The 72,089-nt window shown below is 38.4% G+C and overlaps 1 non-coding gene and 1 pseudogene across 1 annotated transcript; both read right to left on the reverse strand.

The window, feature by feature from the left end:
- Positions 1-12,792: 12,792 nt before the first annotated feature.
- On the reverse strand, positions 12,793-12,903 carry LOC142172308 (U5 spliceosomal RNA). Its single transcript, XR_012701676.1, has one exon. It is a non-coding gene; the product is annotated as a U5 spliceosomal RNA (small nuclear RNA).
- Positions 12,904-27,981: 15,078 nt separating this feature from the next.
- LOC142171843 (uncharacterized) lies at positions 27,982-45,769 on the reverse strand (annotated as a pseudogene).
- Between the last annotated feature and the right edge of the window lie 26,320 nt (positions 45,770-72,089).

The raw sequence follows: 72,089 nt of genomic DNA on the forward strand, positions 1-72,089 counted from the left end.
ACTCGTAGTAATCCCATCGCCTGATCAATCAATTACTACCCACATCGAAGGGTTCTTAAGTGTTTACACTTATCCTTTCACGTTGGGACCTCTAGATCCTGTTATTGTTGCCTTTTGTAAGAGGTACGATGTGATCCTCGGCCAAATCCAACATTCCTTTTGGAGGATAGTGATACTTCTTCGATTTTTCTCGAGCATGGTCGAGGGGCATATCTTCACCCTCGTTCATCTTATGCGCCTTTACAGTACCTGACTTTATCGAGGAAGGTTGATCAAGCTTGCTTGCCGAGCAACCAAAGCGCCATTCTCGAGCATAGACGAGACTCAGGATCGGGGTTGGATGGGTCGTTTTGTTCGAATCAAAACCTCGGACCTGATCCCTGCCGATGACTTGCCATTTCCCGAGAAATGGAATATGAGCCGTGAGTAAACATTTCTCTTTGCCCGTTTTGATTTTGTGATTCCCTTTTATTTTGTTGATCCATTTTTCTTTTCTTATCACAGTCGTAGCTCGAATGCCGGAACTATGGCTGGCAAGTGGGCCGCTCCCGGGCCTAAACGGGCTAAGTGGGCCGGTCCAAATGGTCCCGGTCCCAAATTAAACAGGCCAAACGGACTTTTTGTAGGGACCGGGACCGTTTGGTCCTGGGCTAAACTGTCCCGGCCCGCGGGCTAAACGGGCTAAGTGGGCCCACCATTTAAAAAAAAAAAAAAGATATTAGAGACAAAAGGATGTTAAAAAAATATCTAAGACAATGCTTTGTAAATTTTATTATAGAATTGTGACCTAAATTTTAATATTCAATATTTAATATCGAATATATATAGTATATAAGATGTATATATAGTATATATATATATATATATAGAAGATAACTGAAATAAAACTAGGATATTTAAATCGGCATGATTTACAGAATTTACAATAATTTATTTAATCAACAGAAATAATCAAATTCCTTCAAATGTAACAATTCTAAATATATTAATTAAATTCCTTCAATTCAAATAAATTCCAATTTATCAATTAAATCTCATTTACAGGAGTAACAATTAATTCCTAAACAAGCAAGAATAATAATTCATTAAATTCCAAGGATTTTTTAATTTATTAATTAGCTTCACAAGCTGAAATAAATTATTAAAGTATCGTGTAATTATTATTATTAAGCACGATTTCTGCCGAGGACGTACGGCCCGATCCAGAGTGTCGTGTACACTGCCAAGGGACGTGCGACGCGATCCATAGATGCATCTATCCTGCCGAGGCGTTCGGCCCGCTCCACAAGAAAGGAGGACATTTTCTTATGTGCCTCCGGAAGGAGAGTATATTTATTATAAGATAAATTTGGGAGGAGAACAATTTCTTTTAACAATTAATTGATTAAAACAAACAATGAAGCCTATTAGATTTCCATCCTTTAATATCTTTATCTAACAATCCACAATATATTCATATAGATATCAATTAATATAAATAAATCAAAGAATACAATTTACACAAGTAAGGCATGCTTTGAGTCCTAAACTACCCGGACTTTAGCATTAATAGTAGCTACGTACGAACTTTCGTCACCACGTGCGTACGTAGCCCCACCTCCCCCCATAATTAGCAACAATTATTTAATTGTAATCACCTATGAGGTAAATTCCCCCTCACAAGGTTAGACAAGAGACTTACCTCGTCTTGCTCCAATTTAATCCACAATTTTGCCTTTTCCACGATTATCCAACTCTGTCTGGCTCTAATCTAGCCAAAATAATTCGATACAATCACTAAAATTTATAGGAAATAAATTTTATAAGGAAATACTACATTTTTAATAAAAATTCTGAAATTAATTAAAAATTCGCCCGCGGGGCCCAAATCTCGGAATCCGGCAAAAGTTATGAAATCCGACAACCCATTCAATTACGAGTCCAACCATACTAGTTTCACTCAAATCCGACTCTGAATCGATACCAAAATCTCAAAATTTCGTTTCTATGAGATTTCTAAATTTTTCCAAATTTAAATCTCAAAACACTAATTAAATTGTGAAAACAATGATATATTTATGTTCATAGACGAAATCCAAGTTAGAATCACTTACCCCCAATGTCTTTTCCTTGAAAATCTGACAAAAGTCGCCTCTGCTCAAGCTCAAGTTCGTCAAAAATGGCAAATAGGACGAATGTCCTCTTTTTATAAAACTGCCCAGTAGCCTTTGGAACTGATCCTCGAACGGGACCTCGATCGCGGCTTCGATCACAAGCTCGAGCCTGGACCTCGGTCATGGCCTCGATCAGGGCGTCGAGGTTGAGCCTTCGATGAGGGCATCGAGCATGGGTCTCGATCCTAGCCCTCGAGCCTTACCTTTGATCATGTCCTCGAGCTGGACCTTCGATCGTGGCTTCGATACTGAGCCTCGTCCCTAGCTTCGACTCAGGCCTCGATCGTGGGCTCGATATCTGGGTTCGATCTGGGGCTCGATCACAGCCCATAATATACAGCAGAAGGGAAAATTGCAGCAGCTTTTAAGTCCAATTTTTCATCCGTTAACCATCCGAAACACACCTGAGGCCCTCGGGACCTCAACCAAATATACCAACAAGTCCTAAAATATCATACGAACTTAGTCAAACCTCTAAATCACATCAAACAACGCTAATATCATGAATCATACCCAAATTCAAGCTTAATGAAACTAAGAGTTTTCAACTTCTACATTCGATGTCGGAACCTATCAAATCAACTCCGATTGACCTCCAATTTTACACACAAGTCATAAATGACATAACAGAGCTATAACAATTTCAGAACTGGATTCCGATTCCGGTATCAAAAAGTCAACTCATCGGTCAAACTTCCAAACTTAAATTCTTGTTTTTAGTCATTTCAAGCCTAATTTAACTACGGACTTTCAAATAAAATTCCGAGCACGCTCCTAAGTCCAAAATCACCATACAGAGCTGTTGGAATCATCAAAATTCTATTCCGGGGTCGTTTTCTCAAAATGTTGACCGAAGTCAAACTTAACACTTTAAGGCCAACTTAAGGAACCAAGTGTTCCGGTTTTACCTCAAACACTTCCAAATCCCGAACCAACCATCCCCGCAAGTCATAAATCATTACAAGCACCTACGGGAAATTTTATTTTAGGGAACGGGGTTCTAAAAGTTAAAAATGACCGTTTGGTTCATTACAGGCGAGGTACATGGAGGCTTCGGTTTTGGGGAGAGGAATGGAGGAGGTACATTGTTGTTGGACTTCACTAAGGCTTTTGGGTTGGTGATTGCAAAATCTAACTTTCGGAAGAGGGGGGAAGGAGGCTAAGCTGGCGGTCACAGAGGCTATGACTGTGGCTTATGGTCGTATGTACGAGGAATTTGGGGGAAAAGGTGGGGAGAAAAAGTTATTCCGGCTGGCCAAGTTGAGAGAGAGGAAGGCTCGGGATTTGGACCAAGTGAGATGCATCAAGGACGAAGATGTTAGAGTATTGATGGAAGATGCCCATATTAGGAGGAGATGTCAGACTTACTTTCATAAACTTCTGAATGAAGAAGGGGATCGAGATATTGTGTTAGGCGAATTGGAGCATTCTGAGTGTCACCGTGACTTTGGGTACTGTAGGCGTATCGAGGTTGAGGAGGTCGTGAGAGCTATGCGTAAGATGAGTAGGGCCAGAGCGACCTGGCCAGATGAGATTCCGGTGGAATTTTTAAAGTGTGTGGGGAGAGCAGGTTTGGAGTGGTTGACTAGGTTGTTTAATATTATTTTTAAGGGGAAAAGGATTGCAGATGAGTGGAGGTGGAGTACGATGGTTCCATTGTATAATAACAAAGGTGATATCCAGAGTTATAACAATTATATGGGTATCAAATTACTGAGTCATACCATGAAAGTGTGGGAGAGAGTGGTTGAAGCGAGGGTGAGGATGACAGTGTCTGTATCCAACAACCAGTTTGGGTTCATGCCGGGTCGTTCGACTACAGATGCTATACACCTTGTTAGAAGGTTGGTGGAACTATATAGAGAGAGGAAGAAGGATCTGCACATGGTGTTTATTGACCTAGAGAAAGCGTATGACAAGGTTCCTAGAGAAATTCTCTGGAGATGCCTGGAGGCAAAAAGTGTGTCGGTTCCCTACATTATGGCGATCAAGGACATGTATGATGGGGCTAAGACTCGGGTTAGGATAGTAGGAGGCGACTCTGAGCATTTTCCGGTTGTAATGGGGTTACACCAAGGTTCTGCGCTCAGTCCGTTCTTATTCGCCCTGGTGATGGATGCGTTAACACACCATATTCAAGGGAATGTGCCATGGTGCATGCTATTCGCCGATGACATAGTTCTGATTGATGAGTCGCGAGCCGGTGTTAACGAGAGTTGGAGGTTTGGAGACAGGCTCTTGAGTCTAAGGGTTTCAAGCTGAGCAGGACGAAGACGGAATACCTAGAGTGTAAGTTCAGCGCTGAGCCAGGGGAAGTAGGCGTGAGGCTTGATTCGTAGGTCATCCCGAGTAAAGGAAGCTTCATGTACCTTGGTTCGGTTATCCACGGGGGAGGGGAGATCGATAAGGATGTCACACACCGTATTGAGGTAGGATGGATGAAGTGGAGGTTAGAATTTGGAGTCATGTATGACAAGAGAGTGCCACCGATACTCAAAGGTAAGTTTTATAAAGTGGTGGTTAGACCGGCCATGATGTATGGGGCTGAATGTTGGCCCGTTAAGAACTCACATATCCAGAGGATGAAAGTAGCAGAAATGAGGATGTTGCGGTGGATATGCGGGCACACTAGGATAGATAAGATTAGGAATGATGATATTCGGGAGAAGGTGCATGTGGATCCCATTGATGACAAGATGCGGGAAGCGAGTCTTAGATGGTTCAGACATGTTCAAAGGAGAAGCCTAGATGCTCCGGTACGGAGGTGTGAGCAGCTAGTTGCGGAGGACACGAGAAGAGGTAGAGGGCGACCTAAGAAGTATTGGGGAGAGGTGATCATGCAGGATATGGCGAGGCTCCAGATTTCCGAGGACATGACACTTGATAGGAAGATGTGGAGGTCGAGTACTAGGGTTGTAGGTTAGGAGGTAGTTGAGTCGTGCCTTACTTCGTACCATGGTGGGACTAGCCATGTAGGATGTTTGTCTAAGATAGCTAGTGGGAATGTTGTGGCTTACTATTTCACTTTTCAGTGCATGTCATATTTACTAGCTATCGCTTTTGCTTTGCATCTTTCTTCTAGATTTCATAGTGTTCCTATTTTTTATGACTGTTGTGGTGATATTAATATTTACTAATATTGTCTCCCTTTGCTTTGCATCTTTCTTCTGGATTTCATTGTGTTCATATTTATCCTATGATTGTTGTTGTGATACTAATATTGTCTCCCTTTTTGTTCTTTTGTCTTTTTTGTTTTTTGAACCGAGGGTCTTTCGGAAACAGCCTCTCTACTCCTTCGGGGTAGGGTAAGGTGTGCGTACACATTACCCTCCCCAGACCCCATTAGTGAGATTTTACTGGGTTATTGTTGTTGTTGGTCTCTTCATCGGTTTGTATGGTAAATCTTCATTTTCCCTTTTGTAGGACTCGGGAAAGATGTAGTCATGAGGCCCCCATCTGGTGGCGAAGAAGTTCCTGCCCTGAAGCAGGTAAAGGAAAGGAAGAGAAAAGACGTATCGGGCTCCCCGAGCTCGAAAAAGAATAAACCGGCTAAGAGATCTCGAAAGCCGAAGAGGGGCTCTATGTTATGTCTTCGGAAGTGGCCCACCATTTAAGGGATGAGCCACACTAAGGAGAGGAGAATTTAGCATGCGTACGGGCTAATGTTGTGATTCAACAGTCTTCCAATTTGGTGGAAGCAAATCAGGGAACCTTGGCCATAATCCTAGAACAAGAAGAAGCCGAGATTATCCCTTCTCGAGCTAATATGATTGAAAGGGATCCCGAGGGTGAGTATTCTCGGGCAGTAGAAGATATTTCAAGGGATGAGTTCGGGATAGTTGACAATGGCGGATCCCCTCAAATTTCGGATGCCATGATTCGAGAGGCTGTCATATTGGAGGATCGGTCTTATGAGGGTATTCAGGAGTCGACCGATATCCATGGATTTTTGGAGGGGCTCGAGTTAGGTGCCTTAAAGGAGGTTACCGGTTTTGATGGAATGTAGGTACCCAAAAAAGCGTCGTGGTCGGGTTCTACTGAGCCTTCATCGATTCATAAACTGGTGGGCCGATTTTCGGCCCCGAGTATCGATCCCGACTGAAAGCGGAAGATAGTGTTCTTCGTACCTACGGATACTCGAATTTTTTCTTCCCCTGTGGGGATTGCCAGTTACCTTCGGTCCTTGGTGACCGAAGAAGATCAATCCGTGATTAATGCGGTGGGGCCCGCCTGTCTTTTCAACGAGGCCCAACATGCTTTGAATTGGGTAACTCTGATGGCGTCTTTGCCGCTTCTTTTACATATAGAGTTGTAGGTAATTCTAATGTTTCTCCTTTTGTTTGTAGACTTCGGTGTTGCATCACGAGGCCTTTCTTCGAATCCGGGAGGAGCATGATGCCGAGGTTCGGAGCCTCACTGAGAAGAGTGACTCGTACAAGATCCTTAGTGAAAAACTTCTAGCAGATTTGACAGCGGCTCGGGAAGAGCATGAGGAGATGGCTGAGCAGGTATTCCGAATGTTCCATGATAGTGAAGATGAAAAAGAGATAACCACTAATGATCCGATTTTGCAGGTTCGGCAGAGGATCGAGAAGATTAGACGGCTTAACTCACAGGTAGATGCGCTACTGGAGGCAGAAGAATTTAAAAAGTGTATGGATATCCTTGCCTCGAAAAAGGAAGTTGTTCAAGCTCAGTTGGAGCTGTCTGATGCCCAACTTCAATCTGCGAAAGAAAATGCTTCGGGGCTGATCTAAAAGATGAAAGAGCTTCAACATCGGTTGGATTTGGCCACTTAAGATAAAGCAGATTTGGCTAAAGAACTTGAAGTGGCTAGATCTGAGATGATCGAGGCCAATAAAAGAGCTGATGCCAAAGTGGCTCAGTTAAGGATCGATGTCGAGGTTAACCAAGCCAAAGGTGAGAGCATGGTCGGACATGCAAAATGGCAAGCTTAGAGAGAAGTTCTCGAGGAGGTCAGAGCTCAGGGCTTCGATATTGGGGCCGAGATTGAAGTCGCCAGGGCGGAGGAGAACAAAGCTCGAAGGTTGGCCTTTCCTGAGGAGGAATCTGATGACTTGGGGGAGTCTGAAGACGAGGACGATGCCGAGAATAAGGCCTCCGATGAAGATTGCGTCATTTAGGGCCTTAGGTCGTTTCTTGCGTTCTTTTGATACAGCTTTCAGTTTGTTTATAAAGAACTTCCTTTTGGCAGAGTAGCCGCCTCTGTAAAAAAATTGTAAATATAAATCTTTCTTCCTTTTGAAGCAAAATAGCCTTTCAAGCTAAATAGATAGTTTGAATTTTAATCTCTGTTACCTTCGGGCCTTGTGGGTAGTCCCCTTTGCTTTATCAGGCTCGAACGACCTTCAACCTTAAATAGTTAAGTGTTCGTTTGAATTTGAAGAAATGAGTAATTTTACTCGAAGTAATGTAGCTCGTAGGCGTAATGGTCGAGTGAGTGCTTGCTTGAACTCGAAATAAAAGTAGCACATAGGCTTAGTGAATAATTCGAACTCGAAGTAATGTAGCCCGCAGGCGTAATGGTCGAGTGAGTGTTTGCTCGAACTCGAAATAAAAGTAGCCTGTAGGCTTGGCAGTCGAGTAAATGATTCGAACTCGATGCAATGTAGCCCGTAGGCGTAATGGTCGAGTGAGTGCTTTCTCGAACTCGAAATAAAAGTAGCCCGTAGGCTTAGTAGTCGAGTGAATGATTCGAACTCGATGCAATGTAGCCCATAGGCGTAATGGTCGAGTGAGTGCTTGCTCGAACTCGAACTCGAAATAAAAGTAGCCCGTAGGCGTAATGGTTGAGTGAGTGCTTACTCGAACTCAAAATAAAAGTAGCCCATAGGCTTAGTAGTCTAGTGAATGATTCGAACTCGATGCAATGTAGCCCGTAGGCGTAATGGTCGAGTGAGTGCTTGCTCGAACTCGAAATAAAAGTAGCCCGTAGGCTTAGTAGTCGAGTGAATGATTCGAACTCGATGTAATGTAGCCCGTAGGCGTAATGGTCGAGTGAGTGCTTGCTCGAACTCGAAATAAAAGTAGCCCGTAGGCTTAGTAGTCGAGTGAATGATTCGAACTCGATGCAATGTAGCTCGTAGGCGTAATGGTTGAGTGAGTGCTTGCTCGTACTCGAAATAAAAGTTTCCCGTAGGCTTAATAGTCGAGTGAATAATTCGAACGCGATGTAATGTAGCCCGTAGGCGTAATGGTCGAGTGAGTGCTTGCTCGAACTCGAAATAGTATAGCCCGTAGGCTTAGCAATCGAGTGATTGATTCGAACTCGATGCAATGTAGCCTGTAGGCGTAATGGTCGAGTGAGTGCTTGCTCGAACTCAAACGCGAAATAAAAGTAACTTGTAGGATTAGTAGCCGAGTGAATGATTCGAACTCGATGCAATGTAGCCCGTAGGCGTAATGGTAGAGTGAGTGCTTGCTCGAACTCGAAATAAAAGTAACTCATAGGTTTAGTAGTCGAGTGAATGATTCGAACTCGATGCAATGTAGCCCGTATGCGTAATGGTCGAGTGGGTGCTTGCTCGAACTCGAAATAAAAGTAGCCCGTAAGCTTAGTAGTCGAATGAATGATTCGAACTCAAAGCAATGTAGCCCGTAGGCATAATAGTCGAGTGCTTGCTTGCTCGAACTCGAAATAAAAGTAGCATGTAGGCTTAGTTGTCGAGTGAATGATTCGAACTCGATGCAATGTAGACCGTAGGCGCAATGGTCGAGTGAGTGCTTGCTCGAACTGGAAATAAAAGTAGCACGTAGGCTTAGTAGTCGAGTGAATGATTCGAACTCGATGCAATGTAGCCCGTAGGCGTAATGGTTGATTGAGTGTTTGCTCGAACTCGAAATAAAGGTAGCCCGTAGGCTTAGTAGTCGAGTGAATGATTCGAACTCGATGTAACATAGCCCGTAGGCGTAATGGTCGAGATAGTGCTTGCTCGAAATAAAAGTATCCCGTAGGCTTAGTAGTCGAGTGAATGATTCGAACTTGATGCAATGTAGCCCATAGGCGTAATGGTCGAGTGAGTTCTTGCTCGAACTGGAAATAAAGTAGCCCGTAGGCTTAGTAGTCGAGTGAATGATTCGAACTCGATGCAATGTAGCCCGTAGGCATAATGGTTGATTGAGTGCTTGCTTGAACTCGAAATAAAAGTAGCCCGTAGGCTTAGTAGTCGAGTGAATGATTCGAACTCGATGCAACGTAGCCCGTAGGCGTAATGGTCGAGATAGTGCTTGCTCGAACTCGAAATAAAAGTATCTCGTAGGCTTAGTAGTCGAGTGAATGATTCGAACTCGATGCAATGTAGCCCGTGGGCGAAATGGTTCGAGTGAGTGCTTGCTCGAACTCGAAATAAAAGTAGCCCGTAGGCTTTGTAGTCGAGTGAATGATTCGAACTCGATGCAACGTAGACCATAGGCGTAATGGTCGAGATAGTGCTTGCTCGAACTCGAAATAAAAGTATCTCATATGCTTAGTAGTCGAGTGAATGATTCGAACTCGATGCAATGTAGCCCGTGGGCGAAATGGTCGAGTGAGTGCTTGCTCGAACTCGAAATAAAAGTAGCCAGTAGGCTTAGTAGTCGAGTGAATGATTCGAACTCGATGTAATGTAGCCCGTAGGCGTAATGGTCGAGTGAGTGCTTGCTCGAACTCAAAACAAAAGTAGCCAGTAGGCTTAGTAGTCGAGTGAATGATTCGAACTTGATGCAATGTAGCTCGTAGGTGTAATGGTCGAGTGAGTGCTTGCTCGAACTCGATCCTGTTTGCATAATAAATCTTGAATATAGGATATCGGTAAAGTATAGGGCTATCTTTGCAAGTCATTGTACAAATGTTCATGTTTTGCGTCAGGGCTCGGGGCAACTACATAAGCATGGTTCGTTTTGACCATTTGGTTGTTACAACGTTTCCTGTCAAGACACTGTTTGTCATGAAATAACCAAGTAACTTCCTTTACACCGAACTGGATAATCACCACAGATACATTCAATGATAAAGCCCCCCCCCCCAGTATACGAGGTTGATTTTAAAAAGGCCTCGGATACTCAGCAGTATTATCGTTTTAGGCGTTACACGTTCTAATTACTTGGTAGTTGATTGCCATTTTGTCAGACCGGGTTTGGAGAATTTCCGCTATATGGCCGGTATTGATCTCTGGTCGACCTTTGCTTGGTAGGTCTTTTAGTAACAGAACTAGAAATCAACTGGTCATCTTCGACTCTTATTTTGGATTGATATCGATTGTGCACATCGGTCCAAGTAAAAGATGGGTACTCGATCAGATTGTGCTTCAGCCGCCTTGAAGCCATCGAGCTCTGCTCTTTTATACCTTGAGTGAAAGCTTGAACAACCCAATCGTCTGTGACTGGTGGCAGATCCATTCGTTCCATTTGAAAACGAGATACGAACTCCCTTAGCATCTCGTTATCCTTTTCTATTATACCTTGAACATGTCCGACTTTCTGGTCTCGGCCTTTATGGCTCCGGCATGTGCTTTTACGAAGCAATCTGCAACCATAGCAAAAGAATCAATAGAGTTAGATGGTAAATTATGATACCATACTAATGCCCCCTTTGACAGGGCTTCACCGAATGTTTTCCATAATACAAATTCGATCTCATCATCTTCCAAATCATTGCCCTTAATGGCACACGTGTAAGAAGTGACGTGCTTGTTGGGGTCGGTCGATCCATTATATTTGGGTATTTCGGGTCATACGAAATTTTTTAGGGATTGGTTTTGGGGCCGCGCTCGAGGAAAAAGGTTTTTGCACGAATTTTTTGGAATCCAACCCTTTTATCATTGGTGAAGCCCCAGGGATCTGATCGACCCTAGAGTTATATGTTTCTACTTTTTCTATCGTTGGCTTCGACTCGCTTTGTGAGTTCCTCGAGCAATTTAGCAATATCGGGAGTAGTCCTCGATTCTTGCTCATTTGAATTCACTATGGCTTGGCTCCGTTCCGTGGGTGATTTCTCGAGGAGGATTTGGCTTCGGCCTGCTTTGTAGCTGTGTTTGGCTTTGCAACTGAGTTATTGCTGCTTGTTGGGCTTGCAACATTTTGAAAATCATACACAAGCTAACGTCGTTTTCCTCGACGTTATGGGTATCTCGAGCTGCAGACCGAGTGCCACCATGAATGCTATTTTCGGGTTCAGCATGTAGATTTGCCTCAATGGCTACATGCGAATTGATATCTGTCGGCGCTCCGATTCGAGCTCCAACGGCGTTTACAAGTGGTCTTTCGGTACTGGGTGTCAAGTTATTGTTTTTATCTTGAAGACCTGCTCCGTTGTCGATTGGTGAAGCCATTTGGTTGATAGTTAGTCGTTGTTATTCCGAAATTCAAGATATTTTCGGAAACAAGCGTAGAACACAATGGCGTGTTTTTCGGATTCATATCAAATAACCACTGTTATCCTTAGTCCCACGGTGGACGCCAAACTGTTTACCTGAAAAATCGGATAGAGTTAAATTTGTGTATGGTTTTAAGAACACGTGATATAACTTGATACAAATTGTAGAGTGAAATATAAAAATCTCTATATTTGGCAAATGGAATGAAATATAAGGCAGAGAAAAAGGAAATGTTGATGAACAAGGCAACGTAATCCTCTTAAATGTGTTAACATTCCCCTCTTATATTAGGGGTATCCTACTTTATCTATAATAATAAAAATATATAGTGGAGGACCCATGATGAATTGTCTTTACCTCGATTTCCGTCAAGATTCTCTCACATAGTGCGGTTGCAATGGCTCTTGTCTTCGAGCTCGATACTGGCTCGAGCTCGATTCTGACTTTGGGTCTCGATATTCAGGGTGAGTGTTGGTCGGTCTATGCATCTTCGATAATCTCCGCTTTGCCTCGTAGTTCGATTTGGATATGAGCTCGATAATGATACCGAGCTTGTCATTGATCGGTCTTAGAGCTTCACGCCCTTACTTCGGACCTCGACCGAGCTTGTCATTCAAATACCCTTTGATCGAACCATTATCGTCTCGACCTCTGAAACAATAGCTTAAATAGTTGGGAGTTCGGATTAAGAGCCATGTGCAAGAAGATTAATTGAAAGGACCTTTCCATTATATTATTGGTCAAAATAGGTTAATTGAATCAACTTTTGGCAGGTTAAAACGAAATGAGCAAATAAACAAATCATGACACAAACACAATTTTCTTAGATCGAAATAAGTTAAGCAATAACAATTGGTTTGCTTCTAGTGGAGTCTATGCGTGAGGACGAGTAACACAAGTTTGATAACTAAAGGTCCAAACTGTACATTATTCGACGGTCCCATGTACGAAAATTCTATTCGCAGCATGCACCTAATTAATTGGTTGCTCTTCATTATGGAATTGAATATTACTTATTTCCTTTCCAGGTAATATTCTTTTATCAGAGGATTCTAAAGACAACATGGGTGTAATTATCTTCATGTTCAAGCATGTGCCAACTCGATATCTAACGCAGGAAACCACTTTTAATTCTATAGAGTGGGCAACCTACAGCCGCTTTGTTTGCTAAACCACCTAAATAATCACAATTGAAAATCATATTTAAATGTCCAACAAAATCCCAAAAACTGGAGAGCAACTGGGAAAAAGTTAACTAGTATTGCAGGGGGTTTTCACCCCTCCAAAAATAAGCGTATGCCACTATTTGCGACGTGCACACGGTATTCTTTAGTAAAAGGCGAAAGAATAGTTCGCTATGTTTTCATCGCGTGGCTGCGTGAGTTAACTAAACAGGATGGCCTTCTTTTATATTGTTTTCAGTTGCTCGCTTCTGCACTTGCAGACGATGTGGGACGCTAGAACCATTGCGTCTTTTAATACTCTAAATTAAATGGACAAAACCTTTGACTTGAATATATAGATAAAATAATTTAATATCAATTTCCGGACATTTCAATGGTTTTCTTTGATGATCTTGCCTTGATCTATCAATTAAAAGATCTACAGGAAAATAAATAAGAACAATTGTGAATTGCACTTCCTCATCAATCTATATTATAAGCTTTACAAACCACTCCACATTATATTTATATCTTGGCTATTTAGCATTATTCCGCATCACAACAGAACCTGTGCGCTAGATGGCAGTAGAAACTACGTTTCATGTTTCACATGGATTCCAAGTCCTTACATATACACAACATCGAAAGAAACAATAAAAGAATGACTCTTCTTATATATTTTTTTCCCCTACAAAAGTATGCCGTGTGATATACTGAGCAGGGCAGCATGAGAGAATCGTTCCTGCCAAACTTGATCTTGTCGGCTGATTATTCACGTTTCTGTACTTAACATTTTCAAGTAGGTGTAGCAGGCTAAGAGAAACGACGAGACGAGCTTATCAAGGGATCATGAGACATCAGTTTCTGCAGCGTGTGCATAACATCATAATCAGGATCAATTAAAGCTTCAACCAAATGTATCTTTATAAAACTGAACTTTATAACACTAGTCAGCAGAGAAATTGCACTTATCAACCTTTTTTCTCAAGAAGTTGTTGCATGCACTCAGCAGGGTGGACCAGATCACCTTCTGGAGTCTGGACTCCCCCAAAAATCAAATGACTCCCCTTCAACAGCATCATTAGAGCACAAATTAAAGGCAAATATATATCCATCTCCTTCAACATGCATGCAGGGACCATATAAACCTACTCATGGTCATCGGGTATGTCAATATAATATCCAGCAATACTGAACAACTTCAAATCATAATCCAAGATCATTATAGCATCGCTAACCAAAATGGTAAATCTCGTTGATGCATTTGATCTCCGCCACTCATTGGCTAGGGGAGTCAATTGACACTCCGTCGGGAAATTATACCGCGTAGATAGGTTAAATATTTTATTTTTATGTATATATATTATGTGTTGACTCCCTTAATTTTTTCATATGCTTACTTATTTATATTTTGACTCCCCTTAGGAATATTCTGGCTTCTTCACTGTCCAGCAACTCCACCTTTTAGTATCGATCATTATATGCAATAGTCATCGGGTATGTCCATAAAATAAGATGACCAATCAGAATAAAGGAACAAGCATGTTTACCAATTATTACAAGTAGTGAAAAGCTTCAAAAGACATAACCATGGTACATGTTGATGCATTTAGATCTATGTAACAACTCTGCCACATAAATCAGATCATATCATCATACTCTAATTTCTTTTATATTGCAAAAGTCTCTTCTCCCTTTTTCTATAGCGTCGGGGATCAGAGAGGTGGTCATCAGAAAAGGGTTTGAAGAAAGAAAATATTACTCGTTGCTTCCTACTTCGTCTCATCTATTTTTTCATTTTAGTGCATCCCAATAAGATTGGACTCTTTATCTGTAGCAAAATTACAATCTTTAAAAGGCCAAATTACAAAAAAAATAAAAAAATAAAAATTCTAGATTGGTCGCAAAAGTCAAATAAAAAATTTTACTAAAAAATACGGACCACTTTTGGTCAGAAAAAGTGGTCCCACAATAAAGAAATAGTGCTTTGTCTGACACATAAAAATTTCGACCAATGTCGGTCGAAAATTGATCAATATTTGATCAAGACCTGGTCAGACTTACATATTATCTAAAAAACATTAATTAAATACGATTTATTTATAGCTTTATATTACCCCGATTTATTTATAGCTTTATATTATATCCATGTCCTATATATTTTCTTAGTTGCTAGTTTGAACATAATCAAAAAATCACTATAAGTATATGGTTATCTTTCCAATATCTTTCAAAATCAAACCCGTTAACCACCAGAAATCAATCCAAAGCATCCAGGACCTCAACCAAACATACCAACAAGTCTTATAACATCATACGAACTTAGTCGAATCTTCAAATCACCTCCAACAACATTGAAAACATAAATTACACACGGATTCAAGCCTAAAAAACTTCGAAATTCTCAAATTCTACAAACGACGCCGAAACCTGTCAAATCACATCCGATTGACTTCAAATTTTGCACACAAGTCACATTTCGCATTACGGACCTATTCCAATTTCCAGAATCGGATTCCGACCCCGATATCAAAAAGTCAATCCCCCGGTCAAACTTTTCAAAAATTCAACTTTCGCCATTTCAATCCGAATTCCACTACAGACCTTTAAATAATTTTTCGGATATGCTCCTAAGTCCAAATTCACCATACAGAGCTACTGGAATCATCAGAATTCAAATCCGATGTCGTTTACACATAAGTCGACATTCGGCCGACTTTTCCAACTTAAGCTTTCCATTATGAGACTAAATATCTCAATTCATTCCGAAATCTCTCCATACCCGAACTAACTAATCCAATAGGTCATAATACAGTTATAAATCACAAATATAGCAGTAAATGGAGGAACGGGGGCTGTAATACTCAAAATAATTGGTCGGGTCGTTACACAGGGTGAGGTTAAAGAAAGAGATATTAAGAAAAGATCCAGATCTTTAAAAAATTGGAGAGAAGAGATGAACATAGTGAAAAAATTAAAAAAAAATTAAAAAAAACCTTCTATCCAAGTCTGAAATATACCATTGGTCTTACCATGCATTACTACATAATATTTAAAAACAATTCTCTTGGCTTTTGTCTGTAAAATATTGGCATAAATCATCTATTATACATTCTGCTAAAACTCTAAATGATATATTTGACGGTGGAAAGAATATTAAATTATTTTTTCCAAAATATACTCTATCCATACTAGTCTGTTCTACTAATGTTTGTGGCTTAAATAAAAGATTACCTAACATTGTCTGGGAATAAGTATTTGAGGGTGTGGCTTTGATGCCTTTTCCCTTGTCTTCAGTCTTGGGGTCGCAAAAGCGAGAAGGCGACCGCAGAAGCGGAGGAAGGCCAGCCTTGGAAAACACCGCAGATGCGATGGATTCTCCGCAGAAGCGGAACCGCAGATGCGGTTAAGTATCCGCAGGTGCGAAAGCACTATACATATTATAAAACAGAGGGGGTCCGATATTTGTCATTTTGGACCTTTCAAGCACGGTCTGGGGCGATGTTTCAGAGGAAATTCACGGAAAAACTTGAGATAAGTCACTTGTGATCATTGTTAGTCAATAATATTGAATTATCATTGAGTATTTCAACTAGATTGCGTGTTGTTGAGGTGAAATTCGAAGATTTGGACCTAGGGATTTAAAAATAAGATTTAAGGATTTGAAGGTCAAGTTGATGTCGAAATTTGGTATGATTGGACTCGTGGTTGAATGGGCGTTCATATTTTATAACTTTTGTCGGGTTCCGAGACGTGGGCCCCACTGATAAGTTTTTAGTTAAATTTTGGATTTTGGTTGGAAAAATTAGTATTTTCATATGGAATTAATTCCTATAATTTGTGTTGATTGTATCGAATTAATTGTGACTAGATTCGAGGCGTTTGGAAGCCGATTCGCGAGGCAAAGGCATATTGGAATAAAGAATTACACAGTTTGAGGTAAGTAACACTTCTAAACTTAGTACTGAGGGTATGAAACCCCAAATTTCATGTTATGTGTTTGCTGTTGAGGTGACACACATGCTAGGTGACGGGCGTGTGGGCGTGCACCGTGTGAATTGTAACTCCGTTATTACTGTGGTACTGTGTAGTTACCTGAACTTATCTGTAATCATGAAATCTCTACGTACTAGAGTTATTGAGCTGTGATCCATGTTAGAAACCATGTCTAGGCTACATGGTTATTCTGTTGGTACCCACTGGGGTCATTAATGTTGTTGAGTTATTTGCTTGCATTGCAATTTCATACTCAATCATGTTCATTCATTTCATATCATCATTTTTGGGCTAGTTTCATGGAATTATGGGCCCGTAAGACTGGAGAGATTGATGGCTGAGTAAGGCCAAGGGCCTGATTGTAAGGTTATGGATATTGTGGCACGTGAGTTGTCCGTGCGGATCCAGATAGTTATACTATAGCACGTGATCCAGATACTTATACTATAGCATATGAGTTGTCCGTGCGGTTTATAGCGCTTGGGTTGAAGGAGCCCATTCAGAGTCTGCACACACACCCAGTAACCGCAGGTACCTATTGAGTGTGAGTGTGAGTGTAAGTGCCGAGCGCAAGTGCTGAGTGACTAGGAGGATTGAGTGAATTGATACTCTGAGAGTATGCATATGGTTTTATCACTGAGCTGCATTGTATTCGACATACACACTTGACATACAGTCATATAGATGTTTTTTTCTCATATTGTACTATATTGCGTCATTCATGACTTCACATAAATGCTGACATGTAGGCATAGAGATGTGCTTCTCTCATGCCATTTTAAAAAATGAAACATTTATCTGTTGAAAGTTTTGGGAAAAATCACAGTTTTACAAACGTAATCATATTTTGGTGACTTCGGTAAAAGATTTGGGTTTTCACTGATATACTTGAAAAACATGCCTATTTTCTGGAACTATGAACGAGCTGAGCACTACATCTCTGATTTACTTCTATTATCACTTTTATTATGTTGTTATGAACTGTTGTTTGGCTATTGGTGTTGAACTCTGACCTTTCTCCCATCTCGTCACTACTTTCAACCTAATGTTAGGTTTGTTACTTATTGAGTACATGGGGTCGGTTGTACTCATACTACACTTCTGCTTCTTGCGTGCAAATTTTGGGTGTTGATGATGTTGTACATGGCGGGAGCTGGATCTGAAAATGTACATGTGTTCCAGTCACTGTTGCCTCTTGTTCTTGGTAGCTTTAGAAATTTTAATCTGTTCATGTATATTTCAAATAGATGACGTATTTTTATGTCACACCATTTTTGTAAATTCTAATCTTAGAAGCTCATGATTTGTACTACCAGTCCTTGGGGAGTGTATTAGAGTCAGTTAAATATTAATTGAATCGGATATTTATAAATTGGCTTACCTAACGGGTTGGGTTAGGTGCCATCACGGCTAGTTTGATTTTGGGTCTTGACACTCCCTCCTCACCAAAAAACAAAGCACCTAGAAGTCTCCCTCCCCTCCCCCGCCAATGTGCCACCGACACCAACTTTCTCCTTCACCATCACTGCTCCGCCGACAACCATAGCACACTGGTCATCCTCCGCCATGCAAAATCAAACCCCATCTCCTAGCATTTCAAGGTTAGTTATCTAAATTTTTGAATTTAAGTAATTTTAATTATTTTAATTGTATAAATTAGGGTTTAGTTAATGTTTAATTAAATTTAGGGTTTACTCATATTGTTTATGTTTATGCTAGAATTTCTATGTTAGAAGATTAAGTTATGCTAGGGTTACAACTTATGATGGATTTTGTTAAATTTTTAAATTTTTAATTTTTATTTTACAAAGTTATATGCATGACTTAATACAAAGATAATTAGATTGTAAATCCTTTAAAAGTAGAATTTACTTAGGGATATATGTGAACTTTCAAATTACTTCTTTTAATTAATTTTCAAAAGAATTTATTTAGGGATATATGTGAACTTTCAAATTACTTCTTTTAATTGAATTTTAAAAGAACTTATTTAGGGATATATGTGAACTTTCAAATTAATATAACATACAATTTATGTGTTCTCTGTGTAGATGGAATATCGTAGTTGGATGTATAATAGAAATTATCCTAATCATCGGGTTTTTAGGAAGGAATATATAGAAGGGGTTAATGAATTTATTAGGCATGCAATATCACTTGAACCATTTCAAATCGGAGGGATGATTATGTGTCCTTGTGTGCAAGTGTTTGCATTTTTTGGATCGGAGGATGTTAAGACTCATCTTTATAAAAAAGGTTTATGGATAATTATTTATTGAAGGGGAGCCTTGGCGTAACTGGTAAAGTTACTGCCATGTGACCAGGAGGTCACGGGTTCGAAGCCGTAGAAACAGCCTCTTGCAGAAATGCAGGGTAAGGCTGCGTACTATAGACCCTTGTGGTCCGGCCCTTCCCTGGACCCTGCACATAGCGGGAGCTTAGTGCACCGGGCTGTCCTTTTAGTCAATGAGAGGTTGATGGTAGTGATGATGTATTTCATAACATAATTGTTGGTGAAAGTAGTAGATCAATAGGAAATAACGTTTAACATCCTAAATACCATGAAATGGTTGCGGATGCTTTTGGGATGCACTTCGAGTTTTAACCCTATGAAAGTGTTGAACAAGATCCTAACGAATAGGCAAAATATTTTTATGAACAATTAGAGGCCGCTAGTTGTCCACTAAGTGAAGGAAGTATGCACTCTTAGTTGTCTGTTGCGATTAGATTATTAAGTATCAAATTAGATACCAATATTTCTCAAGTGGGAATGAATTCTTTCATGCAAGTGGTTTGACCCAACACCTAGAAGAGGTACAAATATACACTCGCAGTACAACATAATTTAGGTTAATAAAAAGAGGGAGTATGATCGCTATGATCCTTTTATAATTGCAGAAAAAGTTAGGCAAGTGTATTATGCTCCATATCCATTGCAAAGGGATAATGCTGATTGGTTGATTTTAATCAAAACTAGGCATGTTGGTAGGGTGGAAGTTGAGAATGTGCTACATGTTGCTTTCCAAAACGATACCTCAAGTGTTAACCAAATGGTGGATGATCAGTTAGAAAATGACTTGGAGCATCCTCAACGCATATTAGAAGAAGTTGATATGGAGGAAATAACAATCATAGAAAATGAGGACGAAGAATCAGCTGATGAAAATGAAATAAGTGAAGAAGAACAATTTTCGGATGAGGAAGGATACTTCGAAGACGACTAGCATGTTAGTTTTTTCAAGCGCTCTCAACTTATATAGATTTATATTCTCAATTCTAACATTTTCATTAATTTATGCAGATGATTGGTAGAGGTCGAGGTAGGTCTAGGAAGGATAAGAGGCCTATTGATCATGAGGATAGTCCTACACCCTCGCTTCCTTCCACTCCACACTTGCATCCCTCCGCTGTTGATGGTTGGCATAAATCTTCTAGGCACACATCTTTTCCACCACATCCATCTACTTATCAGACTACCTACCATTCACCCTCCCAATAGTATTCTTACTATTCTCCACCACAGGGCTATACTCCGCTTCCTCCACATGATCCAGCATATAGTTACATGGGTCCATCGAGTCAGCAGTCACAAGACCATGTGGTGATATGCCCATCATCTGCTCCATTTGCTTCACCACCAGCTGGATCGCATCCATCTACATTTCAGCCATCCGGATCGCAGCAATGGTCTGGATCACAATAGGTGTCTAGATCGCAGTAGAGGTCTAGATCTCATCCATCTTCATCAGCGACCACGTCTCCCTTTCCACCGAGTTTGTCTTCTAGCATTTCTAGACTTCGCCTTCGGGATAGTAGCGCTGAGCCAGATGCCTCCCCTTCTACGCACACTTCAGATTCATCGGAGGATGATGACCAGAGGAAGTGCGGTATGATCGTTATCATAGGATGATCATCAGGCCTGAGGAAAATCGGTGAGATTTATTTATTACTTCTTTGTTTTTACTGAATTATAATAGCTAATCTTGTTTATTTAATGTAATTACTATGTTGCAGGTTCATAGCTAGTCATCAGACTATAAAGATAATCACTGAAGCTCTTGGCCGGTTGTATGATGCACCCTATGCTACTTGGAGTGAATTTCCACCGGATCTCGTGGGGAAAATTTTCAACCAATTTAAGGCTTTAATACAATTCTTATCTATTTAAGCATTATATTAACAATAAGTTCATCTAACGTTACACACTTCATTTGTAGACTAAGTGTGCCTGGGAAGGCCGACATAATAGTGTCATTCTTGCAAATGTTGAGTTCAAATGTCGTAAGAGACTATCTGATTCCTTCTGTTCTGCTGGGAAGAAGAGCAAGAAGCCTTCATGGGTTCTACCGCACATATGGGAGGATATGCTAAGGCAGTGGACTACTGAGAAATTCGATAAGAGGAGTGAACAGGGAAAGAAGACCCGATCATCTGAGAAGGGTGGCTCCTTACACTGTGTGGGTGCAAGGAGCATGTGAACTGCGGGGAGACTACTAGTAATTCCTTAAAATATTTAATTCTATTTTTATCGAACTATATTTATATATTTTAATTTAGTTAACATGTTTTATTATATTCGTAGGAAAAAAATTATGGGAGGAAGATGACTCATGATGAGTTCTTCATAGAGACTCACATCCGGAAGAATAAAGCACTGATAGATCCAACTAGATGGGTCGAGGACCGGGCGGAGACTACATATGTAAGTTTCATAACTACTATAACTTGAAATTAGTGTTTATAATATTATATAGTTAATAATTTTCTATCTTCTAAATAAAGAGTCGCTACAAGACTAATGTGGAGGAGTACACTCAGAGCTTGCCACTGAATGAGCAAGGCGAGCGACCACCCCTTTCAGACGAAGAAGCGCAGAAGATATGGTTGGTTGTTGTCGGTGGTCCTAAAAAGGGGATAGCATACGGCCTTCCAGAGAGATCATTTCGGTGTTACAGGGCTGGATTGCAAGGTATGGGGACTTCCGCCCAGGGCGAGGCAATTGATAGGTCGATTCTCTCGTCTATGGAGAAGAAGATCGCAAAGCTGACAACAAAGCTTGAAGAGACAAAGGCTAGAGAACAAAAGGGAGATAAACAATTTGATACCCTTCAAGTTCAGCTAGAAAAGAGGGACCAACAATGTCACGCCCCAAATCTCCCTCCATAGGAGGTCGTGATGGCACCTAGTCTTAGGGACTAGGTAAGCCTAACATTTAACAACAATAATAAATAACGATTGACAAATACAAATTAGAAATCTCCATACAAGACTTACAATCCCATAACCGGTAGTACAAGTCATAAGCTCTACAGAGTTTGCTAGAAACCTCTAAATACAACTGTTTTGAAATAAGGATAAACAGTGTAAAAACAACATCAGAAGGTCACTCCGAAGCACAAATATTGTGCAGAAGCGCAGTATGAGTACACCACAACGGTACCCAGTACGTATCAAGACCAACCTCAGTGGAGTAGTGACGAGGAACAGTCAAGACATGTACTGGACTAAATAACCTGAGCGAGTATAAGTGTAGAACTAACAGAATACGATATATCTATAAAGCTATGCATAATGACAACGATAATATGGTACTTGCAATAAGAAATAGAAACAACAATTAGCAGCAGAACACAACATGTAATAACACAGTAGAGTAAGCTGAACACAGTCTAAATCTGGTGACCACAATTTAAAGAAGGGCGGGTATCAATTAGATGAGAATAACCACTTTCACATCAGGTTTTATCCAATAATCTCCACGATGTACCATTCTTCAAAATATTCACAAGTCACGGGTCCCATTTTGTGAACCCTAAACACTTGGCATCTTGTGCCCTCATTTCAACTAGTAACTGCACGGACGACTCATGTGCCAATAGAATCATTCTCATATAGAAGGCAAATAGACGAAGGTGTGTATAAATACTCAATAATCTCAGGAACCTTCTTCTTAAACCGATAGGAGTGAATAACTATGTGTATGCTTGTGTAAGTGTTCTAACACAGTTCAAGCCAACTAGTAAGTATAGAGAAATGAACAACACGTAAGAATGTTCCCCACAAATTTTCACAAGATAAAAACTCACACAGGTAGGTACACCGCTACACAAATATCAACTACAAGAACGCCCGAGGCCATCACAAGTCATAACAGATCAATTCTGACATAGCCCACCTTGTCTCACCACGTGCACAATAAATAAGTAAATGCCCGCCTTGTCTCGCCATATGCGCAATCAACATATATAGCCTATCTTGTCGCATCGCATGTGCACATATCAATAGTAACAATAGCACGACAGAAACCTCGTGCAATACAATAACACCCACATGGCAGAGACCTCGTGCATCACAACAACAACCGCACTACAGAAACCTCATGCATCACAACAACAACCGCACGGTAGAAACCTCGAGCTACACAATACTGAGTACAACAACAAAAATGACAATAATACAAAAGTACGGCAAGTAACCCAACTCAAGAGCTTTCGATCACAAAGAGACGGTAGAACGAGTTCACAAAGAATAAGCACAATAGAGAATACTAGTCACAATAAGAATAGCTCAACAAGGGAGAAATGATATGCAACAACGATCCCACAAAGTACAATTCAACAATCAGGGAGATATCACGAGTCAATAATTCCAAATAAGGATAAATCAACTAAGATATAGGATAGCTAAACTTCTTTTAGGGTTGAGCAATTAAGAAAAAGATACGACAAATTCAATTAAGGGTACGCAACTGAAAGATAATCATAACCTCAATTAAGGATGAACAATTACATAAGAGATAATTATAATTTCAATTAAGGAAAAACGATTAGGGAGGGATAGCATGGCAATATAAGAGGTAACAACTTCGGTTAAGGCATATATGAGTCAAATAGGTAATAAGGGTGGGTCATGAAGCAATTAATTCCAAGTAAAACACGTAGAGCTGAAACTAGTAAATAGAAAACTCAATCATGGCAAAACAACTCCATATCTAGTGAACATGAGGACATAAGAGCCCTAAAAGGTCAACTTTCCACAAATAATCCCGGGCACGTACTCGTCACCTCAGGTATACGGATTTACATGATACAATTAGCATAGAAGACTCAAATTCTAAGGGGTAGTTCCCCCACACGAAGTTAGGCAAGATACTTACCTCAAAGAAGATAGAGCGACACTTTAAAACGAACTTCTCGGGTGAAATGACCTCTGAACGGCTCAAATCTAGCCAAAATAACTTCAAAGCATAAATAAAACTCATAAGACACTATTCCGGATAATAAAGTTGAATCTTTATTAAAAATAAAAAATCAACCCAAAAGTTGACCCCTGGGCCCGCACCTCGGAACCCAACAAATTTCACAAAAATATGAATACCCATTCCGATACGAGTTCAACCATACCAAAATTATGAAATTCCGATACCAATTCGTCCCTCAAATCATCATTTTACATTTTGAAAATTTTCTTCAAAATCTCCATTTTTCCTCAACTCTACTAATTTAATGATAAAAATAAAGATAGAATCATGGAATATAATAAATTCTAGGTGAAGAACACTTACCCAGTTGATTTTCTTGAAAACCCCCACAAAGAATCGCTCAAAACCGAGCTCTAGAACTCCAAAAATGTTAAAAATGGCCAAACCCTCGACTTATAAGTGTTCTGCCCAGAACTTCTGCATTTGCAGACATACACATGCACCTGCGCTCTCGCTAGTGCGAGACAATTCTCCGCATCTGCGGTCTTCACTTGCCCACATAGAGATCACACATGCGACCATAGTTGCGCATCTGTGATTGCGCAGAAGCGGACATCACCTGGAGCCTCCAACGCGCATCTGCAATCTATCTTCCGCAGATGCGTCCTCGCACCTGCGGTCCTCCAATCGCAGAAGCGATTCAACAGGGACTACCACAACATCGCAGAAGCGACCCAGAACCTCACAGAAGCGGCTCTGCATCTGCGATCAAACCTCCGCAGATGCGGATACACCAGAAAACAACATGCTCACAAGCAATAAAATCATCTGAGACTCGTCTGAAACACACCCGGGGTCCTCTCCCGAACATGCCAACAAGTTCCATACCCTAACACGGACCCTCTCGAGGCCTCAAATCACATAAAACAACGTCGGAACTACGAATCACACCAAGAATCGAACTTATGAACTTTCAAATCTTCCAACTTCTAAAACTCGCGTCTAAACCTATCAAATCAATCTGGAATGACGTCAAATTTTGCAGGCAAGTCCCAAATGACATAACGGAGATGTTCCAACTCTTGGTCAAACCTCTCAGCCTTCCAAAACTTTAACTTTTCCAACTTTCACTGAAATGCTTCATATTACCCTGCGGACCTCCAAATCCAGACGCACACCTAAGTCCAACATCACCATACGAAACTGTTGAAGTCATCAAGACCCCATTCCGGAGTCGTTTACACAAAAGTCAAATTCCGGTCAACTATTACCGCTTAAGCTTCTAAAACAGAAATTCTTCTTCCAAATTGACTCCGAGTCATCCGGTAACTGAACTCGATCACGCATGCAAGTCATAACACATAATACAAAGTTGTTCAAAACCTTATGCCGCCGAACGGGACTTTAATTCACAAAATGACCAGCCGGGTCGTTACAAACAATTGTCACACCTCTTTTTTCCCGAGGGATAGAGGGGTTTTTCCAATTAAAGTGACATTAATCGAAATGGATTATTTTATTCATTTTCAGAGTCACCACTTTGAATGTTTGTTATGGTGTTCCAAGTCACCAGTTTATTTTTAAAATCTCAAATCGAGTACGGTCTGCGAACAGGGAAGACCGGGAGAAGGTGTGGGGCACTCCCGGATTCCGTGATTTTAGCACGGTCGCTTTACAACCATATACCTAGCTTAATTAATAGATTATCATGTGTTTTAGAACCTATGTGCGTTTTATTCTCTTACCGCTTTTAGTTACTTAATTATTAGAGTATGGAATTATCTTCGAAATGGATCACGTGTGTGTGAATCCATTTTATTTGGCGTGTCAAAGTCATGTCACGCGTACGTGTACACAACCAATAGCACCTTATTTTTATTAAGATTGTTTCGCCCAAAGTTGCACGAACGCATACCTTGGTTTTAATTTTGGAAACCGTAATTATATCACGCGAACATATACATAATCACGATAATTTGATTAATTAGGGGTGTGCCTAAAAGCATACTAGTGTTAGTGGAAAGAGATGACACTTATTCTTATTTGCATTTGGGTCAACTCCATTGTCATTTCATGTAATCTAATTCCCCTAACATTAATTACTACTTCCAATTCAAGTCAATATTTTAAAATTTATCTCAAATTCGACAAATAATTTGATAGAACATACATTAATTCTAATTTAACTACTAGTAATGAACATAGGTCAATTCGTTCTCCACTCAAACTCATGGCCAGTGAGTGGCTAACCAAATTCAGCCTAAAGCTTTAGTTGTAAACAAAGTAGGACGAGCATCTACTTTTTTGTGATTTTTAATTTTCTTAAATAAAACCTATAAAGGTGAAATAAAGCTAAAATATCAAGATTAAACTTAAAAGATATTTAAATGCTAAAAAGTGATGAAAATAGTTAAATATGGTCAAAAATTAGGTGCTCATAACAATTTAATGTCCTTCAAAGTCAGCTGGCTAATCTTCTTGCTAGAGGTACTTTTCCCATTCCCCGGACTCGTGAGCCTTCCCCAGATGTGTCTCCTTCTCGTCGTGATCCTTCGAACCATGCCGACGATGAAGGTTCTAGTAGTGGAGATGAAGATGATGTAGTACAAAACACTCATTGAATGTAGTATATATATTGCTAAACAAAGTCTTGAACTTGTGAATATTTAGTTGGAATAGTTTTCAATGATAATTGTATTGTTGATATTATTTTGTTATTGAACATTTGTATTGTTGTTGTTGTTGTGGTTGTTATTAGCGTTGTTGTTGTGGTAGGCATTTGTTAATTGTTGTTGTTGTTGGTTAATTATGGTTGAACAACATTATAGGATGGTTATTGATTGTAATTGGCAGGTGGTGTATCTTAAAAGCAGCTATATTTTGTCAGGTTTTTACCCAGAAAACCGATCGATTTCGGTCAGAATTCTCATATTAAAACCCACAAATTCATAATTTCCGACCGACTTCGGTCGATAATTTCAATGTGCAATATGCAAAAATTTGAAATTACCGACCGAAGTCGGTCGAAAATAACCTTTCAGTCGGTCTGTTAAAATTTAAAAAGAAATAGAAAATTATCAAATAATTATATTTCCGACCGAAATCGGTTGCTATTTTAAAAAAAATAATAATAATAATTTACATATTACCGACTGATTTCGGTTGGTATATTTATTTTTCCGACAAAAGTTATCGGATAAAGTGATTAAACTTTGGTTTAATTAACCGACTGACTTCGGTCGGAAATTGCGATCGTCTTCACGGTCGCCATACCTTAGCGACCACTATTTTTTTGACGAATTAAAATTGGTCGGTTTTCCTATATTTCTGACCGATTTCGGTCGATTTTCTTGGACAATTTTTGACAGTTTTCTGGTAGTGAGGCAAAAATTAGATATCCATCAATAAAAGGTCAAGTACTTGTGGTTTGTCTTGTTTCCCGCATAAGAAAATACAATCCTCGTATAAACGTCTCATAACTGATATACAATATTACTTTGCAGTATAAAGTTTTGCAGTATAATGTTTGGTGTATAACAAATAGAATATTCTACCATTTCCAGTTCCAGCATTATTAATACTTGCATAACTTATACATAATCCATGTATTACTTTATGTGGATATAATGTGGAATAAGAAAAACTGTATTAGACCAAAGCACATATAATAGTAAAAATACCCTTAAATTAGGCACCTGGTTAGTAAATAAAAGTATAAATAAAAATATATACTAATTAGTAAAGCTACTCCTTTTTTTATTTAGTTTCAATATTATTATTCACCGCGTAACCATCTATGTATTATTAATTGCATAAGAATCCCTGTATTTTAATCCTATATAACTAGTCCATGAACGAAAGACACCTTAGTTTATTATTCCAATTGGATGGCATAACTCGCCGAAAGCATATGGTGCTTTTGCTGTATTTGATTCTGTCTGTAGGTAGACAAATGAGTAACTATTCAGAACAATGAACAGTCAGAAACAAGTTTCATATAAAAGTAAAACAAGTGTGTCTGAAACTCAAGCTTCTGGATTAGGGCAGTTTTGTTTCTTTGATCATGTTTAGAAAGTTCAGCAGTCATGCCTACATCAATGAAAACAACTTGCTTGGGTTACCCGAACAAGAATGTTTCCAGGATGCATGTCAGCATGAATGAAGTTATGCACCTGGATAGGGGAAGAAATTATCATATAAAAGGAACAAAACCTTGAGCAAGCAAAATCTCCACTATATGGCTTACTTTATTGAGGATTTAGATATGCAATTACAGATGTTTATTTGTTTTGATCAATTATTCATTTTGACACTAGCTCATAATGTTCTCTCCAGCCCAAGCAGACCTCCTCAACATCAAAAGTTTAGATGTCATTCAACATTAACAGCGTAAAAGCTATGCAAGCAAAATCTTAAAACTGCATCCTTTTTTTTAAAATGATAGTGCCCAGGCCAGATTGCACCTAATCGACTAGTCCAAAGGATACCAACTACCTCGACCAATCCACCGGGTACCAACTATCTCGACTAGTCCACCGAGTACCAACAACCTCCCCCAACAAAGATACCGAGTGATCCTATCCGTGAAGACTTGAACAGATGGGACGAAATTACCTTACATTTTTTTGCCTCTACTTGGATTTGAACCTTGATCTCCTGATATAAGGCTTCCTTGTTTGCTCCTTTTATGTAAGAGTAATAATAAGGCTTATTAGAGCTCAGTTGATTATATGTGTGTCTGTGTGCACCCTCAATCTGCATGTTAGCGTGGAATTTGCTGACACCAGCACAGTTTGTAGTTAGTATTAAGGCCAGTATATCGATACTTACTTTGAAAGGCAACAGAGACTTCTGGAGTTTAGCCAAATCAATTTTTTATTACCCCATTCGTTTCACTTTGTATGTAGGCACAAACTTTAGTAAAGAAAGGAAAAACTTTTGAAATTTATGGTTTTAAATGAGCCATAATATTTGTATCGCTATAAAACTTTTGAAATTTACGGTCTTAAATTTGCCAAAATACTTGTGTGGCTATAAATGTGTACCATTAAGAAAATATATGAATGTGCCCATTTTTTTGAAACGGACTAATAAGGAAATAGTGTCAATCTTTTGTATATGATTTTGACAGGTCTCTTTTCACCATCAGAAGTGAAATAGGGCATGCCACATATTTATTACTAAGAAAGGCAGTGAGTATGTTCTTCGAGTTCTATAACTATAACTAGATTGGTATTGCGGGCCCAACATTTTGAATTCTAATATCGTTTTGTTCATGTATAATATTGCATTCACATAGCGACCCTACAAAACTATAAAGGCTTTGAATAGACATAAGTTCACAAACACAGAAGCGCAGTTCCAACCTTAGAAAATAGTGACAAACATAGAACATATATTGCCTCCCTAGACTTATCAAAACTGAGCAAATATTTTCTTTTTTTCCACTTCCTTTAAATATACATACAAAATCAAACTCAAGCATACGCCTTATTATTTCATCATTTTCTACCCACCATCCTATTCTACGTGATCAACCAAATGTATCAGCTGCTATCAGTGTTTGCACTATAAACAAAAGAGATAACCTTGTCCAACTAAGAGCCATATAGAGTATTGCAAATATTTGTGTATTGCTGGAAGCATCTGCTATTGTGTATTCTTCAAACAACTTTTTGTCATGTTCCAAATAGAGAATAAGAACTCAAACATTTTGAGATAGAAAACATTAACTGATTAAAGTCCCATAGCAAGAATTGAAAGATATAATGACATAAACAGATGTGTGCGATCTCAGCAAAGAGTCGAGTTATGGACCTTTAGAGAAGAGGGCACAAAGTAAGTAAAGGCTAAGTCAATGTTAATACAATCTAAAGATGCATCGGAAATATAATCTTTTATCAAAACAGTATAGGATCTTCCTATCCTTAAGATTTAACCACTTAACAATTAACGAAAAAATCGAAAAAATACTAAGCCTTATGTTTTCTTCGATAATCTAGTGCTGACAACTATATGAAATGCAAATGATGTCCTAGAAAAGTTGGTGAATCCATTTTACTTGCCCCCAATTAAAAGAAAAAAAATACATTAATATCATATGACTATTAAATGACACAAAAAGTCCATTAGTTATAAAGAATATAAATGGATATGAAGTAAATACATTGATATATTTGTTACTATGGACTGATATTGGTATTTCTTTTATGTCATCTCAGCATTGTCTTAGTGTGGGCTTTGTCAATACTAAAATTTTCTAATTACTCATCACGGAAAGGGAAATATAAAAAAGTGATCCACTTTACTTTTTCCATTTACTTCACATACCTTAATTAGAAAGTTTCTTCTCTGTTTTAAGACATTGATAAAATACTTTATTTACTCTATTTATCACATAAAGTATCAAACTGAAATTCCATGAGATAAATATCCAAGGAAACTAAGTAGATGGTTTAATTCAAGTACAAACTCTTTAGAACAATTGTAATATAACACATTCTTTATATTAAAATATGTTCAGTAAGCTGGTAGTGCTCAAGACCCCATATATACCTTAGTCATGGGGTTCTTTTGAATCTCCATTTGATGAATAATCAATTTCTACCGGAGTCAACAAACAAAAATAATTTAGAGTTCATAAAATACTGGAGAAGATATAATCAAACATAAAATTATGTTCAAGATAGTTAGCTCAAGATGGTACTTACTCTAGAACTTCCCAATCAGAGGTTAATCAGCAAACTCCTAATGCTTGATCAACCAAGTAACATTAATGGTCATTCTATCTGCAAGAGCACCTTATGTTTGAAATGGCACTCAGCCTAGGTGATGTGTTTTTCTTTCTCAAAATTTTGATTTGTTTCTGCCACCGCTTTTGCATAAATTGCACTTTTTTATAAGTGCATTTGTAGTACATTATATTTAATTTTCAACATTTATAATCAAGGAGACAAACAAAGTTATATACCATGTAACAGTTACCAAATAAACTCTACAATAATCATGCAAAACTATCCTTGATTTTTTGTTTTATTTGTCTTTAATTTTAGTAGATAAACTCATAGAACATAAAATATCTTATGGTATTAATATAGTGTGCTAAAGATTTAATATACTTCAATTCACAAATAAAACTCATACCTAACAATAGTACTACAATTTTATGAAGTACTTAATTCCGAAAGTGTAAATACTACTACATGCTATTGTATCAAAAATCACCCTACCTATCCAGTCAGATGAAAATTAAAGCAACTCTTATAATCACCAATAATAAGCAACATCAAAGCTAGAACTTTCAAAGTATGGGCATAAAACCTCCTCGATTACCAGTTATTTCATGCATTAGAATACTATCTTTTTCTAAACAAGAGGAAAGTTTTTGAATGCTAAACTTAGTCACTATATGTTCCACAATATAAAAAGAGAAAATAACTGATCTTTGAACTTGTAACTACAACTTGAAAACAATGGAATAAATTAAAAGCACAAAAGCAAGCACACCAATTGATATAAGAAACTGAATGCAGAGAGAGCTAGGCCTTACCATCAATAATCATAATGATAAACATAAACGTGAAGAAAAATAACCTATACCCCAAAAAGAAGTAGAGAACAACATATTGAGGCCTTGACGAATAAAAAGAAGGGTACCAAGACAAATAGTTCACCGCCTTTGCCACTTGAAGGGATGGAGGAGGACATTTGAGTACTCTTCAATGACCTTGAAAATAATCTATTTTCTAGGTTCCATGTAATAGTTTTAATTTTCAAAAGTTGAAAGTAATCATCATGAAAGAATGTTTTTAATACATACTATATCTATGTTAAAACATAGTGTATGTATGAATGCAATAATATTTCTCATTGATAAATAGAGGTGGACGACATGGGAAATTTGAAGTGAATAATAGGAGAGAAGGAGGCGTTCTTGAAAAGGAATTACAAAAGATATTTTTTATTCTTTCCATGTGTCGTTTATCAAGTTGTTATATTCTCCACGACATCGCGTGTGAGAGTCATATATTTTATATTACTGGGAGATTGTTAGTTTTGTGTCTAATAGACACATTTTCATTTGATTTCAGGTACTCAGTCAGCCAAGTATGCAAGATGGCAAGATCCATCTGTCACTTGTATTTTCGGACAAAATATCTAAACAAAATATAAACTTAAAGAATATTCAAATAAAATTACATAAAAATGAAGAACAATAAGAAAGTATGGGTGAAGATAACATATTTTGATCTAGTACCTAATTAGATGGACACATCAATAGATAATAAGATCAATTAAGCTTAAAGATGTGAGAATAAGAATTCCCAATAAGACAAACAACTATAATATTTTGTTGAATACACATAATATTAGCAAATGCCAACAAACAGGGAATACAAAAATTAATTAATTAAGCTACTTCTTTGGCTAAGGTCTCCTCTTATACATGCCTTTACATCTCTATCCATCTTGTTTGTTTCTAAAATTTGTGGGATGTCTGTGCTATTTTCTCGTCCTTTTTTTTGGACAATTACTGTCTTGCAACTCCATACAATCTCTATCAACTCTCAGTGCTCTACCTCCTACTCATCCATTCCTTTACTTTCAAATCTCACCAACAACAATGATTCATCATATAAAGTAATCCCATTACAGGCCCCTTTAACATGCCTTCCCTATTCCATAAATGTTTAGCCAGATAAACGAATATAAATTCAAACAAACAAATGTTGCTCGAACACAACTTTTAAGAAGAGTTCCCAAATCATCTTAAGCCTTCCTAACACTTGATATAATGAAGAAAATCTATCGATAGAACTTAATTTATCCAATTTTTGTCAATCTCAACCCATACACCAATTTTAGTGCTTTATCAAAATTGGGTTATCATGAGTTCTTACTTTTGTTTCCTCGGTTATGGAGAGTGAGGTGTGTGCGAAGAGGCAGTTATGAAGAACCTGAAAACATATTGATTCACAATTCATGAAAATATAACATATACAAAACAAAGTAAAGAAAAGGAAGAACAACATGCATTAGGAGTAAAATTTGTTGGATAAAAATAATAATCTCGCTCAGGAATAATATTCACGGTAAATAATAATAACACAAGAGAGTAACAACGATACCAACTCTTTTAATGTGTAAAATATAATACTCAAGTGGAGCAATATAACCACTATAATATTACAACTTAGTAGTATCAAGAGGCTACTACAATTTTGAAAGAAATAACACTCTTTATTTAAATACCTCACTACAATATTACTCACACTCACTATTTATCTCACAGACTATAATCTGTGGATTACTCTCTCTAACTTCTATTGCTTCTCTCTTATTTTGATGTGTTTTCAAATGAGGAGAAGCTCCTCTATTTATAATAAGAGATACCATCCAACTACTACAAAGAAGATGGCTTTTTGTTGATTTAGTCCTATAATTTTTCAACAAAGATAGGCACCTCCCATTTTTTTCTTCAACAAAGTTAGGCACCTATCCCATTTTTTCTTCAACAAAGTTGTCAACAAAATTAGACACCTCCATCCCATTTTTCTTCATTTCTTTCTTGTTTTTCTTCAATATGAGCCTCACAAATCTCTCCCTTAATTTTGATTTTTCTTTTTCATTCCAAGGCTTGATCTCAATCTCTGAAAATCCTCAAACTTAAGAGGCTTTGTAAAGATATCTACAACCCGATCATGAGACTTCACATATTTGAGCTTGACTTCCTTCTTGGCAATGCACTCTCTGATTAAGTGATATCTTATATCTATATGATTTCTTCGATCATGATACACCGGATTCTTGGCGAGTGCCTGTGCAGATTTATTATCAATACAAATCTTTGTAGCTTCAATTTGTGAAAAAATGAGCTCCTTCAATAATATTCTTAGCCAAATAGCATGACATGTACATGATGTTGTTGTTATATATTTGGCTTCACAAGTCGAGAGAGTAACTATGGACTGTTTCTTTGAACTCCAGAAAATAACAGAATCACCCAAGAAAAATACAAATCCAGTTGTGCTTTTTCTTTCATCAATATATCCCGCATAATCACTATTACAAAATCCCATAAGGTTAAAATCATTAGAAGAAGAATAAAATAACGCAAAGTCGATCGTACCTTTTAGGTAAGAATTCTTCTAGTGACCTTCAAGTGAGTGGAGGTAGGAGCTTCCATGAAGCGGCTTACTACTCCAACCGCAAAGAGTATATCTTGCCTGGTACAAGTCACGTACTTCAAACTTACCACAAGACTTTTGAAAAATGTGGGATCCACTTTTTTTCCTTCATCAAACTTGGACAATTTTGTCCCACTCTCCATCGATGTGTTCATGGGGTTGCAATCGAGCATGTTGAACTTCTTCAATATCTCTTTTGTATACCTTTCTTGAGAGATAAAAATTTCATCCTCCATTTGCTTCACTTCTAGACCCAAGTAGTATGACATGAGCCATACGTCTGTCATCTCGAACTCACGAGACATATATTTCTTAAAAACTTCAAACAAACTTGGGTTATTACCCGTGAAAATAAGATCGTCAACATAAACTTTAAACAAGTAAGATATCTCCATTAGTATGAACTCTAAGGTAAAGAGCATATTCATGGAGACAACGAGTAAACCCATTGTCTTGAAAATACTTGTCGATGCAATTATTCCATGCTCGTGGGGCTTGCTTTAATCCATATAAAGCTTTCATCTACCGCAACACTTTATCTTCATGGTTTTTTATCACAAAGCCCAGTGGTTGTTCAACATAGACTTCTTCTTCAAGATAGCCATTCAGAAAAGCTAACTTGACATCTAGTTGATGGATCTTACACTTCATTTGCGCCGCCAAAGAGATGAGCAAATGAATCATCTCCATGCGGGCAACAAGTGCATAAACTTCTTCATAGTCAATGCCTTGCTTTTGCTTGTAGCTTTTAGCCACAAGTCGTGCCTTGTATCTCTCCACATCTCCATCAGCATTCTTCTTTGCCTTGTATACCCATTTAACTCCAATTGCTCGATGACCCTTGGGAAGAGTTGTTAACTCCCAAGTGTTGTTCTTCTCTATTGACTTGATCTCCTCCTCCAAGGCTTGTCTCCACCTTTTGTCTGTAACATCTTCATCAATGTTCATTGGTTCACTATCAGCAAAGAGACAATATAAAAAATCAAAATTAGTAACTTCTTTTGTGCCATCGTAGAGCTCTTGAATGATCCTTGTCCTTTGCGGTTGCTCATTTGAATTTTGTTGAGAAGAAGGAGATGCAACATTGGTTGGAGAAGGAGGTGGAGTTGTATCTTGCACAAGTTCCACTGTCTTTGTTCTTCTTCATTGCCAAAGTATGGAAGAAAATCATATGAAGTTTCTTCTTGAGCTTCAACAACTTCATCAAAGTTCATTATGCAACATCATGACTTACCACCAACTTGTCGCTACTTGGGTTGTATAGCTTGTAGCCTTTTGAACTCGTATCATAGCCAACAAACACATGCTTGACACTTCAATCGTCAAGCTTCGCTCTCCCTTGATGTGGCACATGAGCATATGCTATGCTCCCAAAGATTCTCAAGTACTTGACACTTGGCTTTCTTCCACTCCATGTTTCTTGAGGGGTTTGATCTCTAACATTCTTTGTTGGAGACCTGTTGTTCAAATAAATTGCACAATATACAGCTTCTGCCCAAAATTCCTTGGGCATATTTTTAGCTTTTAACATGCATCTAGCCATATTAAGAATCGTTTGATTCTTTCTCTCTGCAACTCCATTTTGTTGGGGTGAATAAGGTACTGTTAGAGCGCGACGAATTTCATGAGATTGACAAAAGTCATTAAATTCTTTTGAAGTAAATTCGCCTCCTCTATCGGACCTTAAAGCTGATATTTCATAGCCACTTTCTTTTTCTACAAGTACTTTGAAATTTTTAAAAGCAGCAAAAGCTTCAGATTTTTGATTCAAGAAATAAACTCAAGTCTTTCTACTAAAGTCATCAATGAAAAATAAAAAGTATTTACTTTTACCAAAGGAAGGTAGATTTATTGGCCCACACACATCAGTGTGAACAAGCTGGAGCGGTTTGGTTGATCTTGATATGGCCTCCTTTGGAAAACTCCTCCTTGTATGTTTTCCAAGAAGACAAGCTTCACACAATTGATTGGGATGGTTGATGGATGGTATCCCATGCACCATGTTCTTTTCTCCCATTGTTTTCAGTGCTTCAAAATTCAAGTGCCCAAATCGCATGTGCCAACACCATGATTCATCTTGCATATTAGCCTTCAAACACTTTGCATCAATTGTCTTAAGATTCAGAGAGAATAATCTATTATTAGCCATATGCACTTTAGCAATTAGAATTCCACTTGAATCTCTAAGTCAAAGATGCATATTTTTCATGTGGATGTCATATTCCTTTCAAGAAGTTGGCCCAAACTCAAAATATTACTTTTTAATTTTGGGACATAATAAACATCTTGAATTAACTTGTGGTCACCATTTTTACAGGAAATCAGAATCGTATCTATCCCTTCGATTTGAATCTTTGAGGTATCTCCAAAGGACATATTACCTCTCACCGTTTTATTTATCTCCACAAACTTCTCTTTTCATCCACACATATGATTGCTTGCTCCATTGTCCAAATACCACGAGCTGCAATCATCCTTGTCTTCTTCTTTGAGTGCCATCAACAACGTTGACTCAACTTTTTCTTTCTTGTCGTCAACAATGTTAGCTTTTTCTTCAACATTGTTATGATATTCCCAAGAGTAATGGCCAAATTTTTGACAATTATAACACTCAATTTTTGATTTGCCATACTTTTGTCCATTATTTTCTTAGTAGTAGCCACGAGCTCTTCCTTCTCTATGTCCACGACCACGACCTCTGAATGTCTGGTGGATTTTAACTTTATTATTGAAGTTGTTACCGTTACTTCTTCCTCTTCCATGACTGCCACGATCTCGTCCCCGTCAATTCCCTCGATAGCTCTTTTCACCTCTATAATCCTTGAAGGATGCCTGAGTTTTAAGAAGTTGCTCCAATAACACTTCTTGTCTCCTTTTGATCTTTTCTTCGTGGGCCTGTAAAGAGATCTCCAATTGCTCTACCATCATAGAGTCTAAATCTTTAGACTACTCAATAGCACACACCACAAAATCAAATTTAGGTGTTAAAGTGCGAAGGATTTTTCTACCATACGAACATCTCTTATGTCCTCCTCGTATCTTCTTAGTTGATTTACAACAGCCTTCACTTTTGAACAATAATCTGAAATGCATTCGAATACTTTCTTTTTTAAAACTTCAAAATCAGCCCTTAGAGTTTGAAGTTTTACCTTCCTCACCTTGTCAACTCCTTGAAGAGAATTTTGTAAAATCCTTCAAAGCTTCCTTTGAGGTGGTAGCATCTGCCACCTTCTCAAACATGGCATCATCCAAACATTGGTGGATGAGCGTTAGGGCTTGTTGATCCTTCTTCCTTGTCTTTGCCAAGACATCTTTTTCATTTTGAGGCAGAGCTTCCTCATTATCGGGTTTTACATACCCTCTATCTATGATTTTTCACACATCCTGAGAGCCAAGAAAGACTTTTATACGTAGACATCATTTCTCATAATTATCTTTTGTGAGACGGGGGTACTAAAAAGACATCGTACCATTATTTGCCATGGCTCTGATACCACGTTGTTGGATAAAAATAATAATCCCGCTCAGGAATAATATCCACGAATAATAATAATAACACAAGAGAGTAACAACGACACTAACTCTTTTAATGTATAAAATACAATACCCGAACGGAGCAATATAACCACTATAATATTACAACTTAGTAGTGTCAAGAGACTACTATAATTTTTAAAGAAATAACACTCTTTATTTAAAACACCTCACTACGATATTACTTACACTCACTATTTATCTCACAGACTACAATATGTGGATTACTCTGTCTAACTTCTATTGCTTCTCTCTTATTTTGGTGTAATTGAAATGAAGAATGGAGGCCTCTATTTATAGTAAGATATGTCATACAACTACTACAAAGAAGATGGCTTGTTGTTGATTTAGTCCTATAATTTTTCAACAAAGTTAGGCACCTCCCATTTTTTTCTTCAACAAAGTTAGGCACCTCCCATTTCTTTCTTCAACAAAGTTGTCAACAAAGTTAGGCACCTCCCATCACATTTTTCTTCATTTATTTTTTTGTTTTTCTTCAATATGAGCCCCACAAAATTAAATATCCTTTTTTGTTTTTAAGTTAGCAGAATAATAAATGTCAATACATTAAGAAGAAGAAGAAATAGAGCCAAATCAGTGAGAAGAAGGCAACATCAACGAAATTGGACGGAGAATAACCCTTAAAATGGTGATTCCGCATCGTCTAGTTGGAAAACACAAAATTCAAGAAATTTTATCCATGAAATTGGAAACAGTTACATAGATCTAAAAGAAGCAAAGAAAAAAATAAAACAAAGTAAAAACAAAGAAGATGTGAGCAAATATTGAGAGAATGATACGTGAAATCTAACATATAGATAAAAGGATGAAAAGAGCTACAAGTATTGTTGAAAGCTTGAAGAAGGAGAACTGAAGTACTCCTCTGGTCGATTGGAATAGAAGAGAATGAAGTCGGAAGAGCAAATGTTTCTAGACCCATATCGTGTAAAATGAATAGACGGAACACACTTTTTTATTTGAGCAAAATGACAAATTTGCCCGTGGTCGGCCATCTTTCCTTTTCTAAATTTGATAACAATTTTGCTTAAATTTATAATTCTACTCTTAATGGGAATCTTTTATAACCACACAAATATTCTGGGGCCCTTTTTGAATTTTTTAGGACCACAAATTCCAAAAGTCTTCATTTTTTCTTAAACTTCGTGCACAATCAAACAGGTTCACATAAATTGAAACGGAGGGAGTAATAAATAGCAATGAATGACATTTAAGTAAATAAAAATGTGTGAGTCACCCGAAAATGGGTGAATGATTGTAAGCCTTAGGACACTCAGACTGTTCTTGGATCAAGTGGAAAAACAAGACAAGAATCTTAGTAAAAAAAGTTATTTTCGTATGCTTGTAATATGGTCATATTCTCTCTATAAAGTCAATATATTTTCTTATAGCGAATATCTCATATCATTGTGTCTCTTTCTATTTATAGGGGATATATTCCTAGAACCCCTAATAGTACAGGTGCAGAGAATATCCACTAGAATATTCTCTTTAGTGTCCTATCTTAAAACTAGCCGTTATAACTCTGTCTAGAATGCTCGACTTCGACTTTGACCTATGGCGACTTCCCGACCTTGATCCTTGTTGACTCCTCGACCGCAACCTTTGTCATTTCAGGAAACACTTCGACCTTGGGCAAGTCCCCATTAGAGTCATATTAGTGACACATGGCATTGTATGAATGCCTCCTTAATGTTAACATGGTTTGATCATATTAGAGATAATTTTTGTCTCATACGCATAGTATATTACAAATTTCAATTCAAATTCAATGTCTTATCCCCAATTAGAGAATTCAGCTTACAACTAATCAATATAAAGAACATTACCAGAAGCATCTTTAGAAGGGCATGGTCCCCAATATGAGCAAGTGTACTTTTCAGTCGTTTATGGCCCTGAAGCTCATTAACATAACGTGAAGCACTTTCCCCTTGCTCAAAAGGTTTCCACCAATAACGCAGGATGCACCAGGGGATAGATTGGCTTTGGAAAAAAGACATCCTTCCATCTTCGAAAATTATAAATAAAGCGGCTTAAATGTGCAGCTTCCCTTGCAAGGTCAACTTGAGACATCATGAAAACCACAAATTGCCGAACACTTTCATCCAATCTTAACCACTTAAGCATAGGAATGAACTTTGATATTTTAGCCATTACATTTATTCTCTCAAAATCTCGTTTTATTGATTCACCAACTCCAGGTTACCTAACTTTCACTGCCACTGCTATGGGTTTGATCTGTCTACCATGATACTGATACCGCAAGGAACCCAATGCACTTGAGCAAAACTTCCAGATGCCACAGGTTTCTTCTTAAAATAATCAAAAAAATCAGATATTTTACGACCAAAAAATCTTTCAATTGTCTTTTTTGTTTAAGCAAATAAATATTTAGGGGCCTTCGAGTGAAGCTTGACAGCTTAGTGCACAAATCTCTAGGGAAAAGATCTAGACGTGTAGCTGCCCACTAGCCCCATTTGATAAATGTAGGACCTGTGGTTTCAAGTCTGCGATGAACAACCCGAAGCCACATTTTCCTGAAATGGGGTCCAAACATCTGAAATGGAGCCATTAAAATGCTAGGTATTGGGTCCATCCCATGGCCCATGTGAAAGAAGATGAAACTTTCTTTTGGTTTTGTCAAGCCAACCAATTTAGAAGTTCAATTTGGGCAACTAGCTTTTAAGTGAATATTGATGTCATTGCATACATCAATATGGGCATTCTTCAACTATAAATATGTGTCTCTACCTTCATTTGTAATCACACCAAAACAAAGAGAAAGAGAGTGATTTACAGAGTAAGAAATAAAATACTCTGTGAGGAAAAATATAGAGAGTTTAAGCGGTATTGTAGTGAGGTGGAAAAATCAAAACAGAGTTATTTCTTTTGAGTGTTTAGTGGTCTTGGAGTATTTTACTCGGTACCGCAAATTGTAAAATCATCGCTATAGTGAAATCAGTTGCTCCTTTCGGGCCGTGATTTTTTCCTTATTCAGAAGGGTTTTTCACGTAAAACTCTCGGTGTCCTTGTTTCTCTTATTATTAATGTTGGTTACAGTATTTTAGTAATCCGAATTTATTATAATCGTATACCGTGAATATTATTTCTGTGGGGGTTAATTTTTCCAACAACTGGTATCAGAGCACGAGTTCTGCTCATTCACAAAAATATTATTTACAGTCAATTTTACTTTGTGACAAAAAAAAATGTGAGGAGTAAAGTATGAAGTAACAAGATTAAACGGTAATGACGGTTTCTCCATATGGCAAAGAAGGATGAAGGACATTCTCATCCAATAAGGGTTAGACATTGCATTAGATGGAAAAGAGGCAAAGCCGAAAACCATGAAAGACGAGGAATGGGCAGACATGGATAAGAAGGCGGCTAGTGCAATCAGACTGCACTTGTCCGATGAAGTACTCAATAATGTCGGAGATGAAAATAGTGCATGTGGTATTTGGAAAAGACTAGAAAGTCTATACATGTCCAAATCCTTAACAAACAAGTTGTTTTTGAGAAAGCAACTTTATGCCATCCATATGAGTGAAGGTACAAATTTCTTGTCCCATTTAAATGTGTTCAATGAATTAATCACGCAGCTGGCAAACCTTGGAGAAACAATCACTGAAGTAGATAAGGCTATCATGCTTCTAAACTCGTTGCCATCTTCCTATGATAATTTGGCAACAACCATCCTGCATGGTAGAGATACCATCGATTTAAAGGAGGTCACATCAGCCATCCTACTCAATGATAAGATGAAGAAGAAGCCCGAAAATCAGGGGCATGCTCTTATCATGAAAAACAGAGGAAGAAGTTTTTATAGAGCATCGAGTAGCCGTGATAAATCCAAAGCTCGTGGAAAGTCCAGGAACCGGTCAAAGGGTAGAAATTGCTACAGTTGCGATTAACCCGGTCACTTCAAAAGAGATTGCCCAAAAAAGGGTTGAGGCGAGAGCAGTGGCTGGAAGAATGATAACAACACAACTGTTGCCGTGCACAATGATGATTCGATGGTTCTCTTCGTTCACGAAGAGGAGGAATGCATGCACTTAGCAAGCCAAGAGTCAGAATGGGTGGTTGATACAACAACATCCTACCATGCCACACCAGTAAGAGAATTCTTCTATAGGTACAAAACAGGAGACTTTGGAATGGTCAAGATGGGAAATACCAGTCACTCAAAGATTGTGGGGATTGGCGACATTTGTATCAAGACAAATGTCAGATGCACATTAATTTTAAAAGATGTGCAACACGTACCAGATCTGCGAATGAATTTGATTTCAGGGATCACTCTAGATCGATACGGGTACGAGAATAACTTCACCAATAGGAAGTAGAGACTCACCAAGGGATCATTGGTGATTGCTAAAAGAATTGCTCCCTGCACATTGTACAAGACAACCGTTGAGATATGTGAAAATGGATTACATGCGGCTGTAGATGATACGACTGCTGATTTATGGCATCAGAGATTGGGCCATATGAGTGAGAAGGGACTGCAGATCCTATCCAAAAAGTCACTCATCTCATTTGCAAAAGGTACAACTATGAATTCTTATGATTATTATTTATTTGGAAAACAACTCACGGTATCGTTTCAAGCAACTCATGGAAGAAAATCGAATATACTTGATTTAGTATATTCTGATATTTTTGGTCCAATAGATGTAGAATCAATGGGAGGTAACAAATATTTTCTCACATTTTCTCAAAACAAGGTGGGTTGCTCTGATGGTAATCACCCTCCACTTCCAACCAAGAGGTTATGAGTTCGAGTCACCCCAAGAGCAAGGTGGGGAGTTCTTGGAGGGAAGGATGTCGGGTGTCATTTGGAAACAGCCTCTATACCCAAGGGTAGGGGTAAGGTCTGCGTACACACTACCCTCCCCAGACTCCACTAGTGGGATTATACTGGGTTGTTGTTGTTGTTGTTGTTGTTGTTGTTGCATTGATGGTGCTTCACGAAAATTGTGGGTTTATTTCTTGAGAACCAAAGATCGGGTATTTCACGTATTTCAGAAATTCCATGCTCTGGTGAAAAGGGAGACAGGTCAAAAATTAAAGCGTATCAGGACAGACAATAGAGGAGAGTATACTTCAAAGGAGTTTGAATACTACTGCTCAAGCCATGAAACCATACATGAGAAGACAGTTCCTGGAATCCCTCAACACCATGGTGTAGCTGAAAGGATGAATCGCACCATTGTCGAAAAAGTGAGAAGTATGCTCAAAATAGCAAAATTACCTAAGTCATTTTGGGGTGAAGTAACTCGCACAACCTGTTACTTGATTAATAGAAGTCCATCAGTTCCATTGGAGTTTGACATTCAAGAGAAAGTCTGGACCAACAAAGAGGTGTCCTACTCCTATCTAAAAGTGTTTGGATGTAAAGCTTTTGCACATATACCGAAGGAGCAGAGAATAAAGCTGGATGATAAAGTTATTCCCTGCATCTTCATCGGTTATGGAGATGAAGAGTTTGGCTATAGATTGTGGGACCTAGAAAGGAAAAATATCATCAGAAGCAGAGATGTGATCTTCAGAGAAGATGTGGCCGGGATTGATAGTGATCAATCAACAAAGACCAAAAATGATAATAGTACAGTTACTAACTTTGTTACTACTACTCCTGTACCTGTACGTAATCCTTCCACAGGTGAAGAATGGCACACGGAAGGTGTATATGAAGAGGTTGCTGAGTAGGGGGAGTAACCTAGTCCACAAGAGGAAGAAGGAGAGCAACAACAACTAGAAGAAGGACAACAACCTTTGAGAAGATCTGAAAGAGAGAAGGTAGAGTCCATAAGGTATCCTTCTTTGGAGTATATCCTCATTACTGATGAGGGGGAGCCAGAGAATTTCAAGGAGGTTCTATCTCATCCGAAACAAATCCAATGAATGGAAGCCATGCAAGAAGAGATGAATTCTTTACAGAAGAATGATACGTACGAACTGGCTGAACTTCCAAAAGACAAAAGACCGCTCAAGTGCAAGTGGGTCTTTAAGATCAAGAAAGATGGAAACAGCAAGCTGGTCAGACACAAAGCTCGATTGGTGGTAAAAGGTTTCGAACAAAAGAAAGGTATTGATTTTGATGAAAGTTTCTCACATGTTGTCAAAATGACTTCTATTCGAACAATCTTGAGCTTGGCAGCTAGCGTAGATCTTGAATTGGAGCAGTTGGACGTAAAAACTGCGTTTCTGCATGGAGATTTGGAAGAAGAGATCTATATGGAGCAGCCACAAGGTTTTGAAGTAAAGGCGAAGAAACATATGGTATGCAAGTTGAAAAAGAGCCTTTATGGGCTGAAACAAGCTCCTAGGCAGTGGTACAAGAAGTTTGACTCATTCATGAGAAGTCAAACGTACACAAAGACTTTTTCAGATCCATGTGTATGCTATAAGAAATTCTCTAACAATAACTTTATCATCTTGTTGTTATATGTGGATGACATGTTGATTGTAGGACAAGACAAGAAGTTGATTGCCAAGTTGAAGGAAGATTTGTCCAAGTCATCTGACATGAAAGACTTGGGTCCAGCACGACAAATTCTAGGAATGGAGATTGTCCGAGATAGGACAAATAGTAAATTGTTGTTGTCACACGTATACTTAAACGCTTCAACATGATGAGTGCTAAACCAGTTAACACGCCTCTTGCTGGTCATATGAAGTTGAGCAAGACAATGTGTCCTACAACAAAGGAAGATAAAGAAAGTATGGCTAAAGTTCCATATTCATCTACCGTTGGGAGCCTGATGTATGAAATGGTATGTACGAGACCTGATATTGCTCATGTTGTCGGTACTATTAGCAGGTTTCTTGATAATCCCGGACAAGAACATTGGAAAGTTGTGAAGTGGATACTTAGGTATCTAAAAGGAATCTTAGATGAATGCTTGTGTTTTGGGAGATTAGATCCAGTATTGAAGGGCTACACATATGCTAATATGGCAGGTGATCTTGATAATCGTAAATCTACTACAGGATACCTGTTCACTTTTTTAGGGGGGACTATATCATGGCAGTCAAAGTTGCAGAAGTGTGTTGCACTCTCTACAACTGAAGCATAGTATATTGCCGCTACTAAAGCTGGAAAGGAGATGGTTTGGCTGAAACGGTTCCTTCAAGAGCTTGGATTATATCAAAAAGAGTATGTCATCTATTGTGACAGTCAAAGTACAATAGACCTGAGAAAAAATACCATGTATCATGCAAAGACGAAGTATATATCGACGTGAGATATCACTGGATTTGAGAAAGGATAGAGGATGGATCTATGCAGGTCAAGAAGATCCATACAGGTGAGAATCCTTCGGATATGCTGACCAAGGTGGTACCAAGGGACAAGCTCGAACTATGCAAAGAACTTGTCGGCATGTACTCAAACTAGAAACTCTAGTGTTACCTCCTTCAGGTGCATGGTACTGGAGGGGGAGATTTATTGGATCCATCCCATTGCCTATGTGAAAGAAAATGAAGCTTCCTTTTGGTTTTGTCAAGCCAACCAATTTAGAAGTTCAATTTGGGCAACTAGCTTTTGAAGTGAATATTGATGTCATTGCATACATCAATATATGCATTCTTCAACTATAAATAGGTGTCTCTACCTTCATTTGTAATCACACCAAAATAAAGAGAAAAAGAGTGATTTACAGAGTAAGAAGCAAAATACTTTGTGAGAAAAAATATAGAGAGTTTGAACGGTATTGTAGTGAGGTGGAAAAATTAAAAGAGGGTTATTTCTTTTGAGTGTTTAGTGGTCTTGGGATACTTTACTCGGTATCACAAATTGTAAAATCCTCGGTATAGTGAAATCAGTTGCTCCTCTCGGGCCGTGATATTTTCCTTATTCGGAAGGATTTTCCACGTAAAAATTTCGATGTACTTGTTTCTCTTATTATTACCGTTGGTTACAGTATTTTAGTAATCTATATTTATTATAGTCGTATACAGTGAATATTTTTTCTGTGGAGGTTAATTTTCCCAACACTAGGTGAAAACAGTATCCCTAGATAAAGGCTCTTAACAGTAGAATAACACCTAAAGATATGGAACGAATCAATGATGTAACAAAAAAATGCCCATCTTGAGCATGCATGTAGAATGAACTTCTTGGCTGAATATAATTCATGTCTTGCGGTGTTCGTGCTAATGATACATTTTTTCCACAGGTTTGTAACGATCCGACTTGTCGTTTTAAGAATTAACGCTTTGTTCAGTTACTTAAGGTCTCGAGCAGCTTTGTAATATGTATTATGACCCGCGGGTGTGGTCGAGTTTGAATTACTGAAAATTCGGAATTAAATTAAAAGAACAATCCTTATTTAGAAGCTTAAATGTAAAGAGTTGATCGAATAGTTGACTTTTGAGCAAACGGCTCCGTAATAGAATTTTGATGATGTCAATAGCTTTGTATGGTGATTATCGACTTAGGAGCATGTCCGGAAAATTATTTGGGGTTCTGTAGTGGAATTAGGTTTGAAATAGCGAAAGATGAATTTTTGGGAAGTTTGACTGGGGGGTTGACTTTTTGATATCGGGGTCGGAATCTGATCCTGAAAATTTGAATAGCTTCGTTGTGCAGTCTCTGACTTGTGTGCAAATTTTGAGGTCATTCGAACGTGCTTTGGGAGGTTTTGGGCGTCGTTTGTGGAATTCGGAAATTTCTAAGTTCATTAGGCTTGAATATGTGTGTAATTCATGTTTTGGGTGTTGTTGAAGGTGATTTGAAGGTTCGACTAAGTTCGTATGATGTTATGAGACACGTTGGTATGTTTGGTTGAGGTCCCGAGGGTCTCGGGTGTGTTCCGTATTATTTTGGGCAACTTTGGATGCTGATTTTCTGATATCTGGGGTTGTTCTTCGCGTTCGCGAAGAAGGATTTGGCTTCTGGGATTTCATTCTTCGCATTCGCGAAGGGAGTCTCGCGTTCGCGAAGAAGGAAATCTTTGTTGCAGTGGTCTGACTTTGGAGGCTCATATTTCGCAATCTATAAGGAATTTGGAGATAATCCAAAAATGAAAGTTGTAGCTATTTGTGTCTAGTATTTAAACTATTTGGCATTTGGAGTTGTGTACCAAAGGTTATGGTAGATACACTACAAGCTGTCTAGGAAGAGTTTGGAAATCTTTGTTGCATAGGGCTGACTTTGGAAGCTTATATATCGCAATCTATAAGAAATAGAGATATGAGAAACAAATAAAAGTTGTAGCTCTTTGAATCTAGTTTTCAGAAACTTAAACCATTTGTCATTTGGAGATTTGTACAAAATGTTATGACCATTATACTAGAGGCTATCTGAGAAGAATTTGAAAATGGTTGTTGGAGAATTTGTTCATCGTGAACGCGAGGGAAGGGTCTCGAACGCGAAGAACAAATCCCTGGGAAGGAGAATAAAGTCCAAATTCATCTCATTCCTCCAATTTTGGACCAAGGAAGCTCGGGTGAGGCGATTGTTCGAGAGTCTTTCAAGGGAAACGTTAGGGTAAGAATTCCTAACTTGATTTTGGTTAAATTACATGAATCTATTGTTGTTTTTATCACTAAATTAGTGAATTGGGTTGAAAATGGTAGAAATTATCTAGACTTTAATTTAAGATTTGAAGGGTGATCTGTTATCGAAATTTTATAATTTTGGTATGGTTGAACTCGTATCGGAATGGGTGTTAGAATTTCATAAAACATTTGTCGGGTTCCGAGGGGCAGGCCCCGCGTAGACTTTTTAGAATAAAATTTTAAGTTGGTGTTTTATTATCCAGAATTGTTTCCGATGAATTTTAATGAAGTGGTACAATTAATTTGGATAGATTTGAGCTGTCCGGAGGTCAATTCAAGCAAGAAAGCGATTTTGGAATATCGGCACAACTTCAATAAGGTAAGTGTCTTGCTTAACCTCGAGTGAGAAAAATACTCCTTAGGCATTGAGTATTATGTGCAAATTGTGTAATTGAAAACCATGTACGCGAGGTGACGAGTACGTACTTGATTTATATGTGTAAGTTTCGTTGATTAAAATCCTTAGACGCCCTTATGTATTAAGTTGAAAATTATTGGCACTTATTAAATCCTCTATTTGTCATGCCTAGATCCTTGTTTGTTAAAATTGTTTTTATATGATGATTTGGTGTAATTGCCACCTTGAATTTATGTGCAATATTATTGTTTTGAGTTGTTCACTTCCGGATATTTTTGTTAAGATTTTTGTGCACATTATGGTCGAGTCATGGGCTCCTTATTGTGGAAAATGATGTATTGTTGATTTCTGTGGCAAGTTGAAATATTTGAGCACTCGATGTGCAATTTGTGATATGTTGTAATATTTGAGCACTTGATGAGCCATTTGTGATATGTGAGCACTTGATGTGCAGTTGTTGAAATCATATTTACTTTGGGACTACGAAACGGTATTCCAGGAGATCCCCCTGCCCTGCATATTTACTTTGGGACTACAGAATGGTATTCCGGGAGATCCCCTTGCCCTGCATATTTACTTTGGGACTACGGAACGGTATTTCGGGAGATCCCCCTGCCTTGCATATTTACTTTGGGACTACGGAACGGTATTCCGGGAGATCTCCACTGTCTTGCATACTTACTTTTGGGACTACGAGGCGGTACCTCGGGAGTGCCCTTTGTTGATATTTTTCTATGGATGCACTTGCCTTTGGTTATTTTGTTTTTCCGTGATATGTAAATTCATGTATTCTTCCGTGATGTATTATTTGATTTTTATTATGTGTTTTGCATTTCTTGTTGTATTGTGTTAGCTTTGGCTCATTGTACAAGACTCTGCATATTTGTGTTTATGGTTTTTACTGATTTTTGAGAATTGAGTTGTTTTGAATTAAAAAAATTGCTATTATGTTTTAATTTAATAAATTTACATCCAAATTAGTAGTCATCGGATGCTTCATTTTAATCGGAATGTCATTTTCTTCACCTAAATGGTTTCTAAAATAAATTCATTCCTTTGTTGATTTCTTACTTGATTTAAAGATTTTAACCTTACTTTAGTGAAAATAAATTAATCATGCGGATCTTATATACATTGATATTTTGACGCGTTAGTGGTCCGTGTGATGGTGATAGAAATATGGGAACGAGGTGCCGTGAAAAAATATGAAAGTGGGATGAGATCCGTAATTTTTATGATTATAAAATGAGGTATCACATGGTTACTTTTACTTGAAAATATATTTATTGAAAAGTATTATATCCTGAAGATTATTATTTGAAAAATATATAGGCGAAAGAATTTATATTTGAAGGACTTGATTAATTGGTTGTATTTGTGTTCCTTATTCGTTTGAGGAATAATTATGATATTCTTGTTGCATTGTTGTTATATCATTGGTTGATTTTATTATTATCATTGCTAGTTATTTTCCAGTATTATTTTGTATATTATATTGCACTGGTTATTAAACTAGTGAGTGTCTCGATTGTACCTCGTCTCTACTCCACTGAGGTTAGTCTTGATACTTACTGGGTACCGACCGTGGTGTACTCATACTACACTTCTGCACATTTTTGTGCAGAGCCAAGTATTGGAGATATCGGACTTGAGCAGAGTTAAAGCGGGACCGAAAGGATTCAAGGTAGAGCTGCTTGGTCGTCGCAGTCCCTTGGAGTCTTTTTATTTCATTGTACTGTTAATTTTTAATCAAACATTATTGTATATTCGGTCCTCGTGATCATCCCATGTATTCAGTTAAAGTTCGTGACTCAGTACTACCAGTTTTGGGAGGTTGTATATTCATATTTATTCCGCTGTTAGTTTTTGTTATTTTTTTAAAAAATAGCTTCAAAATGTAATAGAAATCAGCTTACCTAGTCTTAGAGACTAGGTGTCATCACGACGCCTGTGGTGGAATTTTGCGTAGTGACAAGGTTAAGGCAAAAATACCAGGAAGGACTACATAAGACCGGCTCAAACCCAAGCTAATTGCTTAAGCAATTCTACTAATATGGAGCAAAGTGTGTCCTCTCTAGAAAGATTTATAGAACAACTTCCAAGCAAGTTGTGCATGATGACGTGATGTTTTATACTTCAATACCACACAAGAGGGGGTGATTTTTGTAGTGTCCAATTTTTCGCGTGCACAAATTATAGAAGGACCCGATTCTTCTACGAGTTCCTTACACTACAGTTGCAGAATAATAAATGCAGAAAATAAAGTACACAAGTATTTTTATGTGAAAAATACCCGGCTTAAAAGGTGAAAAAACATGACCTACTTCCTAGTAGGATTTTTCCAAAAACTTCACTAAATCACTGAGTCAAACAACAACGTTTACAAAACTCTTGTAAACCTAAGGATTACTTCTAACCCTTGTAGAAACCAGCCACAGGCTGTTGCGACAGCTTCAAGTTAACTCTAATTTGAACAATACAACTCAAAGTACCTAGTACAAATGCTTCTAAAAAAACTGAAAGGTACAACTCAAAAGCTCTACTACAATTGAACTAGAATAAAAAACAGACACTTGGAACTGGTTCTTCTATCTGGTTCATGTAGCTTCAAGTTCGCACACTTGAAACACACAGGAATTGCCTGCAAAATGCCTTGTTATTTCGCTCTCAATTCTTGCTTAACTCCAGCGTTTGTACGTCACTCGTAAAAGAGAACACAATTGAAATATATAGAGTTATTAGGATTAGGATTAACTAGAGTTTTAATATTGTTCTCTTCCTTAGCGGAAGAGTTCTAGTTATCTTCAACTTCTAACTCTTTCATTATCTAGGATAGAGTTCTCTTCAAGTAAGTATTCATGCTCCTTATCAATTATGCAACCTTTTCGTTCAGGAAATATCAGATATAACCACTTATGATTATCCCCTTCACGTGCATTGCCTTGTGTTTAAATCTGCCCGTATTCTATGTATATTGTTCATGGACCTCGTTCATGCATATATTTCTTTGGCAATCATCAAAACAAAACCTTGTCATGCCAACAATGAGCTACACTCGTTCTCGCTGAAGTCCCTGAATAACTCATGTGCAAACGATTATAGAAACTATTGTGCATTCTACATGTCATGAATGAAGCATGATCCCTTGTGCTAGATACATATTTCCCATATAATCTGTATCTAGGAGAACATAGCCCAACCCTAACAAGCACTCCATTTCTCGCTGGCTCTGCACAGTGTTCTGATTTCTACCTGATGATTGAGTGACTCCTTTAATTTTAGCAACTGCCAAGAATCTGCATATCAATTACAAGACAACTTAGCAAATAGAAAGTTGTGGCCAACATAATAAAGGTGTCATCGTGGCACCATGATTGAAATGACAAGGATAGACCTGAACCTTACTGTCTTTATGCAGAAAAAACAAAAAAGGACAGAGTCTTGCATTCCATAACAAAAGGATGATGCTAAAAGTACTTCAAACACATACTTATCAAGAGAAGACACAGACATGTTTTTGATAAGGACAACTACAAAGGCATATTATATCTATAAGAATAAAGGTTTTTTCCTCACTCTTTATTGCTCTTTTTATTTTTGACTAGTTTTTTTGATACTTGCGTTGCACATTATCCCATGTCATGAGTATAAACTTTATAAAATGATATGAATATTATTAGGTAGAAGAAGTGTGTCAACTATATATCAAACAAAAAATTGAAGAGAAAAAATGCAGGCTAAAAATAATGAATAGTGGAATAATATGGCGTCAATTCTATTTAGTTTGGTAGGTATGTTTTTAATTACATTAATGATGATGTTATGAGGTACAACCATGTTATATCATCGTATATCTCACTTAATATTTTCTTATATATGGTATTTTTGCAGTATTCTTCATTCTGATGATCGATTGCCATTTCGATCGACATTAATATTAATCTATGCAGCAAATACAAATAGAGACTAAAGCTCCTTTTGCATGTACTATATTTGTTTATGAAACTGAAAGAATGTAAGAATAAAATGTTTGGAGCTTTTCTATTCTTCTTCTTAACTTCAGCATTGTTGTTTTTCTGCTTCGCTAACGTCTTGTCGACGGGCTTCTTTATCTTTGTAGCCATGAATAATCTAGAGAAAAGATTAGAAAAATAGAAAAAAAGTTAGTAGTTAACAACATGCCGATCCAGGAATAAAATGTTAAAATTTAAAATCTAATCATATTTAGAGTCATATGCTATAAGATTAATATTCGAATTAATGAAGTACTCCATTCCTTGGACAATGTATTTTCCTTCTCCTTTTTTATTCCCTTTTTTAATGAAAAGACATTGAATACATTTATAAGTAGAGACCAAGAAATAGCAACCATTGATCATGATCGTGAACTTATTCATTACCACTTCTGTTACGACCCAATATTTCATCTGTCATGATGGCGCTTATCTCAATACTAGGCAAGGCGAGAACATCAATAACCCCCGATTTCCTTTAAGTTTAAAAACATAATATCTAAATTTAGCGGAAGAAAAATTCACAAATACATATATAAACACTCCCTAAAACCTGGTGTCACTAAGTACATCAGCATCTATTAGAAATACAAGTCTGGAAAAATACGGTCTATAATAGTCTGAGACCAAATACAGTAAACAAGGAGATAGGAAAGGAGAGATAAGGTCTGCGAAACACGGCAGCTACCTCTGAATCTCGAGAAGACCAACCGCACGAGAAAATCAACATCCGCTATGCCCAGAAATACCTGGATCGGCACACGAAATGCAGGGTGTAGTATGAGTACAACCAACTCAGCAAGTAACAATAATAAATAAGGAACTGAAGATAGTGACGAGCTACACAATTATAGTTCATTTTCAGCAATTCCAGCAAAGAGTAGACATGTTTTCAAATCCAGCAGTTTGAGTCAAATCAATTTTATACAGTTCAAGTTCATATAATCCGGATAAAAAATATCTTTCAGAGAATTTCACAAAAATAACAAATAGCAACTAAGTGCAATAACAATGCAAAGCAAGTACAACCTCTCAGGGCAACAGATACTCAACTCGTCACAACAACTCAACCACTCAGCTCTCAGCCCTCAGCACTCACACTCAATGGGTACTCGCACTCACTGGGGGTGTTCAGACTCATGAGGGGCTCCTACAGCCCAAGCGCTATAAATACAGACAACTCACGTGCTATAATATCATATCTGGATCCGCACGGACAACTCACGTGCCATAGTATAAACATAAAGATCCGCACGGACAACTCACGTACTGCACGGACAACTCACGTGCTACACGGACAACTCACGTGCTATAATAATATATCTCACATTCAGGCCATCGGCCTTGCTCAGTCATAAATCACTCCAGTCTCTCGGGCTCTCAGAAATATCAGCCCAAACAACAATAATATGATGCGTCAATAATGAACAATGGAGACTGAGATAAAATAATCAATTAAATTGTAACTGAGTGAAAACAACAATTAAGAAGATAGTTCAACATGTACACGACTTCTATGTGTCCCAACAGTACCAACATATAGCCTAAACATGGTTTCTAGTCAAAATTCTACAATACGTAGAGAGCACATAACTAACAACAAGTTATTCAACTTTACAGTCTCACGGGACGGATCAAGTCACAATCCCCTCGGTTCACACCCACACGCCCTTCACCTAGCATGTGCGTTACCTCAAAAGTAATCACATAATACCAAATTTCGGGGTTTCATACCATCAGGACGAGATTTAAAACTGTTACTTACCTCGAACAAGCCGAATCCAATGTCGAGCAAGCTAAACAATGCTCCAAAAATCCCATTATGCATGTATCAACTCCCGAACGGCTCAAATATACCACCATTAATTTGATTCAGTCCACATAATTTATAGGAATTAATTTCATATCAAAATGCTAATATTTTCCACAAAATCCGAAATTACCAAATATCGCCTGTGGGGCCCACGTCTCGAAATCTAACGAAACTCACAAAATACGATAACCCATCCAATTATAAGTTCAACCATACTAATTTCACTCAATTCCGACTCCGAATCGGTATTCAAACTCGAAAAATTCATTTTTGTGACATTATAGAAATTTCCTTCTATTTCTCTTGAAGATTCGATAATCTTACACAACAAATGAAGATTAATTCATGGAATATAATCACAACGGAGTCAAGAACACTTATCCCAAGTTGTGTGAAAAACTTTCTCTCCACAACCGCCCAAACCGAGCTCCAAAATCCGAAAATGGGTGAAAATGTTGAACCCTCGAACTTAAAGGATTCTGCCCCAGCACTTTCGCACCTGCAGCACATTAGCCGCTTCTGCGGCGTCGCATTTGCGACCAAAAACACGCTTCTGCGGAGAAGCACTGGAGGTCTGCCTTTATACCTGCGAAAAAATACCCGCATCTGCGCACTCGCAGGTGCGCGCCCACTTGTCGCTTCTGCGCTTCCAATCCGCTTCTACGCTCACTCACCACATCTGCGCCTTCCCAGATGCGAAGCAAATCTCCGCTTCTACGGAACCCTGCTCCCAGCAAAACTTTTCACTCTTGCGACCATTCGTCACTTCTGCGACCCTCGCACCTACGCAAACCAGCCACATGTGCGATCATACCAGAACTAGAACCTTCAGCAATGCAACATGAAGTGAAAATGATCCAAACCTCGTCTGAAACTCATCTGAGCCCTTCGGGACCCCGTCCAAATACATCTACAAGTCCTAAAACACACCATGGACCTACTCGAGACCTCAAATCACATCAAACAACCTCAAAATACGAACTACACACGGATTCAAGCCTAATAAATTTTGAAATTTCCAAATTCTATAAACGACGCTGAAATCTATCAAATCACGTCCGAATGACCTCAAATGTTTTTGCAAACAAGTCACATTTCACATTACGGACCTATTCAAATTTATAGAATCAGATTCCGACCCCGATATTAAAAAGTCAACCCCGGATCAAACTTCCCAAAAGTTCATCTTTCGGCATTTCAAGCCTAATTCCACTACGGACCTCCAAATATTTTTTCAGACACGCTCCTAAGTCCAAAATTACCATACGGAGCTATTAGAATTATCAGAATTCGAATCCCGAGGTCATTTACACAAAAGTCCACATTCGGTCACTATTTTAATTTAAGCTTTAAACCTTGGAACTAAGTGTTCCAATTCATTCCAAAACCTCACCGGACCCGAACCATTTACCCCTACAATTCACACAACAACTGTATAGTACAATTTGAGCAGTAAATGAGGAAATGGGGTTGTGATACTGAAAACGACCAGCCAGGTCGTTACATTCTCCCCCACTTAAACATATGTTCATCCTCGAACGTGGCAAGAGTCGTTTCCAAGCCATCAAATCACTGTTTCATCTTACCACACACGTACACGGGGGTGAATCCCCGTCACCCTATTCCATATAGGTTTGACAACACCATACCACTGAAATCATTGATTTAACTTTAGCCCATAAACCTTGGAAATTAATTTCCAACCTTTAGAATTTCTTTCAAGATACGAATCTTACATTTACACACTGTATGAGTTTGAACAAGCTGTATCAAGCCATAACCATTACCATAACCACTGTTAATAAAAAAAAAAAAGAACCACGCAAAATTTCATGACCACTTACCATATCAACAAGTCACGAAGCTCTCTTGTCCCAACCAGAACCATAAATTACTTTCTGAGCCGACTTTCAATATTATCCTTCCGAACATATCGTAATCAAACCCGATAGTACCCATTCTAGGTCCAATGACCTTATATTACTAAATACAACTATTCCACAGACATGTCGCACCAATATAACTCGGAGCCATAACTCCTGCCATCCGTGCGCCATTACGCAATAATTCAAATGTACTCAGTCATGGAAAATGACTCAAATGAGAGAACTGCCCCGCCATATTAACAAGTACCGCCACAACGAAATGCTAAAAATTCATCATACACTGTAGAACCATCACCCGATCCTAACACAAGGTTCATACCTTAACATAACTCTGCTACAATGCGTGACCCCATCCAAACGTTGGTCCATAATATATACCTCGAGCCACCCCGCTCAAAATCAATAACCACGGAGAGGCAAATGACAAAAATATCACACAAAACCTGAAAGAACATAACCATTACGTAATCGATCATGCAATACCCAAATACTCATCACGCTCAAATTCTGTTATAAGGCTCAAATAGAACCGCACCATCTGTGCACGTAACCAATGAATCATAACTCCTCGTAGCATAAAGGAGTAACTCACAGATTATTTCAGAACACGAATAAGTTCAACATCAACCGAATGGCACATCACTCAACAATAGTAGTATGGAGCCAACTAGTCAGACTCGGTGTAGAATACACATTCTAATTGGCCTACCATTGGACCCCAAATCAACTCTGGTTACCCACAAATAGATAAATAATCCTCTGAAAGTCATAATGACTGAATCATAACACATTTTATCATCTGGCTAGCTCCGGCCACAACTTCACAGTCCACAACCATGAAACAATCTGCTCCTGAGAACTCCCAATATCCAAATCCATAAAACACGCGAATCATCATATTTGATTCCATCTCAACCGCCTGAATGCCTAACACCTCTCTCATACATGATCATCCCACGAGAAATACTTTAAAAGTTCTTCCGTGCCACTTGGAAAAATTTGAATATCAGCAGTCTATCAACCACGTGAGTACCGCAATACTAATTTATACATCCTTAAGTCAAAATACAATGCGCCTTCTGAAGTCCACCTCTTCTCATACAACACCAAGTAGTAATAGTATTCATCTAGTTATTTGAAACCGTCCATGTTGTCCAACATTCGTTACCTTCTCTTCAAGACTGTACTGCCACCTTATACATGAAAATCTAGCTTTCGTACAACGCATAACATCTATCTTGCCATCATATGAAAAGCACAAGAATCTTATTATCAACTTTGAGTCACCAATAATTTACATATCCTTTTAGTCAAAAACCTTTCTCTTACTTTTTTCCAGGAGGAAATCATAATACACAACACTTTCTCCACACCGGTAGAAACCATCAAGAACACTTTGGAATCTATTTGCACATAATCAAGCCCTTTGAACTAAATTCCTCTAACTCGACCAAGCCACGCAGGTCGCCAAGCCTAGGTGTATTGACACAAAGCACCTGTAGAAAACCACCACATCATAAGCACCCAAAAAACCGATCATATCCATTACCATACTGATCCAACCTACTACCCATTTATCCTATTTTCTCCGAGTCCCTTCCGAATTTGTCTTCAGATTGATATTTCTCCTTGCTAAAACACCACGATCTTTAACCACAACTCACCCCACAAACCCTAGCATAGAACCACAACGCCCTAAGGTCCATAAGCCATTCTTCTTAAGCATCTCCATAAATACCACAACTGTAACACTCACTCCGAAAATACTTTATGTGAATTTAAAATACCTTATGGATACTAAAATGTAGAATCCATAGTCATACAGAATTTTCGCAAGTCTAGGCACCATCAAATGCAAATCTTAGATTTTCTCAATTGCTACACAAGTTCATACACAAGTCCGGTGAAATTCTCAATTGCTATATATAAACCTCGAACCTATTGGAACTTTCTCGAGAGTCACCCACTTTGTTCAAATCCAAATTGCACCGCCCAAATGGGCCAAACGACACACCCCATTAGCACAACAACACTCAAAGAAGTAACTCTACTTTAACACCACATATTAAATTCATACTCCGTGCGCACTATATTATTCACCAATAACAACTCACTCATCCCACGATTATTTTTCATATACTTATACGTGCAATATAACACGTAACCAGGAATTTCCTTATTCGGGTCATCCTCGATCTCAACTTCTGCAAGTCATAACTAACCCAAAACTAAACCTTTACATATAACCATGAAATTAAATTATCAATAGCGGGCTCCCTCACTTGGCTCAAAGCGGTAGATTAAAATATTTCATAACTCACAATACCCATACTATATTCCTGCCATAATGCCACAGTCAGTTCAACGAAACTTCTTTTCCAACTCATGCAACACCAACCATAAAAATACCCCAATCAGCCGCTAAGCTCGCATTTATTCTCTTGACAATCAAGTCAACTTTCTCAACCAGATTCAAATTCAAATCTCCACACATACGCCCTGCTGGCGGAAAAGAAACTCCCCACTCACATATAAGGAACACACCTACGTAGATTACTCTCCAGGAGATAACCTTCCTCCCTAGCCTCAAATTGGCATCTTGTTATATCTTTTCGCAGTCACAACTACTATGCAATCACTTAGTCAATCTGAGTCCAAACTCATTAACCAGACATGAGAATTAATTTACCTCAAAATTTAACAATGTGAAAGATCCTTCAAAACATTCATACTCGAGATTGTACGTCACATCAAATCAAATATCAAGCACCCAATGGCCTTCCCTTTACATTCCAAGGAAACACTTCTTGTTATGTTCAAATCGTCTTAACACATTCCACAATCGCATCATACCCATCATACCGCGATTCCACCGCTCATCGAGCCACAAATTACATTGTAGGTTCATCACCGGACATATGAGTCCAATTGTACAAGTTACAACTGAAGATACCGAGCTTAAGTTGTGGTCTAAACCTGGCCTCAAATCCTCCAGACTTTCCCATCACCAAAACATAGAATACTCATCTCGAATTTCTTTCATGGAATCACAAGTCGGCGATGCACAGCTAATACCGAGCGCTCATGTGCGCATACGAATGCGTGGAAGAAATTCAAAGAGTTATGTTTCAAGTTGAATCAATTCCGCATGAATTTTCCTAAGGGTTTTGCAACCTCTCGAAGATAAGTATAGACGTTTTTGTACCGATCCGCAAGACTCTACTAAACATGCTCATGACTCGTGAGACCTATGTAACCTAGAGCTCTGATACCAACTTGTCACGACCCAAAATCTCACCTATCGTGATGGCGCCTATCTCAATACTAGGCAAGCCGAGAACATCAATAACCCCTGATTTCCTTTAAGTTTGAAAACACAATATCTAAATTTAGCGGAAGAAAAATTCACAAATACATATATAAACACTCCCCAAAACCTGGTGTCACTAAGTACATGAGCATCTATTAGAAATACAAGTCTGGAAAAATACGTTCTATAATAGTCTGAGATCAAATATAGTAAACAATGAGATAGGGAAGGAGAGACAAGGTCTGCGAAATACGACAGCTACCTCTGAATCTCCGGGAGATCAACCGCACAAGAAAATCAACACCCGCTATGCCCAGAAACACTTGGATCTGCACACGATCTGCAGGGTGTAGAATGAGTACAACCAACTCAGCAAGTAACAATAATAAATAAGGAACTAAAGATAGTGACGAGCTACACAGTTATAGTTCATTTGAAGCACCTCCAGCAAAGAGTAGACATTCTTTCAAATCCAGTAATTTGAGTCAAATCAATTTTATACGGTTCAAGTTCATATAATCCGGAATAAAAAATATTTTTCAGAGAATTTCACAAAAATGACAAATAGAAACTAAGTGCAACAATAATGCAAAGCAAGTACAGCCTCTCAGGGCAACAGATACTCCACTCGTCACAACAGATCAACCACTGGGTTCTCAGCCCTCAACACTCACACTCAATGGGTACCCGCGCTTACTGAGGGTGGTCAGACTCATGAGGGGCTCCTACAGCCCAAGCGCTATAAGCACGGACAACTCACGTGCTATAATATCATATCTGGATCTGCACGGACAACTCACGTGATGCACGGACAACTCACATGTCACTGTATAAACATAAGGATCCGCACGGACAACTTACGTGTTGCATGGACAACTCACGTGCTGCACGGACGACTCACATGCTATAATAATATATCTCACGTTCAGGCCATCGGCCTTGCTCAGTCATAAATATCTCCAGTCTCTCGGGCTCTCAGAAATATCAGCCCAAACAACAATAATATGATGCATCAATAATGAACAATGGAGACTGAGATAAAATAATCAAGTAAATTGTGACTGAGTGCAAACAACAATTAAGCAGATAGTTTAACATGTACATAATCTCTGTGGGTCCCAACAGTACCAACATATAGCCTAAACATGGTTTCTAGTCAAAATTCTACAACACATAGAGAGCACATAGCTAACAAAAGGTTATTAAACTTTACAGTCTCACGGGATGGATCAAGTCGCAATCCCCTCGGTGCACGCCCACACGCCCGTCACCTAGCATGTGCGTCACCTCCAAAGTAATCACATGATACCAGATTTCGGGGTTTCATACCCTCAAGACCAGATTTAAAACTGTTACTTAACTCGAATAAGCTGAATCTAACGTCGGGCAAGATAAACAATGCTCCATTAATCCCATTATGTGCGTATCAACTCCGGAACGGCTCGAATATACCACCATTAATTTGATTCAGTCCACACAATCTATAGGAATTAATTCCATATCAAAATGCTAATATTTACCACAAAATTCGAAATTACGCCCCAAAAATCGCCTGTGGGGCCCACATCTCGAAATCTGACAAAACTTACAAAATACGACAACCCATCCAATTACAAGTTCAACCATTAATTTCACTCAATTCTGAATCCGAATCGGTATTCAAACTCGAAAAATTCATTTTGTGACATTATAGAAATTTTCTTCCATTTCTCTTGAAGATTCAATAATCTTACGCCAAAAATAAAGATTAATTCATGGAATATAATCACAAGGGAGTCAAGAACATTTATCCCAAGTTGTGTGGAAACATTTCTCTCCACAATCGCCCAAACCGAGATTCAAAATCCGAAAATGGATGAAAATGTTGAACCCTCGAACTTAAAGAATTCTGCCCAGCACTTTCGCATCTGCGACACATTGCCGCTTCTGCGGCGTCGCATTTGCGACCAAAAATACGCTTCTGCGGAGAAGCATGGAGGTCTGCCTTTATGCCTGTGGAAAAATACCCGCATTTGCGCACTCGCAGGTGCGCGCCCACTTGTCGCTTCTGCGCTTCCATCCCCTTCTACGCTCACTCACCACATCTGCGCCTTCGCAGATGCGAAGTAAATCTCTGCTTCTGCGGAACTCTGCTCCCAGCAAAAATTTCTGCTCTTGCGACCATTCGTCGCTTTTGCAACCCTCACGCCTGCGCTAACCAGCCGCAGGTGTTGTCATACGAGAACCAGAACCTTCAGCAATGCAACATGAAGTGAAAATGATCTGGACCTCGTCCAAAACTCACCCGAGCCCTTCGGGACCCCGTCCAAATATACCAACAAGTCCTAAAACACACCACGGACCTACTCGAGGCCTCAAATCACATCAAACAACCTCAAAATATGAACTACACATGAATTTAAGCCTAATAAATTTTGAAATTTTAAAATTCTACAAACGACGCCGAAATCTATCAAATCACGTCCGATTGACCTCAAATATTTTTGCACACAAGTCACATTTTACGTTACGGACCTATTCAAATTTTCAGAATCGGATTCCGACCCCGATATCAAAAAGTCAACCCCCCGGTTAAACTTCTCAAAAATTACCATACGGACCTCCAAATAATTTTTCGGACACGCTCCTAAATCCAAAATCACCATACGAAACTATTGGAATTATCAGAATTCAAATCCGAGGTAGTTTACACATAAGTCCACATCCGGTCACTATTTTAACTTAAGCTTTAAACCTTGGAACTAAGTGTTCCAATTCATTCCAAAAAAACTCACCGGACCCGAACCATTTACCCCCGCAATTCACACAACAGTTGTATAATATAATTTGAGCAGTAAATGAAGAAACGGGATTGTGATACTCAAAATGGTCGACAACTTCAATTTACAAATAGCAACTATAGCCATTACATCTCCGGTTTCTACTACAGTAAGCAGGAAATAAGGAGAAAAAAAGAAAAGCAATAATTCTAGAAAGAAAACTAACCATTGGAAGATTGTTTGCCATGTTTAATTAAAATTTACGAATTGATTGCACTGATGTTTCGAATTTAACTGAATACACCACACAAACATAAGAATTGATAAAAATGATCCAGTAGTAAATATCTCCTTCCTCCTCCACTCAATCGGCATAAAATCCCCACTATTTAAGCTTGCCGTGGGTGATTAATGTTCAAACGTGATTTGGTAAGTTTTTTTAGTATTTGGTGTTAGATTAAAGAGTCTAATAAATATAGCTAGGAAGTGGAAGAGACTAACAGACATTAAGGTGAATATTACTATTTATTACGAAATGTATTTGTACAGAATTGGAAGGGACTATAGGGCATCAATACTCAATAGTGTAATTGAAATTATTTATTTAATAAATATGTTATTTCTTTTTTCTTGGTGAAGGGAAAAATAGTAAGTCAGTTTTGGATGGGCATTTTCGTCTTTTAACTTTCAATAGTGGGGCTTCATATATATATAATATAGTATGATATAAAGATTATAACAATCCACTAATCATGTTAAGTATATCATTTCATAATTGGGATTTTCAAAGAAGGTTTATTCAGGGAAAATGTTCAAATGTGTCCCTCTACTATGAGAAAATGATCAAGTTTATTCTCTGTTATACTTTTTGTCTAAAAATACCCATGCTGATATATAATTGGAACAAATATACCTCTTTTCAGTTAAGGTTATCTAAGATGGATGCCCAATTCCACGTGGCACTGACATTTTGACCACGTGACATACCACCTCACTGCCCCCAACCTGTTTTAATCCTCCCCTTCACTTCTTCTTCCACCACTAACACCTCCTACCCCTTCACCACTAGTATCACCATCAACATCACTATGACCACCATCATTTTCACCATCTCCACCTTCACTCTCTAGACCGAGCTTAGGGAAAAATATATCTAGCAAAATATTTTTTTAATATTGTACGTACACAAGATTTTTTTGAAGCCTTTTCCAAACGGAAGAGGAATGTTTTGGTGATAAAGCAGAGATTACAAGAAAAAATGCATTAAAAATGAAACCAAGAACATATGACGATTCATTTATTCGGCTACTGAATTGGTCAAATTATGCTTTTTCTTTTTTTTCCCACATGGTGTTAGTACACATTTTAGGACTGGACTAATTTGGATTAACGTCGGGAGTCAAACAAGCATTTACAAAGATTGGACGGAGCCTAATTGAAATATGAATATTTTAATGGTTCTGAAGATTATTACTGTGATGATAAATTTTTTGAAATGAATATTAAAAAATATTTTGCTACAATTGTTTACATTTTCCCCTAAACTCGATCTAGAGAGTGAAGGTGAAAATGGTAAAAATGGTGGTTGTCATGGTGGTTTTAATGGTAGCACTAATAGTGAAGGGATAAGAGGTACTGGTGGTGGAAAAAGAAGTGAAGGTGAGGAAAAAAATGGGTCGGGGGCAGGTGGCATGCTACATGGTCTGATACGATTTAAAATGGAAGATTTGGAGGTACTGGCGGAGCTTGTACAATGGGCTTGCGAAATTGCACAGTGAAGTTAGCGGAAGGGATCGGTTGATAAGTTAACATGATTTGTTTCTTACACTTGAGTCCATTTAGCTAGATTGCTTTATTATTAAATCACCCCTTGCAAGTTATCCTTATTTTCTTTTAGCTCTTAGGTCTTTGCTCACGTCTTGAGCTATATATACTGAGGAGTAGCTCATTTTGAAGGCATGAATGAAATTTGTTACTATTTCTTTTTCCTTAGCTTAGCTTAGTTTTAGCTTTAGTTCCTTCTTAAATTTTTTATATTTGTAACAGTAGTATCAGAGCATTGATTCTATGACATCTACGGGAATGGAGACGGATAGATTTCTCTCACTATATGGCTATTATAATGAACCGCGAGCTACAGCCAGGGGCAAACCCACGTAGGATCAGTAGGGTTCAAATTAATCTGTTTCGCTTAAATTTTTTGATATTTAATATATACTAATTTCTGTAAAATACATATATAAGTATTCTTTGAATCCGCTTGACAGAAGCTAATCTCGTGGAAAGATGGTTTAGGTGGTTCAAAATAAAGCAAAGTGTCGGGAGTTCGAAACTCGACAACATATTTTGCTTAGTTGTGTTCTTAGTCATTGTGATGACCCAATATATCATCTTTAATTTTAAATATTCATTTCTGTGTCCTGAGACTTCAAAAAGTACTATTCAGTATTTCTCGAGTTATGTGTGTAGTCTGTAAATTTTTTCGAAAAGTTTTTATATGAAAAATTGATTAAAATATGAAATAGAGTTTTAAAACTCAACCGAGTTGACTTCGATCAACGTTTTGAGCCAACGGACCCGGATCAGTATTTTAACAGTTCGGGTAGGCCCCTATCGTGATTTGGGACTTGGGCGTATGCACAGAATCGAATTCGAAGGTCCCTGGCTCAAATTATCGGCATTTAACGAAAACTAGATATTTAAAGGGTTAAGAATTCCTAAATTTGGTCATAATTAGATTTTTGTTGATACCGGGTCCCAGATTCTGAGAGTTCGATCAGCTTCGTAACAATATTTATGACTTATGTACAAAATATAAAATTATTTTGAGGTACGTAGGCACATTTTTTGTTAGTTTTTGAAAAATAAATGTTTGATTTTATAAGGCTTGAATTTCTAAAATTTGACCGGAGATTTAACTTTTGAACAAATGATCCGAGAATGGAATTTTGATGATTTCAATAGTTTTGTATGGTGATTTCTGACATAGGTGCATGTTCGAATTTCGATTTGAAAGTCTGTAGGACAATTCAACGCATTTTGGCAAAAGTTGAAAAATATAAGATTTTTGAAAAGTTTGATCGGGAGTTGACTTTATTGATATCGGGGTCGAAATTCGATTCTGGAATTTGAAACAACTTCATTATGTCATTTATGACTTACATGCAAAATTTGAACTAATTCTGAATTGATTTGGCATGTTTTAGCGCGAGTTATAGAATTGAAAATTTTATAAACTCATAAGTCCGAATCAACGCGCGATTTATAGTTTCGCCGTTGTTATGTGTGATTTGAGACCTCGAATAGGTTCATAATATGTTTTGAGACTTATTGGTGTATTTGGACGGGGTCCCAACGGGCTCGGGTGAGTTTCTGAGTGGTTTCGGACCATTTTTAGGTCATTTTTAACTGTTGTTTTTTTACAACAATGTGCGAAATTTTTGATGCGCAGAGCTGACTTTGGAAGCTTATATCTCGCAATCTATAAGGAATCTGAAAATTATTAAAATATGAAAGTTGTAGCCTTTGATTCTAGTTTTCAGAAAGATAAACCATTCATCATTTGGATATTTGGACAAAAAGTTATGATCGATTGACTGAAAGTTGGTACCGTAATTTTTGTTTGCATGGCAGTGTGCATCGCCAGAAATTTTTGATACACAGGGCTGACTTTGGAAGCTTATATCTCGCAATCTATAAGGAATCTGGATATTATCAAAACATGAAAGTTGTAGCCCTTTGATTTTAGTTTCCAGAAAGATAAACCATTCATCATTTGTACATTTCTAAAGAAAGTTATGATCGATTAACTGGAGGATGGTACCGTAATTTTAGGCTTGAAAATTTTGATACAAGTCGCATCTCACACATGCGACTTGCCTGGACAGAATATATATGTCAGGAGTACGAAATTTTTGTTTATTTTTAGAGTTTTAGACCTCGGTTTTGGGCGATTTCATAGGCATTTTCCACGAGTTTGAGTTGGGTAAGTATTATTTATCCAAAATTAGTTATATTTCATGATTCTATATTCATTAACATCATGAATCCTTGAATTTATGGAAGCAAAATCACATTTTTATAAAACTTCCAAAAATAAAAATTTAAGATTTGAAAGCCAATCTAATGTCGGAATTTGATAATTTTTATATGGTTGAACTCGTATCGGAACGGGTGTTTGGATTTCGTAAATTTTTTCGGGATTCAAGATGTGGGTCCCATTGTCGGATTTTTAAATAAATTTTGGATTTTAATCCGGAAAAATAAAAAATTCATATAGAATTAATTCATACGATTCGTGTTGAGAATATTAAATTATTTGTGACTAGATTTGAAGCTTTCATACATTAATTCGTGATGCAAAAGTTTAATGGAATCTTGAATTTAGTGGCGAAGTGAGGTAAGTATCGCGGTTAACCTTGACTTGAGGGAATAGAACCCTTGAATTATTGCTACGTGAATTTCGTGTGTAATGACGTATAGGCGAGGTGACAAGTGCCTATACGTCATTAAATTGATTGTTTGCACATTTATCTAGAAATCATAAATTCTTTTGAATCATGAATTAATTATTATATTAATTATTTTTTTCATATTCCTTGCTCAATATTATGCCTTGAATCCATGCTATATTTACTACATGCTTGCTTATTTGATTTATGTGACTTAATTGCTACTTGACGTTTAGCATACTAAATATTAAATTGCTTATTTCCTCCTTAATTTTCACAATTAATTGTTACTTGTCATCACCTGTTTCTAAATAAATCATAATTATTATATGTTCGTTGTCTTACAATTTCATATTAATTGTTGCATTTATTGGGATAATTTCTTTTATAAGAATTGGTAAATTATATTATTGAGGAGTGGGTTGCACGTCGCAACAAAAATAAAAGTAAATATATTGAAGGAGTGAGTTGCACGGCGCAACAGAATTAATTGAAAGTGAATATATTGGAGGAGCGGGTTGCACGCCGCAACAGAATTGATTAAAAAATATATTGAGTTACACGCCGCAACAGGATCGGGTTACACGCCGCAACGGAATTAAATAAAAATGAATATATTGAGGGATTGGGTTGCACGCCGCAACGTAATTGAATATGAATATATTGTGGGATCGGGTTGTACGCCGCAACTGAAAGTGATTTAAGTAATAATTGGTTATGACTGTCGGGTTGGCTTGATTGTTGATATGATTTACCGGCTTAATTTTTATTCATGTTCTCCTATATTGTTGTTATTATTATTATTGCGTACAGGTTAATGTAAGTGACCTGCCTTAGCCTCGTCACTACTTTGTTGAGTTTAGGCTCGGCACTTACTGGGTACATGGGGTCGGTTGTACAGATACTATACTCTGCACTTCTTGTGCAGATATCGGAGTTGGTCCCAGCGGTGTACAATAGATTTTCTCGGATTCAGCTATCCACAGGAGACTTGAGGTATAGTTGCACGGCGTTCGCAGTTCTGAAATCTCTATCTACTTTATTTTAGCTGTGTATTTTTGTCAGACAGCTTTATTTTCATTCAGACCCTTATTTTGTATTATTCTAGTAGCTCGCGCACTTGTGACACCAGTTCTGAGATGGTATTTAGATATTGCTATTATTATGGTTTAATCATTTTATTTCAGATTTTATTCTAGTTATTATTTCAGACATCGGACAGGAGCCGGAGCCCCCAGTAACAGCTATGACTAGGGGAAAAGGTAAAGGCCGAGGTCGTGCCAGAGGACGACTTAGAGGTAGAGGTAGAGCTTAATCTAGAGCTCGAGTAGTAGTACCTGTTGTAGAACCTCGGGTGGATTTAGAAGCAAAGGTTCCAGCAGAGACGGTACATGTTGGACCAGTTCAGGTTCTAGAAGGATTCATAGCTACTCCAGTACTTCAGGACACTCTAGTCCGTTTGGTGAGTCTTATGGAGGGTGTAGTCCAAAATGGTACATTTCCAGTGGCACCAGCCATCTCACAAGCTGGAAGAAGAGCACAAACTCCCACTACTCCCACTCCAGGGCAGACAACTCCCCAGTATCAGGCTCCAGTAGCCCATCCAGTTGGCATAGTTCAACCAGTTGTTGCAGCACAGGCCGGTGATAGGCTTGCTTTGTCTTCTGAGGCTTTATTGAGGTTGGACAAGTTTACCAAGCTATTTCCAATCCATTTAAGTGGTACACCTTCTGAGGACCCACATGATTTTCTTGACCGCTGCTATGAAGTATTGTAAAGCATGGGGATAGTCGAAAGCAATGGGGTTAATTTTATTGTATTTCAGATGACTGGTTTCCACCAAGAGGTAATGGAAAGTTTATGTATTTACTAGACCAGTTGGTTCGCATATACTTACCTGGGGAAGTTCTCGCAACTATTTCTGGAGAAGTTCTTTCCTATCACACTGAGGGAAAATTACCGCAAGCAGTTTGAGCATCTTCAGCATGGAAATATGTCAGGCACTCAGTATGAGACCCGTTTTATGGATCTAGCCCGTCATGCTATTCTTCTGTTTTCTACCGAAAGAGAGAGAGATGGTGAGGAGGTTCATTGATGGAACCGTTCAACCTATCAAGCTACAGATAGCCAAGGAGACCAGGAGTGAGATTTCTTTTCAGACGGCTGCTAATGTCGCCAGGCAGATCTAGGTGGTTCTTTCACAAGAGAGAGGGCCAGTGTCAGATAAGAGGCCCCGTCATTCCGGTAATTTCAGAGGTGCCTCATCTGGACGCATGAGTACTTATGGTAGGGGTCATCCTCCCAAGTCATTTTATTCAACACTTCATACTTCTCACGGTGTTTCAGGGAGTCAAGGTCCTTATGTTCCTTACCCTGGACAGCCAACATTCAGTGCACATTCAGCTCTCATTAGTGCACCACCACTCCAGAGTCACTATGGAGGCTATCCGACCCGTTCGGGTCATCTTCAGTTTCAGCAGGAACGATAACAGGATGGGTGTTATGAGTGTGGGAACATTGATCACATCAGGAGGCATTGCCCTAGGTTGTTGAGCAGTAGATCTTAGCAGAATTCTCATTCCATCATACCGGCACCGGTTGCTCCACCGCCCACCCGACCAGCTAGGGGCAGGGGTCAGACTGTTAGAGGTGGAGGTCAGACTGCTAGAGGTGGAGGTCAGACTATTAGAGGTGGAGGCCAGCAAGCTATGGCCTGTCCTAGAGATGTAGTTCAGACTGGTGGGGCCCAACCCCGATTCTATGCTTTTCCAGCTAGTCCTGAGACCGAGTCATTCGACAATGTGATCACAACTCACAAGTACTGTTCCAGTTTTTCATAGAGATGCCCCAGTTCTATTTGATCCAGGATCTACTTACTCTTATGAGTCCTCCTACTTTGCTTCATATATGGTTGTGCCTCGTGATTCTTTAAGTGCATCTGTATATGTGTCCACGCCGGTGGGAGATTCTGTTGTGGTAGATCACGTTTATCGTTCATGCATGGTTATTATTGGGAGTCTTGAGACTAGTGTGGATCTTCTATTTCTCAACATGGTAGATTTTGATGTCATACTGGGAATGGATTAGTTGTCACCTTATCATGCTCTATTTGATTGTCATGCCAAGAAGGTGACCATAGCCATGCCGAGGCTACCTTGATTAGAGTGGAAAGGAACTCCTGGTCATTCTACCAGCAGGGTTATTTCTTATATGAAGGCTCAACGTATGGTCGAGAAGGGGTGTCTAGCCTATTTGACTTATATTTGCGGTCCTAGTGCGGATGTTCCTTCTATGGACTCAGTACCAGTTGTTCGTAAATTTCCAGAAGTATTTCTTGTAGATTTGTCGGGGATGCCACCCGACAGAGATATGGACTTCTGTATTGATTTGGCTCCGGGAACTTAGCCCATTTCTATTCCACCTTACCGTATGGCCCCGCCAGAGTTGAAATAATTGAAGGACCAGTTACAAGACTTGCTTAATCAGGGATTCATTAGACCAAGTGTCTCGCCCTGGGGTGCACCAGTGTTGTTTGTGAAGAAGAAAGATGGTTCAATGTGGATGTGTATAGATTATCGGTAGTTGAACAAGGCTACTATCAAGAACAAGTATCTGTTACCAAGAATTGATGACTTATTCGATCATCATCAGAGTGCCAAGGTATTTTCGAAGATTGACTTGAGGTCTGGCTATCATTAGTTGAAGATTAAATCGGATGTCCCTAAGACAACTTTTCGGACTCGGTATGGGCATTATGAATTTCTAGTGATGTCATTTGGGCTGACAAATGCCCCAGCAGCATTTATGGATTTGATGAACCGGTGTTCAAGCCCTATCTGGATTCCTTTGTGGTTGTATTCATTGATGACATCTTGATTGACTCCAGCAATTGAGAGGAGCATGAGCAATATCTTCAGATTGTGCTTCAGACTTTGAGGGATAATTAATTATATGCCAAATTTTCAAAATGCGAGTTTTGGTTAGACTCAGTTGCCTTTTTGGGGCATGTTGTATAGCCATAAGGCATAAAAATGGACCCTAAGAAGATTGAGGTAATTCAGAACTGGACTAGACCTACTTCAGCTACAGAGATTCGGAGTTTTCTAGGTCTGGCAGGTTATTATAGCCGATTCGTGGAAGGATTTTCATCTATAGCAAACCCATTGACCAGACTGACCCAGAAGGGTACTCCATTCAGATGGTCAGACGAGTGGGAGTTGAGCTTTTAGAAGCTCAAGACTTCTTTGGCTACGACGCTAGTGTTGGTGTTGCCCACAGGTTCAGGATCGTACATGGTGTATTGTGATGCATCTCATATTGAACTCGGTACAGTATTGATGTAAGATGGCAGGGTAATTGCATATGCGTCGCAGCAATTGAAAGTTCACAAGAAGAATTATCATGTTCATGACTTAGAATTGGCAGCCATTATTCATGCGCTGAAGATTTAGAAGCACTGCCTTTACATCGTGTCATGTGAATTATTCACAAATCATCGTAGTCTACAGTATCTATTCAAACAAAAAGATCTCAATTTGAGGCAGAGAAGATGGTTGGAGCTGTTGAAAGACTATGATATCACCATTTTGTATCACCTGGGAAAGGCCAATGTGGTGGCCGATACTTTGAGTAGAAAGGTTGTAAGTATGGGTAGCCTTGCATATATTCCAGTTGGTGAGAGGCTGCTAGTTGAAGATGTTCAAACTTTGGCCAATTAGTTTCTGAGGTTAGATGTTTCGGAGCCCAGTCGGGTTCTAGCTTGCACAATCGCTCGGTCTTCTTTATATGAGCGCATCAGATAGCGACAATATGATGATCCTCATTTGCTTGTGCTTAAGGACATGGTGCAGCACGATGGTGCCAAGCAGGTTGTTGTGGTAGATGATGGAGTTCTACAGATGCAGGGTCATATTTGTGTTCCTAGTGTGGATGGGCTTCGTGAATTAATTCTTGAAGAGGCCCATAGTTCCCGGTATTCTATTCATCCGGGTGTCGCCAAAATGTATCATGATTTGCGGCAATATTATTGGTGGAAAAGAATGAAAAAGGATATAGTTACATATGTAGCTCGGTGTTTAAACTATCAACAAATTAAGTACGAGCATTAGAGACCTGGTGGTTTGCTTCAGAAGTTAGAAATTCCTGAGTGGAAGTAGGAGCGTATCACTATGGATTTTTTTGTTGGACTCCCACGGACTCAGAAGAAGTTCGACGCAGTATGGGTCATTGTGGATAGGTTGACCAAGTCAGCACATTTCATTCCAGTGGCAATTACCTATTCTTCAGGGCGGTTAGCTGAAATTTACATTCGTGAGATTATCCGCCTTCACGATGTGCCCGTGTCTATTATTGTATAAATCTTTATTGTCAGATCAAATTCCAAAAAATATTAACTAAGACTTTATAATTTTAGCCAAATAAAAATATTTAGCCTAAATAATGTAGTTGTATCCAAGTTTTATTATTAATTGTATTCGAAAAAAATTATTCAAAAACGTAACATACTTAAAAAGGTAAAAATATATTTATTTTTTTGAAAAAAATGCCACATATACAGAATAATCCACGTGGCAGGCGAGTGCACCCGCAGTCTTTGCCACATCAGCGTCCAGGGGGTAATGGCTCTCAAAAGGCCAAGTTGATGGGGGCAGTTAAGACCACGAATAGTTTAAGGTTGTAACTAATAATCCATGTATAGTTTGGGGAGGGGGGGTTAGGTATTTTTCCTTATTTCAAATTGAGGTACGTAGTTCACCTCGCACTTCTGGAGGGTTGTACAACGTGAGTTAGGCACGCGAGTTGAGTTGAGTACAACATTTCATCCACAGACAGACGGACAATCAGAGCGCACTATTCAGATATTGGAAGATACTCTTCGCGTTTGTATTATAGATTTTGAAGGTTCTTGGGATCAGTTCTTGCCACTTGCATAGTTTGCCTATAATAACAGCTACTAGTCGGTCATTCAAATGGCTCAATATGAAGCATTATACGGGAGGCGATGTCGTTCGCCAGTTGGCTGGTCTGAACCGGGAGAGGCTCGGTTTTTGGATACTAATTTGGTACAGGATGCCTTGGATAAGGTCAAGGTTATTCAGGATCGATTTCGCACAACTCAGTCTAGGCAAAAGAGTTATGCCGACCGTAAGGTTCGTGATGTTGCATTCATGACTGGAGAAAGAGTATTGCTCCGAGTTTCACCTATGAAATATGTAATGAGATTCGGAAAGAAGGGCAAGTTAAGCCCTAGGTATATCGAACCCTTTGAAATTCTTGAAATAGTGGGTGAAGTAGCCTACAAGCTTG

Source organism: Nicotiana tabacum, chromosome 17 (genome assembly GCF_000715075.1).
Source record: "Nicotiana tabacum cultivar K326 chromosome 17, ASM71507v2, whole genome shotgun sequence".
In the NCBI taxonomy this organism is placed as follows: Eukaryota; Viridiplantae; Streptophyta; class Magnoliopsida; order Solanales; family Solanaceae; genus Nicotiana; species Nicotiana tabacum.